At 50.8% G+C, this 69,355-nt stretch overlaps 4 protein-coding genes and 1 long non-coding RNA gene across 5 annotated transcripts in view; 1 reads left to right on the top strand and 4 right to left on the bottom strand.

Annotated features, from left to right (window-relative positions):
- Positions 1-11,180: 11,180 nt before the first annotated feature.
- Positions 11,181-13,977, bottom strand: KRT13 (keratin 13; the record flags this gene model as incomplete). Its single annotated transcript, XM_079132879.1, has 6 exons — positions 13,480-13,977; positions 12,400-12,482; positions 12,057-12,213; positions 11,725-11,886; positions 11,497-11,622; positions 11,181-11,405 (listed from the first exon to the last, which is right to left on the bottom strand). The coding sequence occupies exons 1-6, from the start codon at positions 13,960-13,962 to the stop codon at positions 11,181-11,183; spliced, it is 1,236 nt and encodes a 411-aa protein (XP_078989005.1). The 5' UTR covers positions 13,963-13,977.
- A 7,977-nt stretch (positions 13,978-21,954) lies between these two features.
- On the bottom strand, positions 21,955-26,404 carry KRT15 (keratin 15). Its single transcript, XM_079132821.1, has 8 exons — positions 25,801-26,404; positions 24,802-24,884; positions 24,523-24,679; positions 23,979-24,140; positions 23,755-23,880; positions 23,344-23,564; positions 22,845-22,870; positions 21,955-22,350 (listed from the first exon to the last, which is right to left on the bottom strand). Exons 1-8 carry the CDS (start codon positions 26,302-26,304, stop codon positions 22,241-22,243), a joined length of 1,389 nt encoding a protein of 462 aa, XP_078988947.1. The 5' UTR covers positions 26,305-26,404; the 3' UTR covers positions 21,955-22,240.
- Positions 26,405-30,986: 4,582 nt separating this feature from the next.
- Positions 30,987-34,844, bottom strand: LOC306657121 (keratin, type I cytoskeletal 19). The gene is made up of 6 exons (XM_079132850.1): positions 34,363-34,844; positions 32,562-32,644; positions 32,166-32,322; positions 31,724-31,885; positions 31,475-31,600; positions 30,987-31,362 (listed from the first exon to the last, which is right to left on the bottom strand). Exons 1-6 carry the CDS (start codon positions 34,777-34,779, stop codon positions 31,108-31,110), a joined length of 1,200 nt encoding a protein of 399 aa, XP_078988976.1. The 5' UTR covers positions 34,780-34,844; the 3' UTR covers positions 30,987-31,107.
- A 9,319-nt stretch (positions 34,845-44,163) lies between these two features.
- Positions 44,164-48,631, top strand: LOC306657169. Its single transcript, XR_013762720.1, has 3 exons — positions 44,164-44,260; positions 46,434-46,591; positions 48,249-48,631. It is a non-coding gene; the product is annotated as an uncharacterized lncRNA (long non-coding RNA).
- Positions 48,632-64,009: 15,378 nt separating this feature from the next.
- Positions 64,010-69,355, bottom strand: part of KRT9 (keratin 9) — a gene marked incomplete at both ends in the record, with an annotated part of 6,150 nt that continues 804 nt past the window's right edge. The window contains 7 exons of the mRNA XM_079133395.1: positions 64,010-64,029; positions 65,147-65,742; positions 66,314-66,537; positions 66,665-66,790; positions 67,546-67,707; positions 67,972-68,128; positions 68,249-68,331. Of these exons, the coding sequence (XP_078989521.1) occupies positions 64,010-64,029; positions 65,147-65,742; positions 66,314-66,537; positions 66,665-66,790; positions 67,546-67,707; positions 67,972-68,128; positions 68,249-68,331 (1,368 nt within the window). The remainder of the gene's footprint in view (positions 64,030-65,146; positions 65,743-66,313; positions 66,538-66,664; positions 66,791-67,545; positions 67,708-67,971; positions 68,129-68,248; positions 68,332-69,355) is intronic.

Genomic DNA, 69,355 nt, shown 5'->3' with positions numbered 1-69,355 from the left:
CGTGTGATCTAGCTATGCCATTCCTTGGTATTTATCCTATAGAATTAAAGTCAGCTTCATCTGCATACCCCTGTTTATAATAGCACAATTCACGATAGCTGAATTATTAAACCAGCCTAGGCATCCATTAACATACGAAGGATGAAGAAAATGTGGTGTATTTATACAATGGAGTCTTTTCCCGCCTTAAAGAAGAATGAAATTATGTCATTTGCAGGGACATGAATGGAACTTGAGAGCATTTCGTTAAACAAGGTAAGAACAACTCAGAAAGTCAAGGGTCATATGTTTTCTCTCCTATGTGGAAGCTGGAAAGAAAAACTAGGAAAAGGGGAGGGGAGTTTATGAAAACAGAAGGGGCGCCCGTGGAGCAGAAGAAGGGGACAAGTAGTAGGGAGGGGAGGCGGGGGAAAGGAGGTGCTAGGGAATGAAACAGACCAAATTATATTGTCATATTGTGTGCATATACAAATATGTAACAACAAATCCCAATGAAAAACAATTCACCAATAAAAAACAAGAAATAAAGAAATAGAAGCAAAAGCATTTCAAGAGCCATTGGTACTTCAGAAGTGTTGGTCAGGCTAGGACAGTCTTTGATGACACTTTATGGCAGGTGAGCAAAGAATCCCAGGTGTGAGCACTCTGATGGGGCTGCTAGGGGCTGAGGAGGTCTGCCTGCCTGCCAGGCCACATGGTGGCTGTGGGGGAAGGGTGAACCCCACAACCAAGCCCTCAGACAGTCCCTGAACTCCTCATCATGGAGAGTGTCTACACTGTGGGGTCTACACGTTTGGATTCATGGGTGGGACTTGAACCACCAGATGCCATTTTCCCTGGTGGCCCTCAACTCTCTGAACCCAATCAACTCAGACAACTTCCAGTCTCTGAACAGTTTGTAGAGATGGTCAGGGGCAGGTTCTGTGGACAGAGAAGGAATAAAAAGAATAAAAACCAAATACTGCCCGAGTTCAACATGCCCAAAGGAAAGACTCTGAGAATTAAGGACCAAAGATAAACCCCGTCCTTCCGCCTTGAAAGGTGGACTTTCCCAGGGTTTAGAGAACCTGCTTGTTCTTCACAGACTCCGTTTGCAAGGCTGGCATTTATGGAAGCATTTATGTGCTTCTGAAGTTGTAATTTGCCAACCTCTTAAAGTGCTTTACAAGCTTCTCTCTGAAATTACTCAAGGAGGATTGGCTGTGGCGGACACACCTCACCTGGTGAGATGGACTCTTCCACAAGATGCTCAACAGCATCTTGTGATGGTCTCCCCAGGGACACCTGCAGCTCCTCCTGGGAGTGGGAGCAGAGGCACCAGACCCCAGAGCCCCAGCTGCCTCAGCAATGGCTTCCCCACAGTTGCTGCATCTCCCAGCTCTCCTGGCAGGGCCTAGGCTTGCCCCATCGCACCCTCAACGTTTTCCGCTCTGTGCGCCAGGTGATCCTGTATTGTCTGGGACTGCCCTGAGCGTTGTCAGCTGGAAGGAAGTATTCCTGGCCCCAACCACCCAATACCAGCACCAACTCCTTACCCCAGTTGTGACAACCAAAACTTTTGACAGACATTGCCAATATCCCCTAGGAAGCAGAGGGTGGCAGAATGGACCCCAGTTGAGAACCCCTGGACTCTCAGAACAGAGACTGGGGCTCTGCCCCATACTCCTCTAATCCCCCCCTACCTTGTTTTCTAGAACAACTAGCACAGATTCTGCTGTCCCTGTTGGGCCCACCAGGCTGGTCCTTAATACCCTAGAGCCCCAATTTGTCTCATTTGTGACACAGAGCACTTGTCCTGCAAAATGGACCCTGACTAAGTCCTCACTAAGCCTTTAGCACAGTTCTTCTCATTCTTACCTGTGTGTCAGGAGAGCCACCGGGGGTAAGAGAGATGTCTCCAGGAATGTGAGGACAGCAAGCCACTCTTCCAGAACAGGTAACAAGCAAGTCAAAATAAATTGTCTTTCAACCGCCCTTAATCCCCAGTCTTATCTCTGTGGTAAGCTGCCACCTCATGGAAGGGACTTACAGAAAGAAGTCCTCTGTCCTCTCTCACCCCAGAAATCTGGACCACCTCAGGAGAGAGTGGGGCCCACAGGAACAGTCTATCTGCATCAGAGGAGAGACCCAGACTCACACATCTCCTAGGACAGCTCTAGGGGACCACCTCCTCCCTTGGTAGCCCAGCCTTTAAGAACACCCAGAGTTCAGGGTAGAGTAAACCAGGAGTGCCTATGCATCAGGTGTTACCCAAAAGGGGGATCCTTCTCTGAGACCATTCTTTCTAACATCCATCGAAAATTGCACTGGCCTAAGGCTTAAAAGATCAGGTCTCCAGGCCTAGCTCTGCCCTGGCTCCCAGCATGACCCCTCCACTCTGGGATCAGAGCCCCAGTCTGAATAAGGAAGGGCCTGGGAAATGAGCTGGAGTCCCATCCATCTCAGACATGATAGGATTAAGTGCTCATGGAGTATTTATCACCCCAGCCCGTCCCCAGCCCGTCCCCCCTCTATCACTGATCTACAGGTTAAAGAGACTTTAAGGAGTTTAAAGCACAGGACATAACTGAGTTCGTTTTGTTTTGTTTTGTTTTGTTTTTTTCCCCAAACACTCCTGGACCTCAGGATCTTTCTTTGCCTCCATCATCACATGCCACAGGGACGATGAAGCTCCCTCATGGTCATTCTGGCCATGGGCAGAGGCAGTGTCTGTTTATCTCCCAGGGCTGCTCCTGAGAGGGGCCCCTTCAGAAGTGCAATGTCACTGAACACTGAACAGACACCCCAGCATGTCCAGGAGGTTGAAATGACATGTCTGACCAACTGAACCAGAGACTTCACTATGCAGATGAAGCAACTCAGAGAGCACAGGGCTGGACAGCAAGGGCAAGGGCCCTGGACCTGGAGTCAGCCAGACCTGGGTCCTGTGAGCCAGGCCTCCCAACTGGCAGATGAAGTTCATGCCACAGTCACAGGATTGTGAAAACAAAGTCCAAAAGTTGCTTTAAAAACTGGAAATTATTTCCCAGATTAAAGGGATCCAAACTGCTCTGAGAACCCACATAGACTGAGCCACAGTCAAATGCTATTTCCAAGACACAAAGCACTTGCCCTAGTTTAAAGAGACTGATTTTTACAGCATAATCCAGCTATCCAAGAAAAGACAGCCCCTCAAAAAGGCAGTAACTAGGGCTGTGTCCAGAGGTGCAGCAAATCCCTTGGTCAGTGACCTGGCCTGCGACCCTTCTTCTAGAAACTTCCAAAAGCCCCATTGCTCTCTGTCCACCATGATCCCAGCTTTCCAGGGCAGAGGGAGGAGGGAAATGCTGCTGTAAGAACAGAAAAGACCATGGCTTTTTCCAGGCCCATTTTGAAAGGCCAACAAGTCCAAGATTAACTGCTAAGTCTGTGGCTACTTCTTTGTTGAAAAGGGATTTCCACTCTCAGGTAAGCTTCTTCCTGAAAGCCGAGGTTCAGCATGGATGAAGACCCAGCATATCAAGGCTGAGTCCCCTACTACCCAGCCCTGAGCAGTCCCTTTGATGCAATGTCCTGTATAATCTGTCTAAGGAGGAAATGAGTGCTCTGAGCAAGGTCTTTCTTTCCATTCCTCTCTGGGCTTCGATCAGAATGTGCCAGCCTCCGCTGCCACCACAGAACCCAAAAGGCAGCAGAGGAAGCAGATCAGACAGTAGTCCAAGGGGCAGTCAAGTCACCTACCAGTGGACACCAATGGACACCAGATCATTCCAGAAGGCCAGGATTCATCTTACTGACTTTCTCTTATTCCCTGTTACAACCTTGAGGGCCACACACAGGTTCTAGAAAATTTCCTACCACCTGAGGTACCTAAGAAATACTGATCCCAGGTCCTAATTTCTTTGGAACCCTCCAAACCCACCCAGAACACTGTGGATCCTCCAACTGATCTTAATTTCCCCAAACAACTGCTTCTTCTTTATAACGAAGAATCGGTTCAAGCCATGGAGCACCTGGGCTTCCTGGATCCTCCCCTTAAAAACCTTCTTTTACTATATATTCTGTCAAATAGCCACATCCATAGCCAAACCTGCTGCCAGCTTATGTCAGAGTCTAGTACAGACATGTCCTAACAGGTACACCAAGTTGAAGAAAGCATTATGGGAAGAAAAAAAGGCTTACAATTAAGACATTTCTAACTACCCATTTAAGTTTTCCAAAGAATCCAGGAAAGATCTCACTCAGTTTTGATGGTGAAAGCCTCAGGGTCATTATAGACCTGGTGAGGACAAGGTTGCAAGATTCAGAAAATAAATATATATGCAATATTTGAGGCCCACTTACACTAAGAAGTTATTCATTGTCTCTCTGCAATGCCAGTTTACCTGGGCATCCTATGTCCTGTGTGGCATCCCTGTTTGAGAGCATGGGCCAAGCCAGACGCCACTGCTCCTTCCCCCTCCCCCTTAAGGTCTGTCACCATGACGGGCTGATACTGGGGACAGGTGTATCAGGCTTCCCTTGGGAAATCATGCTTTTGGGTTCCCTAATACCCTGGTCTCAGCTGCCTCTTTTGTCTTTCCAGGCCCAGTGAGCAATGCTTAGAGTTACAGGGGCTAAGTTGTCCTCCCTCTGGACCTGGCCACCTCAGTAACTTTCCATCTTGATCCCAACTACCATCAGCAGGGTGACTCAGGCCTCCCTAGGCAGGATTTCACAAGTCTCTCTTTGCTCCTTTTCCCACTCCCCCAGGTGCCCCAAACCTCCACCCACACCCCACACAATCAACGGGGCCTCGCCAGGCTCACAAAAGTCCAAACACGCACTGAGTGACCAAGGAGGACTACCCCTCACTGCCTAACTGCCCCTCCACAGGGAACTCCAGGAAAACTGATGAAGAACATCCTGGCCCAGAAAAGTGGTTCCTCCCAAAACTCTAACGCTTGAAAAGGCTGGTGGGCATCCAACTCCAGGGCATGCTGCCCTAGTGTGGTCCTGAATCCCCAAAGGGTTGCTCACACTCTGATTAAGCCTTGGAACTCCCACTTCACCAGGGCCCAGAAATTCTCTAGAAATCTCATCTCCCCAAAAATACAAAAATGTAGAGAGTCTTGGCTATTGCTTTGAGATTCTGCTTCAAATGGTTGTTGCCACAATGACGCCCAGAAAGCCACCCTGTCCCAGTGTGAAGCCATACCTCTCCAGTCCTCTTGCAGCCACACTCTGCCTTACATTCCAGGACCCACTGCCCCGTGGGCCAGCTCTTCCTGGACAGCTGCACTGGCTGACTGCTCCCATCTGGAAGAGTCCAGGGCCTCTCACACAGATCCTGAGTCCCTAACTCCCCCCACCCAGCTTTTATGGTCTGGAGAATTCCAGGGCTTCCCTTCTTTCCCTGATGTGCCTAGAGAACCTGTGGTTAGTGAGAGATGTACAGTCAGGCCCACTGGGAACTGGTACCTCAGAGTCCTGCGTCCCCTCGATTCAAGTATCACTTAACTGAACCATAAAGAGAATTCCCCCAACACCCTTTTTGATTGGATTCAGTCGTCTGCTTTTACAGGGCCTGGTGTGCAGTGGATCTAACGCCCTTCCTGCTAACAACAGCGCGTCTGAGGCAGGCTGTGGGCCCCAGGCTGTCATTAACCACACTGTATGCGGTGGGGTTTACTTTCAAGCAACTCTAAAATGCTCGGATGAAAAAAGCCACAGGGTTATTATGGCTGTTCATAAAAATGGACCAGAGAGTGATGTCAAATCCTTGCCAACTCCCCCACATGCCCACCCCCAACAGGTGCCTGGACCAGCCTCAGCAGCATCCCCTGCCCACCCGTCCCCTCCCAAATTTCATGGGAGGTGAGAGTGTGTGCCTAGCTCCCCCGAGACTGTCCCCAGGAGCTGCTCAAAGGGATGCATCCCACATGCCCCACTCCACCCCAGCCACCAAGACTCCCAGGAACACCATCAGAAAGGACACAGGTCCCCAGGCAGCCCCTGAGACACAGGGACCCAGGCAGGGAGGAAGGAAGGGCCTAGCAGTGATGTGGGGTACACTGAAACAGTACCTCCCGCACTCCCGCAACCACAGCCCTGCATGACATCACCTCCTGGTCTTCCCACAGGACTCTCTTGGGTTCAGTGAGAGCCCATCCTCTTACCAGTAGGGCCCAGGCACTCACACGCTGTACTCTGAGTCTTTATAAATCCTCAAAGCTGTCAACCAAAACAGAGGGGCAACAGGCACCAAAGGGTCCCTGGAACCCCTCAGCCACACCCTATTCCCCAAGTGCCTCGCTGCCCCGCCCAACTCTGGGGACAGACAGGGTCCCCTGTTGGGACCATGTCTGGTAAGGACCAGGTCTAGGGGCCCCCAGCAGGCACTGACCAGCTTTCTGGCATGAGTCTGCCCTCTGCAGGGCCAGGGCAGAACAGACAGCCCCATGGGAAGGACAGAAGTGCACTGGCCCATTAAACCAGGGTGGGCGGAGCCTTGCGGACAGGGAGGCACCTTTTGCTCAAGGTGGGGAGGAGCCAGGAGCCCCACAAGCAGTACAGTGTTTCACTACCTTGGTGCAGCATCTGCTGTGTGTCAAGCTCCTCCCTCCTAAACACAACCTAGCACTCAGGTTCTTGGACACCAGGGGAACATCCCCTGGTTGATTCCTTTGTCCCCTGAGCACTGGGGTCCAGGAGAGAGCCTTGTTTCTCCCCCAGATTCTGGGTCAACTAAACACTTGACCCTTGACAATGGACCCAGCCACGGTCTCAGAAAGCATGTTGGAACCTTGGATCAATGAACCAGCCTGGGCCTCAGTCTTTCTGTGTGTGAAATGGACACAATGGTGCCAACTCCTGGGATCGATGTAAAGATGCAGTGACATCAATCCTGAGGAGCTCTGTAGGGCAGACTGTCCAGGGGCACTGCTCTCTCCCCTTTGCTTCGATCCCTTCCATCTCGCATTACCGTGCACTCATCCACGCTGGCTGACACAGGGATGAGTCAGCTGCCGATGGGACAGGGCTGCTTGCTCACAGTTGCAGCACTAGGAAGCAGTGCTGTGAGCCTGGGGTGACCTGGGCACCTAGGACAACCCCTGGGGAGCGGCAGTATCGACCTAGCAGGTGCGATCAATCTGTCCTTCTGCGAATGGCTGCCCCATGTAGATGACTAAGGGATTAGATTGAGTCTTAGACAAAAAGGCAGGGTTCCCGCCTCCTGCCTCTCCTGCCTCCCAGATCAGAGCTGGATTGGCTACTGCCTTCTCTCAGCCCAGGATGGCTCCTGAGTTGACTTTGACCTTTTGACCAAGGCCTGCTCTTGGCCTGCCCCACCCAGCTTCCCCAGGACCCCTGAGGGCCACAAAGTTCCTCAGATGGATCCAACCTCTCAGCATCCTCCCTCAGGTCTGTAAGAAAGGCTCCCAGGCCAGAATCCCCAGCAGACCCAGAATCCAGTTCCTGTCACTTCTCTACATGGACAGCTACCTTTATACCCAGTGTGCTCCCCAATGCCGGCTCAGGAAGGGGGTGGTGCTGCCCCTGAGTAGTGCTGCCACTGATGGCTCAGCTTTGAGAACCCAGACTCCTTTGTCTGGGGCAGGGGCTCCTTCTCTTTGTGCCCTCAGTGAGATGCGCCTGTTCGCCTCTTCCATTTCCCGTAGCCTCTGTTTATTCATCGCCTAGTTCCTCCATACAGTGCATTTATTCAACTCTTAAAACACACTAGGTATGAGGATGCGGATGGCCATGAGACTGTCCCTGCCCTGAAGGAATTCACAGGTAAGAAAGAGAACTGGGAAGGTAATGACCAGAGGAGCTGTTTATAGAGCACTTATTCTGTGCCAGGGAATGCTCTAAGTACTTCCCTTCAATAACCCGGAGGGGAGATAGCACTTAGCAGGAAGATTAGCACTTTGCCCAGGGTTAAAAATGGAGCAAGTAGCAGAGCTGGGATGTACACCAGGTCGTGTGACTGCAAAACTGGAACTCCTCACACCTCTTCCTATCATTGATCTGGTGGCCATTGGCACAGGGGGGGGCTTACTAGGGAAATGGGAAAGACCAAAAAAGACTTTCTACCCTCTAGCCTAAAACTCCAGGAAAAATTCAAATGACACCTGAGAAGTAGTTTCCCAGATTCTTTGTACACCTCTCCCTTTAACAAGCGCTGTCTAAGCCTGTCTGTCTCCAGCAGGCTGCTCGACTCCATGATGAGGGCACAGTTCTGTCACACACTGGGAATGCTGGAGCCATTGGGTATGTGCATGTGAGCACCCAAGTGTGCCCCACAGCAGCTGTGGGGTGGCCATGGAGGGTGCCATGGAGGAGGGGTGTCCATCTCAGTCTGAATCTTAAATAAAAACCTAGTAGTCTCCAATAAAATAAAGATGGGGCATGGAGAGGAAGAGAAGGAGAAAGTTCAGATAAGACCCAGGACACTGAAACAAGGGTCCCCAACGTCCAGCCTGTGGCTGCTTCACCAAGAGCAGTTTGGGGTGGCACAACTTGGGGTGTGCTGGGGAGGTTGGTACAGAAGCCAGGTCTGGAGGGAGGGAGGAAGGGGCCAGGGAAGCAAACCAGGCCTTGCGGGCATCTCTGAGCTGGAAGAAGACTTAGAGTTTCCAACAATCACCCTGACTGAAGTATGGAGCCTGGAGGAAGGGGAAAGTCAAAGTGGAGGCAGAGAGGCCAGGAAGGAGGTTGTGGCAACATGCCTAGTGCCCTTGGAAAAGGAGGGTTGTCATAGCCAAAACATCCACGGGAAGGACTATGGAGGATATGAGGGAGAAAAGAGGCCAGGGTGCCTGCTTGCTTCTGCTGGGGTTCGCAGGTCCTCTGGAGTAGGAACAGACCTGGAACAGACCTGGGAGTTGTCGGGGGCATCTCTGGACATGTGGATTTGGGGAGGCAATGTCCCCCACACAGTTGGGCAGATGAATGTGAGGCTGAGAGGGGCCTTGACTGGAGATGGAGGCTTGGGCGTCATCAGAACCTGTGGGTAATTGGAACCACGGACACATCCAGGATGGCCCAAGGAGTGAGTGAAAAGAGAGAAAACATCTGACAGAATCCAGGGGACAAGTCAACATGCAAGGAGCCAGCGCAGCCGGAGGAGGCTGTGACTCTGAGTCAGACACCCCGAGGGGCAGGAGAGAGCCGAGTGCAGAGGGAGCGGGCAGGGCGAGGTCAGGGCAGACTGAGCCCCTCGGTGAGTCGGTGAGTCGGTGAGTCCTGAGCTGGTTCCCTGAGTGGGTAGGAGTTACAGGACCTTGGGGAAGGCTGGAGAGGACAGCAGGCCTATGTGCCTGCAGCCAAAATAAAACCATTTGCCTGGAAGGAGGCACTCTATGCAGGAAGCGGGGAGTCAGCAGGCTGGGACACTTGTCACGGGCCTCCTTCTCCCCAAACCACCCCTGGACTGGCCCCTTGCAGCATGCCCAGAGCCTTCTCTACCTTGCCCTGTATCCCCCATCCCCCAACTCTACCATAACCCCATTGCTGCCTCCATAGCTGCTATCCACGGGACTGTTGAACAGGCTCTCTGAACTGCTGAACTGCCCACTCTGGTAGGTTCCATTTGTCCACATTGGCTGGGCACCAACCCACTGGAAGCTGCCATGTTGTCCATGTTTGTCAACATTGCACCTGTGTGCTCAGGGGTCCACATGCCTCATGTCCATCTCAGATGGGAAGCTCCTGGCCCTAACAGTGTCCGGGTTAGCTGCTCAGCCCAACCGTACCCACCTCACCTGTGACCCCAAACCAGGGCCTTAGCGGGGATTACCCTCAAAAACCAGACCAGAATCAAAAGTGCATTTGCAAAAGCCAGGAAACTTTATTCGATCATCTCTTCTTTTTAGTTGAGAAGTTGAGAAACCAAAGAACAGGCAGTACAGAGTGGGGGCGGGGAGGAATCCCACCAGGAGAGAAGAGCAGGGAGTGTCCACCCTCAGGGAGGGTCAATGCGGGGGTCCTGGGAGAAGGGACCAGCCTCACATCCTGCAGCCCCCCCGACCCCACTCTCCTGCGGGGATCCATCAGCTTTCTCCTCCTGCGGCTGCTGCAGGCAGAGGGAGGGGGTGCCAGGCAGAGTTAAGACCTACGGGCAGCATTGGTGTCTGAAATTCGGCGGCGACCAGAGGCTGAGGTAGGACTGGTGGCGTTGCCATTTCCTGAGAGATAAAAGAAAGAAGAGAGGCTTAGTACAGAGAAGACCCACAGGCCAGGGTCCCCGGGAGGGTTCACAAGCTCCTAATGAGTCAGGAGGTATTTGATGAGGACTCAATTTTATTGTCCCCAGTGGTGGCTTTCTCCCAGACAGCCCAGTAGCTCTATGAGACCCAGTCGTCTAGTTTGAAAAAAAAATTAGGTGAATAACAGACCACTCCAGCGCCCCGCCTCCCTGCACTTAGGAGCCAGTACCGCCTCCCTTTGGTCCCCAACAATCAGGAACCTTATCCCAGCTCCCCATGATGCTGTCTCCTTACCTCCAGAGGCAGGGGGCCCTGTCATCCTGCAAGGGAGAAGAAAGAGACAGTCATGAACAGAGGGTAACTGAGGACAGGTGTTTGTCTGTCCCTCTGATGGAGTGACTCAGATTATCATTTGGAGCCCTGAGTTCACTTGTATCCTAGCAGTGTCCCCAGCCCAAGAGGCAGCAGGATCAGGTGTCCACTAAGCCTACCTACGTCCCTGCCTCTCTTTAGTGTCCATTTGTCTGCCTGAGAGCTCTTGAAAGGAAATATTATTGTCCCCAAGATTCAGGACATTTTCCAGAAGCCTTGGACTCCCTCTGGTTCACCCAGCACCCCCATCCCCACCTCCACTCATTTCCTGAGCCCACAGGGATGGCTTGGTCTCTGTTGGTGGTCTGATGGCACTTAAACCAACATCTGAATAGCTTTGTTGGTCTGAGCTCATCCAAGCTGATAGTTTTCCAGTATTAGATGTCCCCTTCCTGTCCAATGGAAGGCCTCAATGAGAATGTTCAGAAATACTGACCCTGCAGTCTACGGAGGAAAGGCCCCTCATGTGATTGGAGGGAAGTGGGGAGCTCTGGTCCCCGCTGTTCTTGCAGGATCCTTAAGCTCATACAGGAGCAATCCCCTCCCTGACAAGAGGGAGTTGATCTCTAAAGCCCTGACGGCTCTGACACCCGGGATCCTGCAGCCACCTTCCCGTGAGACCAGGGGCAGAGGGACCTACTTGGAGTCCTGGCCCTCCAGCAGGCTGCGGTAGGTGGCGATCTCCTGCTCCAGCCGCGTCTTGATGTCCAGCAGCATCTTGTACTCCTGGTTCTGGCACTCCATCTCGCTGCGGAGCTCACTCAGCTGGGCCTCGATGCTGCTGATGAGCCCCTGGATCTGCTGCAGCTGCAGGGCGTAGCGGCACTCCGTCTCCGCCAAGGTGCTCTCTAGCCCAGCTTTCTGGTGGAGGGAAAAAAGATGTTATGGCAGAAAAGCCACACAGAAGGGAGAACTGGAGGTGGTGGCTGCTGGGCAGGGGCAGGACGGGTACCATGCTTAGCTGGGACTGCAGCTCGATCTCCAGACCCTGCAGTGTACGCCTGAGCTCCGTGATCTCTGTCTTGCTGGTCTGGATCATGGCGGCATTGGAGGACACCTCCTTGTTCAGCTCTGCACTCTGAAAGTCAAGCAGAAAGGGATGGAGGAGCCCAGCTAGGTGCCAACGGCGCCGTGTCCACCTGTCACTACCTGGTTATGTGGGGGGTAAGAGGGCTAATACCTTGCTCTGGAACCATTCCTCAGCATCCCGACGGTTCTTCTCTGCCATGGCCTCATACTGTTCCCTCATCTCTGCCAGCACACGCGTCAGGTCAATGCCAGGGGTGGCATCCATCTCCACGTTGACCTGGCCCACCACCTGGTTGCTGAACTCCTTCATCTCCTATGGTGAAGGGAAAGGAAGATGTGTGGAACTCCTCCCTTTCCTTGGCTCTGAGAGCTGGTGGAATGTTCTGGAAAGTGCTTCCAGGTCCCCCAGTGGAGGGCTATGTCATTCTGCAGCAGAGGGCTGCCTTTTTCTCACTGGAGTGGAGACTTGTCATCCCCTCTCACCTCCTCATGGTTCTTCTTCATGTAGGCCAGCTCCTCATTCAGGCTCTCGATCTGCATCTCCAGGTCAGTCTTAGACAGGGTCAACTCATCCAGCACCCTGCGCAGGCCGTTGATGTCAGCCTCCACACTCTGGCGCAGAGCCAGCTCATTCTCATACCTGAAATTATTAAAACAATTTTTAAAAAGCAAGACATAAGTGATATTAGACCCACCCCTTCCCTTGGGCCAGACTCTACGCCTCCTCCAAGGCCTTCACTCCTGGATGTTCCAGGGTCCTCAGCCAGCTCAGCATTTGTCTAAAATGAGAGACAGCTGGGAAAGAAAGAGGGGGAAATCAACTCACTTGAGCCTGAAGTCATCGGCAGCCAGCCTGGCATTGTCAATCTCCAGGATGACCCGGTTGTTATCGATGGTGGCTGCCAGGATCTGCAAAATACAGAAGGTCACCTTTGGAGGGTCCACACACTTGGAGAGCAAAACAAGGGCAGGACTCCACCTCTTCAGTGTCCTTAACTGAGACAAGACACTTCTCTCTGGGTCTCAGTTTCTCCTCTGTAAAAGGAGGGGTGGGGCCACCTCCCTTTAGTGCGTTCTATTACATTAGTATTTCCTGTCTGATCATGATGGGGAGATCCAGGATGTGCATTTCAGGAGAACCATACCACTGGGCACATCGTCAGGTAGTCATTCCTGACAGCTTCAGACCTATCACCTCCCTAGGCCATTGTCTTGAGACCCTCCTACTTAAGGTCCAAAGGGATTCAATGTGGCTCCATATATTTCCTAGTAATGTCCCTGAAGCTGGACTCCCCGCTGAGCATAGGGTAAATCCAGCAACTATTCCCATCCCTTTGGAATTTTATGTTCATGCCTTCATATTCCAAAGCACTTACAGCCCACCCCACATAGTTGGGGCTCAGCCCAGGCTGGTGGGTTTCTGTTCCAACAAGCTAGTGTCACAGAGTGATGAACAGGCACTACCTAAGCCTCTGCCTCTTTCCCCACCACTTAGTGGTTGCCAATTGACAATGAAAGTTTAAGTGGGACCACTCCAAAATAAACAATTATTCCCAGAACAACGAATGAACATGTCTCCTTTTCTTTGTTGACTTTAGTCATGCATAGTGGCTTTAAAACTGCCATGTTTCCAAAGAACCCTGTAGGTTAGGATTATAAAGATTCAGTCACTAATACATAGCTGTTTGGGAAGCCGTAAAAAAAGGTTGACATGAGTAATAATGTTAATAAACATGAATAATGGGAGTAATGCACTTAAGAAGTCATGGCATGAGAAAGCCCGTCAGAAGTAGAGACTCTTGATAAATAACTAAATTTTCCTCTGCAAGAAGGGTGTGAATTCCATCCACACCTGGTCTCCCAGGGTCTGCTCTGCACCAGGCAACCTTGGCATCCAAGGCCTCACCTTTTCCCGGAGCTCCTCAATGGTCTTGTAATAGTGGCTGTAGTCACGCTCTGGACTGGTAGGGCTCTGCTTCTGGTGCCAATCTCTGATCTTCACCTCCAGGTCAGCGTTGGCCTCCTCCAGGGCCCGCACCTTGTCCAGGTAGGAGGCCAGGCGGTCGTTGAGGTTCTGCATGGTGATCTTCTCATTGCCAGAGAGGAGGCCACCATCACCACCACCGAAGTCACCAAAGCCACCACCAAAGCCACCACCAAAGCCACCACCAAAGCCACCTCCAAGGCCACCTCCAAAACCACCCCCAAAGCCACTACCAGCCCCACCACCAAAGCCGCAGCTCATGCCGCCCCCATAGCCTCCAGCAGATCCCCCAGAGACAAATCGGCTTGAACAGGTGGAGATATTGCGACCTCCGCCCAGCTGGCAAGAGCCACCTCCGAAACCACCACCATAGCTGGTGGAGGAGCTCTGCAGGCGACAGCTCATGGTGGAAGCAAGATTGAGAGCAGGTGCAGACAGGAGCTTGGCGTGGCCTGAGCCGAGGACGGTGGCTCTTCCCTGGTGCAGATGCCTTTTATGCACCCTCCACGGAGGTGGGTCCTCCTCTCTCCTCCCTTCCCCGCCCTCTAACTTGGTGCCAACCTCTTCGATTCCCACAAGCCCGTTGCCCCTGCTCTCCAGGGTGGGTTGCACATGTTGGGGTGGCTTTTTTTTTTAATCCTTTACACAAAAGGGATGATTCAGAGGGAAGAGTGTTCTGCTTGAGACTACCCCTTGACAACCGAATTCTACTTCACCTCTGCTGCAAGGAGCTCACTCTGCAGGCTGTCAGCCCCGCCCAGTGTTAGAATGGGCCCTGAGTGGCAGTGGTCTGCCAGGAAGCCTCCACGAAGGCAGAGGAGGCTGCAAACGGCCCTGTAAGGTCACCACAGCCCTCAGGCCCCCTTCTTCCTAGCTCTCGAACTTGTGAATGAAATATTCAGAATCCTCCTTAGCACTTGGTCTACACCAGGGCTCCCGATGACTCGGATGTCAAACTTTGTTGGTCTTATAGAATCAACAACCTCAAATGTGTCTAGGCTGAGAAAGACATGGCACTATGACCATCAGAAAGAGTGGCAGTGACAAGGAACCTTTGAGGACCTCGGGATCAAATATAGATGAGGAAGCTGAGGCACAGAAAGAGGAAGTGATCCTGCATATTGTAATAGCTGATATCCTTGGAGCCCTTACCATACATCACACTGAGCTGAGTACTTAATACTCAGTATCTTTTTTGATCTTTGCAGCATGAAGTGGGTCCTATATTATCCCCTTCTCACACAAAAGAAAACCAAGCCTTAAGGGTAGGATCAGAAGTAACCCCAACTCTGGTTCTGCCTGACACTAGGACTCACTTTTAGGTATATTTTTCACACAGTTAAATATATAAATCATTAATGTCTAGCTTGATTCATTTTTGCCTATGCACGCCCTGTATAAGTACAACCCAGAATTTTCTAGCACTTCCTAAATCTCCCTGAACTTTTCCCAGTAGCTACCCATAGCCCACACCCCTAATGTAACCACTCTTTCAACATCTGTCACCAGAGACCAGTTCACAAGTTTTCAGCCAGGGTCTGCTCTGCTCCCCAGGGAACACTGGACAAAGTCCAGGGACACTTTTGTTTGTCACACGAGGGGAATACTACTTGGTATGGAGAGAGAGGGTAGAAGCTGGAGGTGCTACTAATAACCTATGATGCACAAGAAAATCCCCACAGCAAAGAATTATTTGGTCAAAAAGGTCAACAGTACCAGGGGTGGCCAGCCCTGGGTCAGTCTGGAATACCATTATACTAATTGCCTTGGAGGCACAGCCAAATCCGGAAATAAGGTATTGTAGTGCCAGAGCAGGGCCCTCTCACATGACAGCTCTCTTGGTTTGTGTTTGACTAAGAGGCTGTTTAGGAAGATCTGACCCACAGTCTGGGGCCTGGGTCTCTTCTGGGACCCAGGATATGGCTGAGACACTCAGGGACACTTTGTAATACTTCCAGAGGGGTCTCTCCATGCTGGCCAGAAGAACAGGGCTTGTGATGGCTTCTCAGAGTCTAGGAGAGAAGTTTCCAAGCCTGAGAAAAGAGAAGCCTGGGACCAGGGCCTCTCAGGAGCAGCCACAGGGTCTGTTCAGAACCAGGCCAAGGGCTGGGGTGTGGTGGCACAGGCATGAGGTTACCCTGGAGGCCGCTTCTCTGACTCAGACCAGAAAAGAGAGATCTGGTCAGGGCTTTGTAGCCCTTTGTGTTCCAGGGTGTGGGGTGGGCCTGTGTTCACCCAGTGGGCAGCCAGCAGTGCCAGGGAGAGAGCCTGGGTATGCTGTGGCACCATGCTGAGGCAGGATTCGGGCTGACCCCTGACCCTGCCCAGCCCTTCTGCTCTGAGCTGTCGGCTCAGCTCTCTGAGAAGGTGTGATTCAGCCCAGAACGAGAGCTCTGGCTCTCTCAGGAGAGGATCAAAACTGACAAGAAGGAGATTAATGGAACCTGCCAGGTCTGGGGCGACAATGCCCCAACCTCCCAGGGCTGACAAACAGGTTAGGGCCAACGCCTCTCAGGGTAACAATGCCATTGATCCTCCAAAACCCAGCAGAACAAACACCGGTGGTCATGCAAACCTCCACTCCAGGGTCAGGGCACTGCCCCTCCCTCCCAAGCAGGGACTCCCTCTCCCCACCCCACGCCTAATGGAAGCAACGTTAGCAGGTCTCTGCTCTGCCTCTCCCCAGTAACAAATCCAGTCGTCTCCCCAGTAACATTTCAAGGGAAAAGCTACATTCACGTCCATGCTTAACACATTGTCCTTTACTCACAGCAACGGGAGAGGGTTTTATTGGTCCCAAGATTTTAGATGAGACATCTGGGGTTCAGAGATTGCAATGCCCAAGATTGCAATGCAGTCAAAATTCAGATATTTAAATCTGTTCTCTCTCTTCCTCCCTCTCTCTCTCTCTCTCTCTCTCTCTCTCTCTCTCTCTCTCTCTCTCTCTCTCTCTCTCTCTCTCTCTCTTCCTCTCTCTCTCTCTCTCTCTCTCTCTCTCTCTCTCTCTCTCTCTCTCTCCCTCTCCCCCCCCCTCCCTCTCTCTCTCTCTCCCTCTCCCTCCCCCCCCCCCCCACCCTCCTTTTTCTCCCTAATGATGTCTTGGCAGCCTGGCCATGAACTCAGGTTGACCAACCTCTCTGCATATTTCATTCTATGATGTTGTGTTTTATAACAAAAGGGATATATTTGTTGGTCTTCATCCTGGGTTCCTGGCACAGAGCTCCTGAAGCCTTAATCATTCCCTGAGTGAGAGGGGTGCTGGAGGATCATTTGTTTTAATATTTGGTTGTCAGCCCCAGTCTCTGACACAGAGCTCCTAAACTCTTGGAATTTTCTGTTGACAGGAGCCCCCTTGGGTCTAACAAGGTGATACTGGTGGTTTCCTAGAGAGGAACCTGGGCACTGGAATTCTTTTCGGCCCCACCCACCTCCATCATTCAGGAAGGGAGGGGTGCCAGAGATTGAATTAATAATTGATCATGCTTTTATAACGAAATCCCTAAGCTAGGGTTCAGAGAGCTCCCAACTTGATGAACAAGAACCAGGAGGGTGGTGGCATGTCCCAAGTCTATGGGGACAGAAGCTCCTACACTTGAGACCCTTCCCAACCTCCCTATGTATCCTTTCCTCTGGCTTCCTTTAAAATGACCTTTGTAATAAATCAGCAAGAGTGAGTACACCGTTTTCCTTGGCTCTGTGAGCTATTCTGCCAAATAATCAAACCCAAGAAGGAAATCCTGGGAACCTGTGACTTACAGCCCAAATGGATAGAAATTGTGGGCAACCTGGGGACCCACTACTTGCAATTAGCATCTGAAGCAGGGAGCAGATGCTCCCTCCTTGTGGAAGGGAGCCCTTAACCTGTGGGGTTCACACTAACTCTCTATACCGTCAGAATTGAACTGCCTTGTGGGACACCTCATTGTTGTCAGAAAATGGCTTGATGTGGGGACAACCCACACATGGGGTCACAGTAGTATTGTGTTAAGGGAGAAGTAAAAAGAGCACGAAAAGCAGTCTGATTTTGCTACACTCACATCCCATGTATGTTTGAAGATAATAGAACGCGAGCTAACATTCATCGACCACTGTGTTCAACGCTCTGCGTGCACGATCTTATTTCAAAGCAAATCTACGATGTTTACCAGCCCCTTTTTGCAGCTGAGGAAACTGAAGGCCAAAGAGATTAAATACACTGCTCAAACTTGAAAGCTCATTTGGGTCAAAGCAAGATTCGAAACCCCAGGCTCTATGGTCTGCATCTTAACTACTGCCGGTAGACTACACTCAGGTCAGTGTGCGCACTGCCCCCACGCAAGCAAGGGCATCCCCTGCAGCCTTCTCCATTCTCAGGCCTTGCTAGCTCCCCAAACCTGGCCAGTGGGTCATCCTGCTTCCCAAGTGGCTAAACCTACTTGATGGCCTTCGGGGTCAGCCTGTCTGCTCTCTGTCACTAGTCTGAGCTCCAAAATTTAGGGGCTTGTGGGAGTACTCAGTAAAAAACACAAGAGCCAGAATCACCATGGTACTTCCCATCCAACCCCCTCCTTTTACATGTGGGGAGACGGAGGCCCAGGACAGTGGGAAACAAGGAGAAATACATGGATTCTCAACTCTGCCGCCAGCTCATTGTGAGTCTTACACCAAACTGGTGTCTAAGTTTCCTTCAGGACGTTACCTTTCCAAGTCTCTGGTTCTCAAAGATATGCCCATGCATGCCAGATTGTTCTATACCCTGTCCCCAGCTCCTAGGCAGAGGCCCTTGCTTGGGTCAGGCCCTTCCCTCCCTCTCTCTTGGACTCCAAGGGACCTAGAACCCAGGATGGCTGACCCACTTTCCAAATGACCTTGAGGCTCCCCACAGGGGAGTGCCCTCTCCTAAAAGGCAGACCCTCCCCAGACAGGCCTGGTGGGCGGCTCCCTCTCCTCAGAAACACCTGCTTGACACAGTACTACTCAGAAGTCATTTCAGACTAGCCTCAATACCATAAGCCCTTGCCGTTCTACCATACCCAACCCTAAAATCCCTTTTACATCACCTGGGCTTCCCAGAAAGAGCAAGATCAGCAAAGATTGGATAAGGTGAACCTGAGTTTCAATCCTTCATTTGCTACTCATTGGCTGTGTGACCTTGAGAAAGTTACTCAACCTTGCAGGGCTTCCATAGCCACAACTGAAAAATGGGTATTAGGTGAGTTGGTGTTTGAGGCCTCTCAAATACCTGAGATGCAGGAGGTACTGGGCAGGTGAAGGGTTGCTGTCACCTCACCTCCCTGTTACAATGAGGAAACACAAGCTCATTGTTTTTATATGATCAGAGAATCCTCTGAGCCTCCACCCTGACAGATGGCTTTGCATCCGTTCCTCTGTGGTCCCCGCAGCCACCATGGCACCCACAGCCACCAGACAAATGATGGTCAGTGCATTCCTATTTTATTTCTCCCATTCTACCTTGCGTTCCCCAAGGACAAGATCTTTGACAAATCTGTCTCCAAATGCTACTCACGGTACAAGGGAACCCTTGATAAGTGCCTGAGAAGCTGTTTGGGGGACTGTTTGTCTGCTGGGTGTAGATGAGAAGAAAGGGCAAACAGGAGTGGCATCCAATGGGTCACCCCAGCTCCAAATCTCAGGAGATGAGCTGTCTTGCTGCCAGCTGCCCACACAAGCAACTACCAGGTGGGCACATGCCCAAATTACTAGAGAATATCCAGAGCCACAGCTCTGGCAGGAAAATGCAAAGGAGAAGAGAGTTCATGTCTCAAGTCAACAAACACTGATTCAGCCCCCACTCTGAGGATCTGGCAAGAACAGTGCCTTGCAGTCCAGGTTCCTCTCTGAGGTTTCTCCGGCAAGTGGTCTCACAGAGAGCTTAGCAGTCATCTTGTCTGGCCAGACTCCTCAATTTACAGATAAGGAAACTGAGGCCCAAAGAGGGGCAGGGTTCCGCCGAGGTCTTCAGGGACAGTGGCGGGCAAGCCCCATGCCTGTACTGGGAAGCCCAGCCTGAGCGGAGGACACGCCCAAGGCTCTAATCTCTAGTTCCTCTCAGTGGGGAAGGGAGGGGGCATTGTCTGCTGCCTGCTTTCCAGATTGGCTGGAAACCAAGTCTGACCTCAGCCCAGGGCAGGCAGAAGGTGTGCCATGTCCTCTCAGAGACTATTTAAGGTCTCAGCAGGTTGTAGGCTACCCCTGGATACAGGCATTACACTCCATATCAGGCTGGGCACAGGACTCGGCAGATTCCAAGGACTTCTCTGATAGTCCCTCTGGGGGTTCCAGGAGAGCAGAAGTGGGCACTCTGGGAGATGAAAGCAGCTTCCCCTCCAGTCCCTAGTTCAGGGTCTGGTCCTGGGAGAAGGTAGGTTGACATGGCCCCAGCCTCGCTGCATCTTTTGCAGAGGTTGTTATTTTTGCAGACAAAAGGAGGAGAAAATGCTTGCTGGCTGCTCACAGGGCTGAGACCTCCCACAGATGCCAAAGGCCAATGAGGCAGAGCAACAACCAAATCCCCAGCTTCCACCACCTGGGTCCACAGGGGACTTGGGACAGAGCCTGACTGTTCCCCGGACATGAGGGACATTGCCACTGATGTCTGGAAGCTTTGGCATGAGAGGCAAAGGTTAGATGCGAGGACAATGTTTCTGACAGCAGGACTGTATGGCATTTGAACAGGTTGCTTGGGAGGTTAAGAACAGATTACAGGTCAGGCACAATGACACACGCCTGGAATCCCAGCAGCTCTGGAGGCTGAGGCAGGAGGATTGTGAGTTCAAAGCCAACCTCAGCAATTTAGCAAGTCCCTAAGCAACTCAGGGAGACCCTGTCTTTAAATAAAAAATAAAAAGGGCTGAGGATGTGTTAATCACCCCTGTTTTTCAATCCCTGTACCTAAAACAAATAAATAATTAGAAGAATGGGTTTCAGATCAGCGCCCCCTCTGAAGAAAAGGTGTTGTAGATTCTGCCACCTCGTGACGTCAAGGGGAAGGCAAGGTTCTGGTATCAGAGGCATGTCCCAGACCCAGTTTTGCCATTTCTCGTTTGTGACCTCATTCGAGTTACTTAACCTCCCCAAGCCTCAGTTTCCTCTTCTGAAACTGTGCTGAAGTTTGTCCCCCGCCTCCCAGGGTTACTGAAGAACTGATGAGATGCTGCCCTAAAGGACTTGCCCGGGACTGGGCGGATTGTGCCCACTCTTGAATCTCTCCAGCCTCCCCACTCTCAGGAGGCGTATTCTCCATCCAAATGCCCCCGAAAGAGCTGGCACCACTTTGTCTCTCTTCTACCAAGGTTTCTGGGGCAGGGCCTTTGTCCAGATGCATGGTGACCCTCTCTGAGGGTTTGGTTCTTCCCCCAAAAGATCAGATTTTCCAAAGAGGCCCCTCCCACCTGCTCTTTCCACCAGGACTCGGAAACCGGTTCTCCTTTCCCATCCCCAGTCCTCACCCCGGGGCCTGACCCAGCCCAGCTGAGGCACCCAGACCTCTCTGCTTCCTCTCTTCCTGCTCTCTGTTCAGGGGTACGAGTCCTGAACCTCTGAGAGACCAACCCCAGACCAGAAGCAAGAACCAGGCATGGGTGGACACTGCCATTCTATCAGGCCTGGGGCAGAGACTCTGAGGACAGGAGAGGGTGTGGGATTTGATGCTGTTTCAGACTTAAACTTAGGAGAATTGAGAGAACTGGTGTCATCCCCTCTGGGCACTTTAAGTACCTTTTGGGAGAAGGTGTAGGTTTGGGGGGACATAGGGGCCAGCTTGTTAACAGAGTGGCAGACAAACAGAAATAGCCAAACTGAAGGTCAAGTGTGCCTGGCTAGAAAAGTGGGGAGCAGCACATAAGGTGAGGGCAGAAACCAGGAGGAGGTCCTGCAATGGACTGCGAGAGGCCAAGGCCCAGGGACCCAGAGCAAGCACTGGTCCTAGAGTCATACTGATATGAGGTCCAGTCCAGCCCTGCTATTGACTGTCCATCCATGAAGCCACTGGGCAAGTCCTTTGTCTCTCTAAATTCAGTCCTCTTCTCCAGTTGTGAGTACTCCGTGGAACTCATGGGTGAGTGTACCCAGCACAGCCCCAGCCCCAATGCCAAACCAATACACTCAACCCGTCACTTGGCAAGTAATTACTAGATGTGTCAAGTTCTGCACTAGATGCACCAAACTGCTCTGAAGGAACCCCAACACCCACACTTCCCCAGTACCCCATGGAAGAGCAAGTCTCCTGAGCAGCACTGTTGTTCCTGCCCTGGGTTCTTCAAAGAGTGAATTATGTATGACCAGGCAAGGAAGAGGTCAATGGGTTAGAGATATCAGCATTTGGGGACCCTGGCTCTCCCTGGAGGCCAGAGGTCAACCCAGACCCCACCAAGAAAAACTGGACACACTACCAAGAAATACTTGCAAAAGGAAAAGCAGATCTTTATTGCAGGAACAGACATGGTACAATGAGCTCATTACCCAAGACAGTTGTTTCTTGCGCCTCTTGCCAGGAAGGAGGAGCAGAGCACTAGACAGGGGAGAGAACATGCAAAGTCCCAAACTAGGAGAGGGAGGGACCTATGCCAACCAGTCGCTCTCTGAAGGTAGGGACTGGAGTTTGCTTTCCAGCCTTTCTCATTAGTCCCCAACTCAGCCTGGGAAGGGGAGGGGTGGCAAGGAATGTTGCTCTCCTGCTAGGCACTTAGACCTCTCTCTTTCGGGAGGAAACCACCTTTCCATCCACTGACTCCTCTAGACTGATGCGGATATTGCTGCTGCTGCTCCCACTGACACCACCACCTCCCAGGGAGGCTGTAGAAAGAAGGAGCAAGTTTAAGCATGAAGGATCCTGCCCTCTCTCTCCCATGGTGGTCAGGACCCAGGCTAAGCTGTGGGAAAACTGGACAGCACTCCTGCAAATGACCGCTGGCCAATCCTGTCAGAGCTGCCAGGAGGTCTGGCATTGAATTATTCGTCAAAGACACGAGCAGTGGCAATGGCAGATATGCCAGCTGTGAGCAATAATGCAGGTTTTTTAAGCTGCCAGTGAACAGGAGAAACTGTGGGCATCTTGCCATTTATGCTTAAAGGCACGGTCTCGGGGAGAAAGGAGCCCTGGACAAAGCCTGCTCAACCTGGAATGTTCTCAGTAAATTCCCAAACTCCCCCTGCGACCAGTGGAGGTCCCACTGGGAAAGGTGTACGTCCTGGGATGGGAATTCCCTGCCCCACTGGGTGTTTGGTCTCTTTTTCCATCCTCCCCATTCCAAGGGCTTCAATAGCTCCCATTCCCACCCTGCACCTACCTTCCCTGATGCCAACGCCAGCCATCCTGAAGGAGAGGGAAGCAGATGTAAGCAGAGGGTAAAAGTCCTGGTCTCCCTAGGAGAAGCTGCTGGGGATGGCTGAGGGTCCTCTGCGGCCCCCACTGACTTCACTACACCTTTGACTTCTCTAGAGCCTGGGACATCCTTACATCCTACAGGCCTACCACCCCCAAGCTGATAGACTCTGATCTACAATAACAACCCATCTACTCCATACAGAATGGAATGAGCATTAAGCCTTAGAGACTGATAACACCACCTCCATCATTTACAGGAGAAGCACAGGTCTAGAGAGGTAGCATGACCTGCCCAAGGTCGTGGTCAGAGACCAGAGCACAGAGTTCAGACCCTTTCCTCCTGACTCAGTTCTCTTTTCACTGTACTATACAGCTGCTTGGGGACACCCTGTTGTCCCCTTAGGATGACCCTGCATCCCAGCCACAGATAGCCCTCCTCCCTGCCGTGCCCGAGCCCCTACTTAGCATCCTGGCCCTCCAGCAGGCTGCGGTAGGTGGCGATCTCCTGCTCCAGCCGCGTCTTGATGTCCAGCAGCATGTTGTACTCCTGGCTCTGAGCCTCCATCTCGCAGCGGAGCTCACTCAGCTGGGCCTCCAGGCCACTGATGAGCCCCTGGATCTGCTGTAGCTGTGTGGCATAGCGGCACTCGATCTCAGCCAGCGAGTTCTCCAGCCCGGCTTTCTGATGGAGCAACAGATCCACGCACACGTTGGGCTAGGAAGGAACTGGCCAAGGGCGTGGGGGCTGGGGGTATGGAATGGAATGCAGGGAACCACCTCCAAGGGGGTCTGAGAACTCCAAGGCTTCACCAGCCATGGAGGATGGGAGCATCTGTCACTGAGAGGTCAGGGTGAGATGCGGGTGGCCCTACCATGCTGAGCTGGGACTGCAGCTCGATCTCCAGCCCCTGCATGGTACGCCTCAGGTCTGTGATCTCCGTCTTGCTGGTCTGGATCATTTCAGTGTTGGAGGCCACCTCCTTGTTCAGCTCCTCAGTCTGTGGGTCACACACAAGAAATGTAAGCCCCAGAGGCCTCCTCAGAGACCTGGGGAGTGGAAAGCTGGGAAGGGGCCAGGCAAGGAGGCCAGGCCCACCTTGCTGAAGAACCAGGCCTCGGCATCGCGGCGGTTCTTCTCCGCCATGGCCTCGTATTGCTCCCTCATCTCAGACAGCATGCGGGTCAGGTCCACACCGGGTGCTGCGTCCATCTCCACGTTGACCTGCCCAGCCAGCTGACTGCTGAACTCCTTCATCTCCTATGGATGGGGTAAGCCCATTTAGAGACAAAGAGCAGAAGAGAAAATCAAGAGTCTGGGGCCCTGATGGGGCAATTTGGGCTCTGTCCCTAATTCAAGATGTGATCTTGACACGCTACCCCCAACCACTGTTTCCCATTGCACAAAAGGAGGCTTGATCGCTTGGACCCCTCAGATCTGAGGATCTCTCTCCTGCTCTAGGTCCTACCAAGGGAAGACTAGAGAGAGTAGGATCCTTCAAGGTCCTGAAACAAACGGAGATAGGGCTTCATGGCTGGCTGGCCTGGGGTCTGAGGACAGTGCCTTTTCCTGTCCATCAGGACATCTTTGGGGTGCATTTCTGATCCACTGAACCCTCAGTCAACTATGGGGAGGCTCCCACCTCCTCGTGGTTCTTCTTCAGGTAGGCCAGCTCCTCATTCAGGCCTTCAATCTGCATCTCCAGGTCAGTCCTGGCCAGGGTCAGCTCATCCAGCACCTTGCGCAGGCCGTTGATGTCAGCCTCTACGCTCTGGCGCAGGGCCAGCTCATTCTCATACCTGGGAAGAGAAAAGGAGCCCAAAGTCAGAGAATGTGAGGGGCCTGGGCCACTGAGGCGGGGGAAGAGGAAGGCCCAGCCTGGAGGGCAGTGCAGGAGGGGGAGAGGGTGATGGGAACGCACTTGAGTCTGAAGTCGTCCGCAGCCAGTCTGGCATTGTCAATCTCCAGAATGACCCGGGAGTTGTCGATGGTGGCAGCCAGGATCTGCAGGGGGTCAAGTTGTGTCTCAGGGCTGCTGATCTCCCACTCTGAGCCCAAGGTCGGACCCCTCCCCAACACCCTCCCCTCCAACACCACCAGTGGAAACCTGTAGAGCCCAGGAAGCAGACAGAGTCAGGCCTCATCTCCAGGGCCTTTGCCACCCTCCCTGTGACCTCTCCCTGTCCCCAAGGCATAGAAGATCAAGGAGGCAGTATAGCCTGGAATCCCTATGAGAATTGGCTGGCCAGATTCAGGCTGGAGAAGGGTGTGGTCAGCTCTGTCAATAACCCTCTCAAGGACCTGTCACCAGCCTCCTGGTGGATAGCTCATGGTCCCTGCCTCCTGCACACCTTGACAGAGAAGTAGGTCTACAGAGCATTATGACCAGTCTGAACCTGGAGAGTGGCTAAGAAAAGCATTTCAGATGAGGCAACTCGTCCCAGTGAGTGAAAGGGACGGTGGCAGGTGGCAGAGCCCATCATGAGTTCCCCGTTCTCTTGAGTCCTGACGGTGCTTTTGGTACTAAAACTACCCTTCAAAGGTGAGGCTGGAGGTCCTGGTGTTTAGGATCATAAGGTTATACCACAGCACCATTTCTGCAGAGCAGGTAGAGGAACACTTTTCAAGCAGAACCCGACAAGACATCTGGGACAGGGAGGATGAGTTGCTCTGAATAATTGCCCCCACCTGTGCCCCCAATAGCCCTAACATGATTCCCAAGACCCTGCCCTCCCCGCAAGCTGCCAGGTGGAGCGATGTGCACCAGCATCTGCACCTGGAAAGCAGGCGCCTCCCATGTTTGCCAAGGTTACACTCCAGACAGCTGTTGCCTGGGCAGAAGAGGATTTCCCCCACCAGCAGTCACACAGCCGTCAGAGCACCCGCCACCTGCTCCCCTCTTTGACATCCGAAGACTTACTTTGTCCCGGATCTCTTCCATGGTCTTGAAGTAGTGGCTGTAGTCACGCTCTGGACTGGCAGGGCTCTGCTTCTGGTACCAGTCTCGGATCTTCACCTCCAGGTCGGCGTTGGCCTCCTCCAGGGCCCGCACCTTGTCCAGGTAGGAGGCCAGGCGGTCGTTGAGGTTCTGCATAGTGATCTTCTCATTGCCAGAGAGGAGGCCACCATCGCCACCACCGAAGTCACCAAAGCCACCACCAAAACCCCCACCAAAGCCACCACCAAAACCCCCACCAAAACCACTACCAGCCCCTCCACCGAAGCCACAGCTTATGCCACTCCCATAGCCCCCTCCTGACCCTGAGGAGACAAACCTGGCAGAGGAGGCTGAGATACTGCGGCTTCCACCTCCACCATAGAGACTCCCCCCACCAAAGCCCCCTCCCCCAGCCCTGAGGGAGCCCCCTCGGGTAGAGCCACCCCCGAAGGTGGAGGAAGAAGTTTGCAGAAAGGTAGTGGCCATGGTTTGGCAGCAGTGCCGGTGAGTCCTCAGCAGGCAGGTAAGGCGCTGGCAGGAGGCTACGGCTGGGCTGGAACTGGAGCACAGTGCCCGTGGCCCCCAGCCTGGGCTCCTTATATACCCCTCGGAAGGTGTTGTGGGCCTGTCTCCTCCCCCAGAGCAAAGCCAACTCCTCTGCCTTCCTGACAAACACAGCTGCCTGCAAACCTCTGCGGGGCTCATGTACAGTTTCTCTTTTCTTTCTTTTCTTTTTTTTTTCTTTTCTTTTTTTTTTTTTTTATGCAACAAAAGAGATGATTCAGAAGTGATGGTGTTTTGCCCCAGGCCAGGGTTTTAACACTTGGATTACAGGTTCACCTCTCCACCCCAGGAAAGAGAGCAGCAGGAAGCAAACTTTTAGCTCTCAAACTCACAGCTCAGCTCCCAAGGCCTCTGCCTGTCCCGTTAGAGTGGGGAAGCCGCTGTGCCCTCAGCTGGGCTTGGCTGCCCCCAGCTCATGAGCCTCACCCCAAGGTGGACAGCACCCCGCTCCCAATCACCACTCCATGTTCTGTCATTCAATGACTGTGTGCATGAGCACAGAACAGAGAGCCAAGGCATCTAGGGATGGGAACGCAGGACCCAGGGGACAGGCTAAGGACAGGAGAAGGAGACTTGAGTTAAGTTTTGGCTGAGGTGACCAGAGGGGCCAGCATCTGTCCCTTCCCTGGTGCTGCAAATGGACTCTTCCCCCCCGCCACCTCTTCTCCCCTTGATGCCCACTCCTGCTTCTCCAGCACCCCCAACCCCTAGCCCCAAGTCTCTGGCTAGCTCACAAAAGCCCAGCAGGCTCAGGGCTGACAAGGGGCTGATTGATAATCCAGTCACCTGCCAAATGCACATGTCGCTGAACCTTTGCTTGCTCCCGGGACACGTTGGGGCAAACCTCTGCAGATAAGGCTGGGGCAAGTTCCAGAAAGCCCCTGCCTTCTCCAGGGAGAGGCATGTCGCTGCTTAACTGGGCCCGATTAACCCCCATTTATCCTGTCAAGTGCTGCAGGCTCAGGAGAGAGCAAGTCAGAAAACTGCATGCTTAGCATTGTGGAGAAGGAGGAGACAGGGAAGTCTTGCAAGCAGGTGGAAGGCACTAGAGACCTCAAAGGTCAAGGCTTTACTTCACACAGGAAGAGACTGAGCTTGGACAGGTCAGTCAAGCACGCAGGAGGGACCTTTCCTCTGCCCACCAACTCCAGATCCCCACTTTCCAAGGGCACTGGCACCTGTGGGCAGCATCAATTAGATGTATGGCCTGCCCCCTTGACCTGGTTCCAGGGCCTACAGAATGCCCAGCAGTGGAGAGCTGAGCTAAACTTAGCTGGAGAACAGGAAGGAGGGAGGAAGATTTCTGGCCTGGGATAGCAACACCCAAGAGCAGACAAGACTCTTTGGTCCTGAGGCTTGGGTTCAAATCCTGCATCTATCAATGATGCACGTGAAACTTTAGACGTGTTACTTTTAGGGCACTGGCACTTGCAGCTAACACTTCCAGAGAAGCACTAAGACTCAAGAGCCCCTCCTTGCCTCTCCTGGCTCCCGTCATGAGGGGGACAGTGGTGGCTGCATGCCCAGCACCTGGGACTCACACATACCCTTGCCAGGAGGGCCTTTGTCCTTGGGCATCAAGTCATGCCCCGTGAGCCTGTCATGTTCTTAGCTTAGCAGCATCACCCACCTGCAGCCAGCTGAGCAACAAGTGGGTCTTAGTTTTCCTGTAACAACATAATCCACTACTACCAGATACGTCATAATTTAAAAAGTATTCTCACATCCACTGTCCGCTTTAACCCCCCTACACACAGAGGATGACCCCTGCCCAGGTTTGAAAAGGATGGAAATTGGTCCTCCAAGAGGTGAGCCAATTTGTGCAAGATGGCACAGCTAGAAAGGGACTCCACCAGAACTCAGATAGATCCTCAGATCCCTACTCAAGCAGGGGATAGGAAAAGAGTGTCCCTCCCTCCAGATTCCTGCATTGGAGCTGGGTTGAAGGGACAACTGTGGGTCTGGGAGGGTGCGGTGGGCTTCTCCTCACCCAGCTTCACACAGTAAGCCAGGCTGCCAAGTGCTGGCCCAGACAGGGTAGTATTGTCTCATGGGTGGGAGTATATTGTCTTTTCCTCCGAAAGAAAAATAATCAAGCCCAGATCAGCCAGAGCTCATTAAAGCTTCTGCAGACAAGGCGGCCCCTGCAATTAACACAGAACAATTACTCGTCCGTCGCCCCAGGGTGAAGAGTCTGAACCCCAGCCGGCTCCCCTTCTGCACCCCAATTCTTCTCTAACAGCCCCTCAAATGACTCTCCCCTCTCTCTCCTGCCCAGGCCAGGGGAGGCAGCTGGCTCCTTGCTGCCCTGGTTGCAAATCCTTAACTTCAATGCAAACAGTTACTGTGATCAAGGTCTGGGCGGGGGCCCTAGAGCCTCCTCATTAGCACAGGGCAGGATGGCCTTGCCAGGATTGCTCCCTGGCTCCAGCCCAGCCTGCACTGTGCCAGTTTCTGTCCTTTGCCCACTGTAGCCAGACAGGCGTCCTTGAAGCCGGACATTCCTTCCTTGAAATGGGGCCACGAAGCCCGGTGGAAAGAGCCTGGCTAGGTTCCACCTCTGGGTGTGACTCAGCCTCTCTGAGACTGGTTCCTGATTTTAAGTGGAGCTATTAACACTGACCCCAGCCACAGGGCCCTAGTGAACATTTAAGGGCACATAGGAAGGAGATTCCCATAAATGTTAGATCCTACTCACGCAATTCCTGTTCCCAGGGAGCTGCCAGGGATAGAACACACAACTTGGGGCCTAAGACTTACCTTTGAGTTCCTCCTTTCCCACTTACCAGGTGTGTGGTGTTGGATAAGACGCCTCCTTGCACTGAGCCTCAGTCTACCCATCAGGAAAATAGAAATTATTCCAGCACAGCCTGACTCACAGAGATAGAGCAAGATGATTGACAGAAAATGCTTTACCCCCTGGAGCAGCCATGATGAAGAGCAGAGAGGGAAAGACCCCAGCGCCCTCTGCCTCCTATCCCAGGTCTCCTCAGAGGCAGCTCCAGCCTAAGACAGAAGAGTGTTCCTGCCCTGCCCCCCACCCTGTACACACAATGGAAGGCTTCATTCCCCACACCCAGGCCCAAGACCCAGTCACCAGCCAGCCGCACCTGTGTGCGCCCAGACCCAGCCCCAAGCCACATTCCAGGGGCCCCTGAGCAGAGGGAGGGTTTCAGCTGGGACAACAAGGGAGGCTTTCATGGGCAGAGACCAGAATCTCTAGACAGTCCCAGCCTGGGGATGTGGCCAGGCCTCTTCCACCAGCTCAAACCTTCCTGAGAAGTAGAAGGGGCTGGAGGGGGCTGGAGGTCAGAACAGGACAGCACAGAGGGCAGAAGAGGGTCCTCGCCCCAGGCTGCACAGTGTCAAGGAAGAACTGGGCTCTGGGGCACACAAACTAAGGGACCTTTCTGAAATCTGCAGGGAAATGGAGGAGTTGGTGCCTCCTTCAAGATCAGCATGAGGTCTGGCAGTTTTCCCAGATACAGGGCAGCAAGGATAAGATCAGTTTTCCTATAGAGCTAGGATGCTCCTGAGGAGACTAGTGCCTCACTTGCCCCCCTCTCAAGGTCAGCCTTCTGTCATGGAGAGCTCATCCAGAACCCCTCCACCGAGGGGAAGTGAGACTGCTTTATGGGCCTCTGATTGCCTTGAATTGGCCTGTTCTTGACAGCTGAGCTGTAAACCACAGGGGCAGGACCATACCCACCCAAGGGCAGAGTTGTACCAAGAAGCTGGGACTTTGCTCCTTTACCCGTCCCAGGCAGGCCCCAGGCAAACCAGGTTGGGGGTCTACATGGGAGGTCTGGGTCACAGCCAGGTCCCATTCCAGGCTCTGGGCCCAGGCATGAGCTAGTGGGTGTAAGGGGCTTATGCAGGGTTGCCCCAGAAAGGGCGAATGTGTTTGCACAGGCACAAAGACACACAAGGATAAGGACACCCTCTCCAACCAGTGGAATATCTAACCCCAAGGCCCCAGTTTGGTACAGGAATGTGTTAGGAAGAACCACGGCAGGGGATCCTGGTCCCAAGCCTCTGGCACAAATGATGTCAACTTTAGGACACCATTTGGGCAGGGATGACACCACGCACTAAGCATCAGGAAACTTCGATCCTAATTCTGACTCTGTCATATAGTTGTTATGTGACCTTGGACAAGTTACTCAACTATCTGAGCTAGTTTCCTGATACATAAAATGCAGCTCATACTTTTAAGATTGTTTTGATTTAATGGCACATGGTAGATGTTCAATAAATATTCATTTCTTACACACACATTCTCCCTAATCCCCAAGAAAGTACAACGGAAAGAAAACTCAATCTGGACCTCAAATCCCACCTTCGCCATGTATTAGAGCAGTTATCTATGCAACAAACCCTTTCGCCTCTCTAAACCTCTCTAAACGTTTACCTCTCTATGGACTGGAAGCAATGCTTGAAGACATGCAAAGGGAATTACCAGGACAGCAGAAGTACGTGAGTGCCCTCGCTCTCCCTTCCCTTTCCTGGGACAAAGTGGACTTTGTTTCAAATAAACCTAAACAGGGCCAAGGCCTGACCCACCTCCCCAGGGGCTAAAATAACAACCAAACATCCTTCCTTCCTTGGGCCATAAAGTTTTATTGGCACGTCAGGGATAGAGCAGGGTGAGGTCCCTCCCCTCCCCTCCCCTGCCCTGCCCAGGGGACTCCCTCTGCTGGAGGACAAGCCCAGGAGCTTTTGCACTCAGATGTTGAGCTGGTTGGGCAGATTGTTGTAGTGGGCATCCTGGCCCTCCAGCAGGCTGCGGTAGGTGGCGATCTCTTGCTCCAGCCTGGACTTGATGTCCATGAGCTGCTGGTACTCCAGGTTCTGGCGCTCCGTGTCAGCCCTCACATCACCCAGCTGGGCTTCGATGCTGCTGATCACCGCCTGGATCTCCGCCAGCCGGGCTCTGTAGCGGGCCTCGGTCTCTGCCAGGGTGCCTTCCAGGGAGGCTTTCTGAGAGGAGAGGAGAGAGAGGGGACATGTCTCAGCAGCTCCCAGAGAGGGAATGGGCACGGCCACCAGCCAGGCCGCCCAAGGCTGTGTCCTACAGGGCAGGGACACGTACCATGCTGAGCTGCGACTGCAGCTCAATCTCAAGACCCTGGAGGGTACGTCGCAGGTCAGTGACCTCGGTCTTGCTTATCTCAAGCTGCTCCAAGTGGCCAGCATCTTCCCGGGTCAGCTCCTCAGTCTGAAGAGGGAGCGGGAGGGGAGGAATAAGGACTGAAGCAGACCTCTGGGTGGGGGACATCAAGCCCTCTCCCCTTGCCATCCCACCCCTCAAAGGGCATCTGCTCCCCCACTCCCTGCATACCCGACTTGTGAACCAGGCTTCAGCATCTTTCCGGTTCTTCTCAGCCATAACCTCATATTGGCTTCTCATGTCACTGAGGATCTTGGCTAGGTCGATGCCTGGAGCAGAATCCACCTCCACGCTGACCTGTCCACCCACCTGGCCCCTCAGGGCACTGATTTCCTGGAAACATACGGCAGAGGTGGGCATGTCAGGGCTCGGAGCCCACTGGACCTGGGCCAGATCACTTCTTCACCCCCAAAGCAGGTTGGTTTTCAGGTACAATCCTAGAATCCAGCACTGGGGAGGACACTGGGTGGTCACCATCCCCTGCTAGAACCCTGGGAGCCACGATCACCACCCAGGACCATGCTGAGGGTAGCCACAGTCTAAGGATACAGGAGAAATTATTCTCAGCCTTGGGACCTGGAGTGGGATGGACAGTTGGCCCAGTTTGACCCACCTCCTCATGGTTCTTCTTCAGGTAGGCCAGCTCTTCCTTGAGGCTCTCGATCTGCATCTCCAGGTCAGTCCTGGCCAGGGTCAGCTCGTCCAGCACCCTGCGCAGGCCGTTGATGTCAGCCTCCACACTCAGGCGCAGGGCCTGCTCCGTCTCAAACCTTCCAAAGAAAAATAGCAACAGTCAGGACACAGCTGTCTCTGCACCTGGGGGACTTCCTCAGTTCCCCAGGGTTCAGGAGTCTATGGGGGACTTGCTTCAGGCCAGCTGAGGTGGACGAAGGCAGAGTCCAGTTCCCCACTGCACTTAGCCCCATATAGGACTAGGACTGCCCCCCCCCCCCACACACACACACACACTGCAGTCCTGGTTTCTGCTCTCCAGAGAATTAAGACTCACTTGGTTCGGAAGTCATCTGCAGCCAGACGGGCATTGTCAATCTGCAGGACAATCCTGGAGTTCTCAATGGTGGCACCAAGAATCTGGAAGGCAGAAGGCACCATTATGGCATACCAGCCCTGCCCAGAGAAGTGGGGAGAAAATGAGTCTGTCCCCACTCCCTAGGGACCAATACCCAGTCGCCCATCCCTGCTGCCCATCTGCCTGCTCTCTGGGAGGTCTTGGAATCCGTTCATGCCCAGGAGTTGAAGCAGGAGACAAGCTGCTAGGGGGTCGGGCAGGGGGAGGTGGGCATGGAGGCAAACCTGGGGAGGATTATCTCTGAGTCCTGTGTCCAGTGCACTTCTAAATGACCTGAAGGGGGTCTATGAGTCAGATGCAGGGAAGCAAAAGGCATGGAGAAAGGCTTTGTCTGAAACCCACTCAAAGGATAGGGTGGTGCCTTCAGGAAGTAGGATCCCATTTATTGAGCATCTATTATGTGCTAGGAACTTTGTGCCTCACTCTTTATAACCTCTGAACCAGGTCAGTGGGCCACTCCCGCTTTACCAAAGTGGAAATCCTCCAAGTTCACCTCGATCTGAAGTCTCTGTGACCTGAGGGGTATAATCGTATCTTCCCGCACAGTGTCAATTATAGAACTCTGGCTCAGTGTTTTTCAAAGGGTTTTAGCTCAGTAGCCTTTTTTTTTTTTTTTTTTGTGAAACTGAACAAACTATGAGAATCAGAAGGGATCACCCAAAGTAGGGTAAGAACTGGTTCAAGAAGCTTTTGCCTCCTGTGTGGGGGAGGTAAAGGAGAAGGGAGAGAAGAGGTATTGTGTGCATAGTAAAATGTATTTCTCATTGTATGTCAATTTCAAAACTGAACTGCACTAACTGGCTGTGAACACCTCTAGCTCTCCCACACCTGTGGATCCAGGTCCATGCACCCAGCACATGTTAATCTCATGGGAAAAGTTCTAGGAGCTAAACGTTGGGAGACCAAGTGTTGGGGGACTATCAACGTCTTCCCGGTTTCTGACACATTTGTTCAGGACAGAACTTTTCCTTACGGGAAGCCCCACCCTTAGGGTTTCCCACAAGAGTTCGTGGCTCAGACCCACAGGAAGCTGCCCCTGTACCTGGTCTTCCAGGGCAGAGGTTTACTAAAGCAAAACCCAAGGCCTCCTTTCAGGGGCCCAGGGGCCTCAGAGGGCTCTCCTATTCTTCCTAGAGTTCCTTCCTCTTAGGCCTGGGTGGCCCCTGGGCAGAGAAGAGTGGGAGGAGACCAAATCCTAAGCATGACGAAAACCAGACCTGCCGGGTCAGAGGAGAGGAATGCAGGGGGCCCCACACCCCACACAGGGGTCGCCGGGCGGGGCTGGGGGCGGGTGGGAAGGGGCAGGTCTGGCGGGGGGGACCAGGTCCTCCAGAGTCAAACTCATGCAGCTCCCTGCGTGGCTGCAGCCCCTGACCGATCCCTTGGAGAGCCATTTACCAGCTCCCACTCTTTGGATCCCCTTTCCCTGGACTGCGGAAACGCACCCCGCTCTGCTCCCGGAGCCCCAACTGGGTCCCACCCACTTACCTGCCCCCGCCCACTTTGCCTCCCCGCCCCTCCACCCGGCCTCCACTTCCTGCCCCACGGTCCGGCCGCTGGTCCCCTGCCCGCCTTCTCTCTGCCCCACCCCACCGGCCCTCCCGCGTCCTAACGGGCTCGCTCTCGCCCTGCGCTGGGCCTCGCCCAGCCTGCCAGGCAGGGTTTCCACGGCCCGCCCCACCGCGGCAGGTGCACTTCCCGCGCCCGGGCCGCCACCCACCTTGTCCCTCAGGTCCTCGATGGTCTTGAAGTAGTGGCTGTAGTCGCGGGAGGGCCCGGGTCCCTGCTTCTGGTACCATTCGCGGATCTTCACCTCCAGGTCGCCATTGGCCTGCTCCAGGGCGCGCACCTTGTCCAGGTAGGAGGCCAGCCGGTCGTTGAGGTTCTGCATGGTGATTTTCTCGTTGCCCGCCAACAACCCGTCGGACCCGGCCAGGACGCCAGCATAGCCGCCACCATAGCCCCCGGAGGAGGACGAGGACACGAAGCGGGCGGAGGACACGGATATGCCACGGCCACCTGAGCCCCCGTGGATGCTGGGCGCGCGGAAGCCCCCAACCCCAAAACGCACGGAGCCGCCTCCCAGGCCCCCGAAGGACGAGGTGGCTGAGGAATGGCGATAGCTGTAGGAGGTCATGTTGAGGCAGACGAGGCCAGCGACACTGGCCTGAGAAGCTGCGGACCGCAGGGGGAGTGGCAAAGCCCTCACCTGGCGCCTTTTATGCCCAAGGCGGGTGGGGGAGGGGGACGGTGTCGGGGCGGATATCTGAGCCCCGAGGAATTTGCAGGCTCCTGAGTGCAAATATGGGCACTGTCCTCATTGGTCAATTCCTGGCGGCTCAGGGCCCAACTTTCTCCTCCCAGGAACTGAGGCCCCTACACTCCCCAATGCTGCCCCAGCCCAACCCACTCTGCGGCCCTGACCGCCCACGCCCCTGTTCTGGCTCCTCCCTGTACTCATTCGGATCTTTACCTCTATCCTAAACATGCTTTAGCACCGACCCTAGAATTCATGTTATGACCCTCATTCTTTAAGGTCCTCAGAACTTGACACCCCGCCAAGAATTACTCAGAGTATACACCTATAGGTCCCCATCCAGTGATCACTCATTCAGAGAGTCCCTTCTGGAATCATGTTGTAGCCCCTTATAATCATAATCCACGTACCCGCCCCCCAGCAAAGTACTTCCACCAGATTCCTACACCCCCCTGGAAACTACAGCCTCCAGACCCTAAGTGGAGAGTTCACTCCAATCTCGCTTTAGTCCCCTCGGACAAAGGCAGTCTCCAGATGAGGTGCTCTGAGCTGCAGGCTTCCTGGCTGCCTGAGGCAGAGCTGCCCCACCCTGCCGCAGCCATACAAAGCCCAAAGGTGACAATAGGCACCAGAAAAATACAGCTTTAGGGAGCGCTTCTGGCAGCTTCTGGCAGCCCCGACTGGCTCCTTCACAATCGTAAGATCAAAACTGATCCCCACCTGGGTCACACACACACTCTGAGACTCTCAACACCAAACCCACTGGGACAGTCCCCTCCCCTCCAGCCCCCATAGCATGTCTGCATTCAACCAGGCATTTATGAGGCTGTTTACCAATGTTCCTTCTCCATGAGGAATCTGAACCTGGAGGAGGCAGGTAGTCTGCCCATGAGGCATTTAACACTCGCCACCCAAAGACAAAAATAGGATGGGATCTCTGCCCTCCTTGAGCATCTCTGAGGAGGCATTAAAAGATGTGTGCTGAATCCAGGGACCTACAGAGTCCCCCTAGTGCACAGGTGAGTGAAGGAATGAGCTAGGGAAGCAACCCGCAAGCTCCCACCAGTGAGTCGTGGTAATAGAGAAAGGAGCCCTCCTCGACACCACATCCTGCTGTTCATTCCCTTCAACAATCCCACCACCTTTCTTGATCTCAAAGGGCCAGACCCCTTGCCAGATGCTGCAGAGAATTGCAATAGCCTTACCACAATGATTGCCCCCACCACCACCCCCGCCCTCACCTGTCCTCAGAATCATCCCCATCATTCCTTCTCATCTTTCTGTCAGCTGTCTCCCATCTCGGAAAGAAGCCCTGTCCTTATGGGAAGGTGTTATGGAAATGGGTCAGTCCCTGTCCATCTTCAGGCCTCAATTCCCTCCCACCCCCATGAAATGAGGGGTGTTTCATCTCACTGCATATTATCACCTGATCCCCTGTGACTAAACGAAGACTTGTCGCCAGCCTCTGAAACCTAAGTCCCCAGCAAACTGTTTCCTAGTCACCATCTTATCCAGCAACAGGACAGGAAACCGCTCACACATGCACAGCCCTAACCCACCCAGAGCAGCTGTCAGACTCTCAGGAAGACCAGCTTGAGGCTGTCTGTTTCAACTAGTGAATCAGTTGCAGAAGAACCCAAACTGGGTCCAGGGAACCCAGGGCCAGCCTTGAAAGCAGGGTGCATCGTGGCCTCCACAAAGGTGGTAGGCACCAGGGCTGGTCTGCCATGAGTCATTCTCCTTATCTGGCCCTGAGGAGGAGGCCTGCTCCTTGTAGGGGGAAGGGGGTGATTGGTCAGATAGTTGCTATGCACACTAAGCCCCAGCGGCATCTCTTTTTCTGGCTTGGTAGTAGGGTCTGGAAAGGGGCTTTGTATTAGGAAACAAAGAACAGAACCAACAGCTCTGCCCCCAAGATTAAGGTGTTCTGAACTCCAGAGGAACTTAGAGTCCCAGCCCCCTACCCCAGGGCCATACCATAAGGACAGTCAGCTGTAGGGTAGTTTACAAAGCCTTTTCAGACCTCCTTGGATCCTCACAACATCCCAGGGGAAAGGGTACTCTTACCCCACTTTACAGCTGGGGAAAGGGACTGGAGAGGGGCAGTGACTTGCCAGGGGTCCACAGTCAGGACTATCAGATGCTGGCTTCCAGTCCCTTGACCCTCAGCCCCATTACCTGGGATCCTGAGTGTAGCAGAGGTTTTTCCTTCCCTTCCAAGGAATTTTCAGCCCCCAAACAATTCCTTAGGGTCCCTTCCTCCCAAATCTTCTCATGCCAAATCCAAGGGTAGTCAGCCCCTTTCCGGTCTGTAGAGTGGGAGCCAGGGAGAATACACTACTCTCTCCCTCTCTGTGGCCACAAAGAGTGCCTAGCGGTGAGGTATGTGACTCTTGGCACTCCTCTGACATATCAGGAACTTGGAAGAACAAGCTGCCTTCCTACCCCCAAAAGGTGGAACTGAGGGTTCCAGTTGCAGCTCCCATCCAGACAGCTCTTGGCCAAGGCAGTCTACCTCTGGCTTCAGGAGGGAAGAACCTAGTCAAAGGATCTTCCTTCCAAAGCCCTAGACTCTAAGCTGGAGGCTGGAGTGTGCAGAAGAGGCACGATTGGATCAGCATGAAGGAATTCCAGAGAGGATCCAGCCCAGCCTTCCCCACCCAGCACGATGTCACAGAGCTCCAGCATCATGAGATTTGGGGGGCTGGGATCCCTGTTCAGTAAAAATAGAAAATGCTCACTCTGACTTCCCTTTAAAAGTTTCACAGTGCACGGCACCTGATGGTGATGGTTCCTGTTTCACAGGATTGTTTGAAAATAAATGTGAAGGCACTTATAAAGGGTTTAATCACAGTGCCTGGAAAATAATAAGCATTCAAGTAACATCATCATCATTATTATTATGTTATTAGTGTTAAGTAGTATGTGGTTATTATAGTTAGGATTACAAATTTGACTTGCATTTCCCCAGTGTACCGGACGGTAGAATCTTTTGTTTGGTAATACCTATTAATAGCCCACAGGTTGGAGGAAATGCTGACCCAGTCCAAGGTGCTCAAGAGCTCGAACAAGTTGGCTGCAGTCACAAGGCTGACTGAGGCAGAGCTGAGGTTAGTTTCCCAGCACTGATCTGAGGCAGAGGTGCTCTCTGCATCTCTACCTGGACACATGCTAGAAGTTTCTTATACTTCGCCAAGTGTGGAGAGTCCCCAGAGAGTTAAGGGTGGGGGAGTTTTCATTATCCCTCAGGAAATGGGATAGTGGTTGGAAACCAATGGAAAGAATCCGGGGCTGAGAGTCGTGGGCCCTGAGTAGAATGGAATGGTGTGATGGTGACAGTGACTGTGGTAAAGATGACAACGGTGATAATATGACACTGGTTGGGCCTTATCCATCTTCTCTGGTGCAGTGTATATTATCTCACTGATCCTGCAAGTATTATCTTCCCCACTTTACAGTCGAGAAAGCTGAGGCTCAAACGGTTAATAACTTGTCCAAGGCCGCTCCAGCAGGTAGTGGACCTAGGATTCAGACACGCATCTCTAACTCCCTGAAGACCCAGTTCCCACCACTAGTGCTTTTCCTCTTGTCACAGCATGGAGGTCAAAGTACCTTCCTCCACTGACCTGGAAAAGGAGTGATCCCGCTGGGGAAGGTGTCACCTGCCAAGGTCCTAACTTGTCTTTCCTGCTCCAGTACAGTTACTGGGACAGTCAGTGGGCCATTCAAGCACAGTTTCTTCAAGTTCAGCCTAGCAGGAAAGAGAGGAAAGAAAGGTTATGTGTGTGGAAGACTTCCTGACTGTACCTGTCACATAAATTGGTAACCCCTTACCTAGATGCCCTCTGTAAGCACAAAAGGACAGGAAGCAGAACTCCGCAGATTCAGAGAAGCCTTTATTCCTTTGCGGACTCGGATGCCATTGGGACCCATTTTCCAGATGGGAAAATTGGCCCTCAGTTACAGAGGGGATTTTGGTTTTGTAGGGTATGATGACGTAATCACTGGAAGCCCTGTATGTGCAGTTTTGACCTTCAGGGGCTAGATGTATAAGTTAAAACTTTAGGAGGGTGGTTGTAAAAAGGTTGAAACTCATTGTTCTTATTCTGGGATCCATTGTTTTCCCAGAGTTTCAGTCTTTGCTGTGCCTCCATTTAGGGCTAATTTGCAATGGGGGAAGGTCTAAGTTTAGGGCCTATTGTTTTTGGGAAAGGGTGCACTGGGAGAGGCTTAATGTTTGACCAATTTCCCCTCCTCCTCCCGAGCCACACTGTCCCTCCATTTTTCTTGGGGAGCTGTCTTTGAGGAATATTATTTTCCATAACCCTTCACCCTCCCTCTCCCAGCGACCATCAGAGGCCCCGAAGGTACCCCCTCACCTTCTCCATTCAAGCAACGGGTACCAAGCCCCCTCTCCCATGCCAGGCATGCTGCTGGGTGCAGGGAGACAGGAAGGTAGATGCACATTTTCCCTGTACCTCGAAGACTGACAGTCTGTCAGGGGATATAGAGTCACACCAGTTTTGATGAAATAGAGGAGGTTGAATAACCACATTAACTTTCGTTCCTTCCTAAAATCTGCTAAGATGACAGATAGGAATATCTAAAGAAAATAAGAGATGGCAGAAGAAATGTCCACTGAAGTCTTAAAACTCAAAAATGGTAGCAGAGCCAGTGATAGAAGCTGAGGCCTAGAGTCTAGAGGAAGAGGAAAAGGCAGGAAGCCCGTGAGAAACAAGCAGGTACTCTTCTCGACACACATCAAAGAAGCTCAGGAACTGGGGACACCAGGTACCTTGAGAGAAGAGGAAGACTGGACGGTGAACAGGGCTGGCTGAAGTCCCTATAAACAGCGCCAGGCCCTCCCCCAGACCCCAGGCAACCAAGGCAGCCAGGGCACTACCTCTTCCCAGCCCAGGAACAGACAGGAGATTTCCTTCTCCCAAGTACATTGTTAAAATCGCAAATTTGATAATATTGAGTATTGGAGAAGCCACTGGTATCAGCCCCCTCAAATGTGCTGAGTGGAATGAGTCGTAGCAGTCACTTAGCAGATGACCCTAGTGCCTTTCATTTTGAAAAGTTCACACAAGCCGCCAGCTGCACCCTTCCTATTCACCTCAGAGAACCCCTTACTATACATTCAGGAAGACACATAAAAGGATATTCTTTGAAGCACTGTTTGCCATAGTGGGAAGACAGAAAGGATTCCCAGTGGGGGGTGGTTAAGTAAACGCCATAACATCCCCACTGTGGAGGAGGAGAAGGGAAAATCAAACAAAGTGAGTAATGTCCACATAGAGTGACACGGAAAACCCCAAGAACCAGTGGGTTCACTAAAAGCAGTGGAGTGCATCCATATAATATGAGACGTTCACCGTGGCATACGATTAAAAGATGACTTATTTCCACAGGTGCTTCACGAACAGGTATGTAAAATGCATCAAGAAGGAAGGAAATGTGCCGACCACAAGATTTCCTCCGGAGAAAGGGGCCGGGTGGGGTGGCGCACTCCTGTGATACCAACAACTCCAGAGGCTGAGACAAGAGGATCACAAGTTCGAGGCCAGCCTCAGCAACTTAACCAGACCTGGGCTCAGAATTTTTAAAAAAGCAATCAATAAGTAGGGCTGGGGATGCAGTTCAGTGGTAGAGCATCTCTGGGTTCATTGCCCGGTACTCTAAAAAATAAATAATTTCCTTGGGAGAAGTGATTGAAGGGCAGTATAGTCAAGGGGAACCTCAGTTTGAACTATATGGTTTTTATTTTTGCAAGAATGTATTTCTGCATTATTTGTTAATTAAAAGTAAATGAATTCTTAAGAAACTCTACATGATCAGCATTTAGAACTGACTGAATTCAATACAGTATTCTTCTTCTTCCCCTCCCTACATGCACCGGAGAGGAGTAGCTTAAGGAGAAGACAGACCTCCTTCTCAGCCCTGGGTGGTTGGGGTTGGTTTTACCTGGAAAGAAAAAGTGGCAGAACTTTCCAACAGCAATTTTGAAAGTATCCATAAAAAGAGAAGTCTTCAGGCCCAGGTGACTTAGATCTGGGGGAGATCCTCCCACTCTGGCTTCCCAAAGATCAGAAGCTTCTGGAGCATTTGCAGTCAGCCCCCTACCCCAGGTGTTCCCACAATAGGCAATATGGCCCTTCCTGGTGGTGCACTGGGTCCTGTGGGCCAGGTTGGGAGCAAGCAAAGCGAACCTGCAGCCAGGAGCCACCTTGTCAGCACCTGTGAAACGCACCTGTGAGGACTTTCTGAAATAATGGGAGGATCTTTAGGGATCTAATGGAGCAGGTAGCCACTCCATGGGCCATCAACCAAGTAGAACTATTGAACTAGGAGCATTTAGGCCTCAGACCGTTAACATAATCAAAAGTGAGGATGTGAAGAATTATGTTTGCTGATTCCTGACTGGGCATTGGGAGCTGGTCTCAGGGAGGGCTCAACCCTTGAGCAAGAAGCTAAAAGGCAGAGGGGCAAAAAGAACAAGCTTCTGGAGAGCAGGACAACTGTGGGCCCACTTGAGAGAACACAGGTGGACAGTATGGAAGGGAGGCAGGGAGGTCAGTAGGGGCTGTAGGCTCAGCCGAGAGCTGGTCTTGGTCTGGAAGACAATGGAAAATCATTTTAATCAGGGATGTGACATGGTTGGATCCACATTTTGGAAATTACCATGGCTTTCCGGTAGCCAGGGATTTGGCAGCACAAGGGAAACAGGCAGGACCAGGAACAAGGAGACTAGTTTAGGGTTGGTAAAAATAGGCCTTGGTGGAGCCAGGAGGGTCTGAAGGTAGCCACAAAGGCAGGAGTGACAATGCAGAGCCCTGCTCTGTGCCAGAAACACCAGTCCATCCTGGGGTGCCTCACATCAAGCGAGGCCCCTGCACCCTGACACGGGCAGGGACCTATGCTGCCCTGCAGGAGCCCCACTCATTCCCAAATTGAGAAAAACCCAGTTCACTGGGTTGAAGAGACTGGAGGCTGGAGCGGGCAGAGCTGGCCTGGCTGTGAGCGGTTCAAGGCTGAACTCAGGTGTTATGGGGACCCATGGCTGCTGCCAGCAGTGGCTCTTCTCAGTCACTTCCCCTAAGCAGGAACCCTGGAGAGAGGGCAGGGCAGGCAGGCTGAGTCAGGATGGCCCCAGTGTTCCTCTGCACTGTCCTCAGGGGAGGAAAAACCAGCCTGACCAGAATCAGGGCAAACCGTGGGGGAGGGGAGAGTGGCGTGCTGTGGGGAACAGTCCCTCTCAGGCAGGGCTGGCCAGGCGAGGAGCAGGAGCTGAGGCTCCCCCTGGGGTGCCACATTCCACACCTTGGGAAGGCTCCTGACACCTCTCGCCTGCTGGCCTTAGCCTGGGGACCTTCTCTGCCTTTGCCCTGCCGTGCCCCCTCCCCCATGCTACATGGACTGGGACATAGAGTGCCAGACCTAGGACGGAAAGAGGAGTATCCCAGTGGCTGCCCTGATTGCCTGGAGCCCAGGAAAGGTACCTGGGTGGTCCTCTTCTCCCTCCTTGCCATCTCCCTTCCCTCCCACCAGGATCCTGGAGTGGGCGGTCTGTGCTGCCTCCCTGGAGACGAAGACTCTGGGACTCTACCCTCTAGATCTTTGCATGTCAAAGCTTATCTGACTCTATAAATCTGAATTGGTGGTGGCTGGCTTCAGTGTTCTGACTGACCTCACCTGGGAAGGTTCGTCCTGTCCAGGAGATTCTGATCGCCTTCCTCTAAAGCAGGGGTGACCCTGACCACCTGGTACTCCAGCACAATTTTGAAAAACACCTCCTGTGGTTCCGAGGCACAGGAGATGAGGACAAGCAGCATCCCTCATCCTGGGAGGGGACAGGCCCAAAGCACCCTACTCACTACCTGCCCCCTCCCTCACCTGGATGGCAATAGGACCAGTTCCTCTCAATTCTCAGTTCCTTCCAGCTTGGGCAGCACCTTCCCTAACCCCCTTAGGCCAGGACAGTGTACCCTCCTCACCTCCCATGGCCCACTGGACTTGCCCTCCCACCCTGCAGGCGCGTGCGCGCGCGCACACACACATATCACAGCTCTGTCACCCAGATTGTCTCCCCAATTAGGCGCTGAACTTTACTGCTCTATCCAGCCCCAGGCCTGAATTCAGCTCTAGTAAAGGTTCAATGACTATTTTCCTAAACAAAGGAAGGGGAGAAGCCCTTCTTAAAAATTAATTTTAACAAATGATTATTTCTCTGTGCCTGGGACCCTGTAGACCCATTACCATGAAGGAATGAGGGGACTAGGGGTCTGGCAGAGCAGGGAAGCCGGGAAGTGCCCAGTGGGGAGGCCTCTCTGAAGAGTCGACCAGGGACAGGGACCTGAATGAGGTCAGGGGACTTTGGGCCCCTGGGGAGGAGTCTTGCAGACTGAGGGTGCAGCAAAGATGGAATCCCTGAGGAGGAAGGAGCCGAGTGTTCCCGGGATGCAGGGGTGACAGGAAGGGTGCAGAAGGTGGGCCCAGAGAAGGGACACTGGAGCAGGGGCTCTACAGTCTCACTAAGGAGCTGGATTTTATTCTGTGAGTAATGAAGCTTTGAGCAGAGAAGTGTGGGGATCCCCCAGTTGCTCTCTGGGGAATGGATGAGGGTGGATGCTGGAGATGTGCTAAGAGGCCAGAGATGCTGGAGGCTCACTCTGGGGAGCATCAGACCCCGGGATGCAGGGGCTGCTGGGGGGTGACAGGGTGAGGGCAGAGCCACCAGGTCCAACTGCCAGGAAGGGAGATTAATCTCTCTGGCTACTAGTGTGAGGCCTTAGAGTGGCAATCACACTGCTGGTGGGGGACTGGTCTGGGGTCCTGGCTTACCCAATGACCTTCTGGAAGGACAGTGGTCACCCCTGGGGTCCTCCAGGATCTGTTTTGGAAGGACTCTTGGCAAAATCAAGTTCTGCTCTTCAAGTACTGCACCTTCTCTCTCCCAGCACCAGTGCCCACGGAAAAAAAGGAAGGACGGTGACTTTGTTCACCCAGGCCCTAAGGTCATGGAGCCTACACTCAGGGAACACGGAGGTGACTTCTGTCTAGAACTTGCATTTTCCAATTTTTCAACAAAGCAACAATGACTGTGTATCACCTCTGTGATCAGACTGAGGCCGTGAATGTATTTTCAGTTCTGACTCACCCCGGCTCCACCGGCTTCAAGATAACAAGCCAGACCTCATAGCCTGGGGGAGGGGTGGCCGACTTGGCTGCTTTTCTGTAGGGGGTGAGGGCAGGATAGAAGGGACATCACTCAGAGCAACTGGAGGGAACTTCAGAGCTTCTGGAGACAATGCCAAGCCCCAGAACTTTCTGGCTTCTCCTGGCTAAAGCCTGCAGCAAGGTAAACATTCATCAGGTAGGAAAGTGGCCACCAGGAGCTGGGAACATCAGAAATGCCCAGGTTGGGGCTGGGGAGATAGCTCAGTCGGTAGAGTGCTTGCCTTGCAAGCACAAGGCCCTGGGTTCGATCCCCAGCACCCGGAAAAAAAAAAAAGAAAGAAAGAAAAGAAATGCCCAGGTTAGGAGCTGCAGGAGGAGACACTTTTCCCAGACAAAGGGCAGCTGATGCCCAACCCTGTGATAGGGGCCTAGCACCCAGGGGGCACTTCCATTGGTGGGCAGTCATTTGGAAGGAAACACACACGTACACAGACCATTAACAGAGGACAAAGGATGAAACCTCATGGGCTCCCTTGGGCACCCCACTTCCAATTCCACACAGAACCCACCGGATGCCAACCCCAGCCCTCCTCAGGGTGCCCAAAGGTGCCACCAGCACCAGAGAGGGCCAGAAGGTTGGCCAAGGAGTGTGGCTGGAGGCACCTTCTGTCTGCCCCTGCTCAGCCCTACCCAGACCCTGCCCCCTTCTAGTGGGGAGGGGGGCATTTGTTGGGGATTAGGGCTGGCGCCTGGGGGGATGAGAATAGCCACCAAAGATACCGCACAGCCCAGCCCCTGGTGTGCACAAACCAAACACACCTTCCCATGGGGCGATCCACACTGGGGGTTCAAAAGCATGGGTTTGCGCACGGGAAGCGGGTGCTCTAGGAGTCCTGACCCTTCCAGGTCTGCCATGGCCATTCTCCACATCCTTATTTTGGACTTGATGGTTGAGAAATATATTAAAAATCTTTTATAAGCCCAACAAGATGAATTAGACAAGACGCCTACAGTTGTAGGGTGGGAGTGGAGAACTCTCCTTGCCCAGAGATTCCCAAGCCTCACTCACAAAGCCCTAAGCAGAGCAGTGGGCACCAAACACCTACCTCTGCCCTGCTGGGCCACACACACTCACACACACAAATTCACACACAGACACACACATACCCGCACATGCTCACTTTTACACCCTGACACATAGTCCTTATATACTCTCACATGTGTGTACACACATGCTCACACACCTGCTAACACACACCCCCTCTCCCTCACTCCCACATGGATATACACTCCTTCCCTGAAAGCAGCTCTCCCTGGCTTTACCTACTCAGTTCTCTGTAAGGTTTTGCTTCAGCCTAGGGCATTAGCCCCATTCTGTTTATAGGTCAGAAAACCAAGACAGGAGACTCAGTGGGCCTTGGCCTGCAGCTGCTTTCCTACAGAGCCCAGACCAGCAGGCAGGCGCTCTGTCTGGATCCAGTCTCCCTGCCCCCAGGGGATGGTCAGAGATGGGGAAGAGAAAGAGACAAACTCTCCTGGTTCCTGAAAAGAGCAGGTGGCAGGCCAGCGTCAGAGAAGGGGCCTGGACCCAGGGCTGCAGGAGCTTGGAAAGGGGACCACCCCGAGCCCCACCTCCTGGGTGAGCAGTGAGGGAGTGCTGGAGACGGGCTCTGAGCAGTTCTGACACGCTTCAGTAAGTGGTGTACAGAGTGATAACAGGGAGATGACCGGTGGTGGGACATTTCAGGAACAAAGAGGATCTGTAAACACAGGTGAGATGCGCTGCTCCCTCACTAGCCTCCTAACTCTGCTCAAGGGCGTGGCACATGTGAGCTTGTCAAAGCTCCGCCATGCTGTAGAGACAGTCCCCACCCCCATTTCACTGATGAAGAAAGTAAGGGTGACTTGTTTAAGCTAAATTTAGTAAGTAAGGGAGCTGGAAAAGGAACCCAGAACCCAGTAGGTCTGGCCTAGCACAGTGAGGCCTAACCACGGTGCTAAAGGAGAATCGAAGGAGCCAAGGCTGCACAGCTGGTCCGAATCAGAAGGGCCGCGCAGACCAGGACACAGATCTGGATTTTTTTTTTTCCTCGCAGAAGCCAAAGATTTTTTAGCCAGGAGGTGACACATGCAAAGCGTCAGATGAGTCACACAGCCAGGTGCAGGGTGGCCTGAAGCTGGGAACACCAGGGCTGTGGCCCAGCTGGTCGTCCCAGTGCCCCTTCATTTCTTCTCTCTCTGCTCCTGCACGCCTCCCCCTGCCCACCCCACCCCTGTAATCCTAGCCCTATCACTTCAAGAACAAAGGACTGGCCGCTGGGCCTTCAAAGCTGACTTTCAGTGTCTCTCCGCAGCACCAGGCTCAGCAGCATTGTTCCCTGCTCACAGACTCTCGGTGCAGCCTGTTCCCTACAGCAGTGCTCCTGAGACCCCCCCCAAAACAAGGAGGAGAGCTTGTTTTAAACGCTGGTGCCTGGGTTGTACTCCAGAGCTACAGAATCACATTTGTGTAGTGAGCTTATATTTTTTTAAGTATGACTTTCTAATAAACTCCCAGGCAATTCTTGGCTCACTGAAGTTTAAGAACCTCTGGCCTAAAGCACGAGATCCACTGACCCCCTCTGTTCAAACCAGGCAGATGTGAAAAAGACACAAGATAAAACAGCAGAGGAAGGCCCTGTGAGCATGGCCAACACTTGTGGTTGAAGCCAGAGACCCAGTTCCAGACCCGTTTTCATGGCCTTCTATCCAGATGACCCTGGGCTCAATCGAAGCCACGTCATATGGTCAAGAGCTGTAAGGGTCTGAGATTTCACTCTTTCTTGCAAGCTAACAAGTTGTCCTGCACAGGTTTGTTGGTCTGTTTTTGGTGCTAGAGAATGAATCCAGGTTAATGGTGCATACTAGACAAATGCTCTATCACTGAGCCGCATTCCCAGCACCGTGCTACAGTTTCTTGTACAGAAGACACAAGATCCCCGAGTCAGAGACAAAGATCTCTATTACTCACAGCACAGCAGCCTGAGCTTCCTGACTACATTGAATCTTCTTGTCCTTCAAGAACCATGGGTTCAAGACAAAGCTTGACCCTGGTAGAAGCTACCTATGCAATGGGTTTTACATCTCAGCTGAGGATCCCCAAGCTTTGGAAAAACACATCTTTTGTAATGGGCCTTAAACAAACCTTTCTGATCTTTACTCCACAGAGAAATACTGTTTTTATTAGAAAAGATCAGTTAAAGGGAAAAAAACAAAAACAAAAACAAAAACCACCTCTTCTCCAGAAGGAGGTGTTATCTCTATGATCCAGAGCAGTTGGCTATTAAAACATCTTTGAAAAGAGACCAGAACAAAGGCTGTCAGAGTCCCTGGTTGAAATATGTGTGGACACGCAGGAGATCCATGGAGGACTGGCTCCCACACAAACAGGAATGTCAACACTTATCTCGCATGGAGATTGTAAGCTTTAAATCTGAAAATGGGAGCGAAAGTTCCTGGAAATATGAGGGATCATTATGATGGAGATAAGACAAGGAGGCAGATAACTGGAGTCCAAGATGGAAAGTGATAAACGGGGAGTCTCTTACAACACAATGCGCGAGAGCAACAAGAGGAAAATGCAACCCTTAGCTTGCACCAAAGGCTAAGATTAAGACAGGTAAAGAGTTCCCACCGGCAGCCCAGTGTGGTCGTGCACACCTGTAATCCCAGCGACTCAGGAGCAAGTTTAAGGCCAGCCTGGGCAACGTAACGAGATCCCATCTCAAAAGAATAGAAAGGGGCTCAGGAGGCTGAGGCAGGAGAATGGCAAGTTCAAAGCCAGCCTCAGCAATTTAGGGAGGCCCTGAACAACTCAGTGAGAGAATTCAGAGAATACACAAAGGGCTACGGATGTGGTGCGGGGGTTAAGCGCCCCTGGGTTCAATCTCTGGTACCAAAAAAAAAAAAGAAAAGGGAGAGAGAGAGAAAGTGTTGGGGTTCTAGCTTGACGGCAGAATACCTCTGCCTTCAATCCCCAGTACCAAAAAGAGGAAAAAAAAAAGAGCTCCTACAAATAATTAAGAGACCAACAACCCTGGAGGAATAGGGCAAGAAATGTAAGCAAACAGTTCCCAGAAAATGATATACAAATTACATTTAAACATGAAAATGTTCAATTTCACTCACAGGAAAAGAAATGCAAATTTAGATCACCAGGAAACCTCATTTTTCCGCACGCCAGATCGGTAAAGATGAGAAGGACTGGTGAATCGGGATTTGTCGGGAATGAGGGAACAGGACACGCAAGACATTGCCAGTTGTGGTAAAATCAGTATAACTCTGTGAATAGTAATTCCCACTCTGAATCAAATTTTAAATGTATATCTTTGAACTGCCAGTTTCTCTCATAGGTGTTGGTCTTTCAGATATACTTTTGCAGATGTGCAAAATGACATGATGTTACTCGGATGTTCACTGTAGTGCTATTTATAATAGCAAAAGACTGGAAATGTCTAAATACCCACATACGACGGCATCCTATGTGGTCATCAAAAAGAATAAGACAGTTCTAAATGGCACTGATAGGAAAGATGTTCAAAGTGTTTTATTAAATGAAAAAGTGAAATGGCAGAAATATGTATATAGTCTGCTACCATTTGTCTGCATGCTCCAAGGAAGCACATCCATGTCTACAACTGCAAAGGTGTCTTTAGAAGGTGTCACAAGAAGGAATAGCAGAGGATGCTTTGGAAGAGTACAAGGGAACCTGGATTCAAATGTTGTCAAGAGACCCATGTTTTGCTGTGTACTCTTTAGAATTTTAAAATTCTGTTCTTCCTTATGCATGCAGTACCCCTAATACATGTGCGTGTGCTTGCACATGTGTGTAAATGTGTGTGTAACAGATTTTGAATGTTCAGATCTGCCAAGAAGTTTGGGCGGGGCTGGGACCTAAGCCTGGGCTCAGTGCTCACAATCTCAGCCCCTCTGGATCTGGTGACCACAGGTGACTTCCCTGAGCAGTTCCCTGCTGGGCCTAAAGCCATACCAGGAAGCATCACTCATTCCCTCACTCATTCCCATGCCAGACACATGCTCTGAGCCAGGGTGCAGAAAAAGAGAGAAGACTGAGACCCAGGGCCAGCCCTCTGCAAGCTTCCCACAGAGCAGGAGAGATGGAGCAGAGAGAGATCTCACAAAGAACTACAAAACTAAGGCTAAGCAGTTAAGATTAATAAGTGACCATGTGGTGAGGCAGTGACCAGCTTGGCCTTTGAAATGAGCCACACCTGGGTTTGAGAGCCACTCAGCCAGGCCCAATTACTTAACACCTCTGAGCCCTGTTCCCTCCCCTATAACATGCGGGTGATAACCATACCAAGCATAGCATGGGCTCAGAGCATAGACTTTGGAACCAGGGTATTCTGGGTGTGATTCACAGAGGCACCGTTGATTTTTAAAGCCCATGAAAGATTAGGACTTCAACTTTCATAGCCTCAGTTTTCTCATCTCTGAAACAGCACAAAGAACACCAACCTCAGGGAGTTTGTGGAAAATAAATGAAAAATCATGTATAAAACACAGTGCCTTGTCCACAGCAATCTGTCAATAGTTGACAGCTGTTGTTGCCAATTTGAGGAGTAAATAATGTGTGCCCATCATCCCTGCACCAGAGAGCCAGTCAACTGGCAGAGCTCTTTATAAAAGTTCTCACTGCTGCTCCCCATGTGGTGGGGAGGAGGACAGGGGAGGGCATCTTTCCTAAGAGCTGGAAGGGGACTGAGGGAGGGTATCCCTGGCATAAGAAAAACTACCAGAAATGGCCTAGCATCCAGAAAGAATATGGGGCCGGGCACAGTAGGACATGCCTATAATGCCAGTGGCTTGGGAGGCTGGGGCAGGAGGATCGTGAGTTTAAGGCCAGCCTCAGCAATTTAGTGAGGCCCTAAGCAACTTGATGAGACCCTGTCTCAAAATAAAATATTCTAAAAATGGACTGGGGTGTAGCTCAGTGTTTAAGTACCCCTGGGTTCGACCCTGAGTATCCCTCATCCCACCCCACCCCACCCCCCAAAAAAAAACAAAGAAAAAAGAAGAACACAGGGAGTTTAGGAGCAGCTCAGGTGTCTGGGACATAAAACTGGGGTGAGTCAGAGGCCTTGAGACTGGGGAAGGCCTGGGAAAACCAAGGAGGAAGTGCTGCTGACCCTGAGCCCATCAGGGCCCTAGGGAAGGGGGACACATCAACTGGAGGACACATCCTGAGGGGACCTGGCTAGTACCTGGAGAAGGAGGGATGGATGTGAGAGGAAGGGACTCAGCAGTGACACTGAGCAGCCAGCAGACCAGCCCCAACCCCACCACCCTCAGGACCAACATGGGCTGGCCAACCTGGATACCAGTTGTCCTAGAAATGGAGTAACATCCCGGCCATGTTGGGGTGGGCTTTCCAGCCCTGTTCCCCAAGTCCACACCCTCCTGCAAGCACACTCAGGACCTGCCATGTAATTGTGCCCCTTCCTCTACTTGGGCTGTCCCCACCCCTTGCAATGCCACAAACCTGCCTCCTCTCCAATACCACCTACACAATAAAGATAAACATGTCCCACTCCCTGGGACCTGTGAATATGACAAAAAGGGACTTTGAAGATGTGATTAAATTAAAGATCCCGAGACAGCAGGTAGATTATCCTAGATCTTCCAGTTGCATCCAACGTAATCACAGAGTCCTCATAAGAGGGAGGCAAGACCATCAAGGTCAGAGAGAAGAGATGTGGCCATGGAAACAGAGGTTGAGGCAACGCACTTTGAAGGAGAAAGGGGGTCAAGGAACGCAGGCAATCCTAGAAGGTGGAAAAGGCAGGAGGTGGATTCTCCCCTCCGAGTCTCCAGAAGGAGCATACTTCGGTGGACCTTTTGAGTTTAACCATGAGACCCATTTTGGACTGGTGGCCTCCTGAATTGTGTGGCAGTAAATGAGTGCTTTTTTAGGCCACTGGCTTTGTGGTGCCTTGTTACAACAGCAACAGGAAACTAATACACACCTCTTCCTTAAGGTCTCTTGCCCCCTCCCCACTCAACACCCTGCCTCCTCTGAGCCCCTCTGGGGCTTTATCTGAACCATTCCTCCCTCAGTGCCTACCCTGTCCACACTTCCAGAAATAGTGCCTCTTCCACAGCCCAGATACCCCTGCATGCCCTGATGGGCAATGTGCCTTGTGCACAGGTGAACGGACACTGCCTAGCCTGACTGTGTTAGGAGGTGACCCCACAGGGTTGCCTGGGAGCATTCTCCTCCAATCCCAACAGGCAGAAAGAAAGAAAGGGATTGGCACTGGGGTGGGGAGGAACAGGAGAGGAGAGCAGCCAGACCTCGCCAGCTCCCCACGGGGTCTCCACTGCCCATGTTAAGAGTCCCAGGCACATTTGTTCTCTGCCCACCCCACAACTCCTGGGTTGCACAGGGCAGGGCCTAGCAGGTGGGTGGGGCTGCCAGGGTGCCACACCCTTTCACAACTGCCTCCCTGCCTGGTATGTAAGCCTGTGCCTGGTGCCGCCAGGCCAGCCGGCCTCCACACTCCCTCCCCATCCCGCCAGTGTGAGCTGGTGAGTGAGTGAGTCATCCCACATCCCTCCTACCCTGCTCCGTCCCTGACACAACCAGACTCTGGCCCTTCTCAACTCCATCTCTGCACAGCACTGACTCCCTGTAGCCTGAGTAACGCCTGCCCCCATGCTCTGCATTCCAGACTCTGATGTCCCAGCCACCATCTCCGGGAGCAGCTGTAGAGAGCACACATTTACAACATGGGGACCCCAGAAAAATTAAGTGACATGCCTAAGACCACATGGGCAAGTAAGTAATGGAGCTGACGCCAAAGCCTCCTGCAGCACACTTCCACATCTTCCCTGAGCCAAACTCAGGGAAGCACAAGCAATGCAGGGGAAAGATCCGGATTAAAAGTCCAGGCTCTGGGCTGGGGTTGTGGCTCAGTGGTACAGCCCTTGCCTAGCATGTGTGAGGCACTGGGTTTGATCCTCAGTGCCACATAAAAATAAATAAAATAAAATAAACGTATTGTATCCATCTATAACTAAAAATTTTTTTAAAAAAAATTTTTTTTTTTCCAGGCTCCATCATTTATCAGCTGGCTGACCTTGGGCAAGCCTCTCAGCCTCTCTGAAACGGAAAGGTCAGAGGCCCAGCATCTGAGCCTGGGAGAGAGGCAGTGCTGTCCACTTTGGAGCTAGCCTCGGCTCAGAGGCAGGCTGCTGGCCGCAAGCGGGATCTTTGGAAGCGCCCCAGGCCACCGCCCTACCCAACCTGCAAGCCCTGGCACCAAAAGTCTCTGAAAGTTGGGTGAGGCGGGCAGGGCAGGATCATTGTCCCTGATGCGGACTGAGAAACAGCTGCAGAGAGGTTGTGAGACTTGCTCAAGACCAGCCCGCTGATAAAAGACCGGACCTTTGTCCTCAGCCTTGGCGCCCTCCCTCAGCCTGTGCAAGGCGAGACCGACCCAAACGACTCGGCGACACAGCGCCCCCTGGAGGCCACGTGACGACTCGCCACCCTGCCGCCTGGCGGACTCTCCTCCTACCGGGTTCCCTTTCTACACCCCCGCCTAACCCAGTGCTGAATGGAGAGGAACTATCTGAGCGAGTCTGTCCTGGCACAAAGCAGACCCTACACTCCAGACTGATCTCTGGCCACCCTATAGTGGAATAGGGGCGTTGAGCTAAGGGTGGTACAAGAGGAAGAGCCCCAGGAAGGCTAGTTGTCATAAGACCTGAATTCTCCATGTGTAACCCTGAGCACGCGTCTCCCCCTTTCTGATCCACAAAGCCATGAACGAGGTGATCTCTAAGAGAAGAGAGCTCCCCTCCCAGCTGTCAAATTGTTTATCTGACACTCAATTTCCTGTTGTGTAAAATGGCCACAAGGGGTCGCTGCAGCCACAGCTGTGCAGGAACCAGAGAGGACGGTCTACACTGAACCGTCTGGTCAGCCAGCCTCCTGCTTATGGGTGACAGACCTGCTAGAATTACAAATGTTTAAAAAATTTCCCAGAATATACCTGTCCCATCACCTCACAGTCCTACTGGGGGTGGAATTTGATAGGACCGTTGAGAGACAGCTGTGGACACCCAGGCAAAATAGGAGCATATATCCAGTAAGACCTGGAAGCATCCTTAAGTCCCCCACATGAGCTAGAATGAGGTGTCTGGAGGAAATCCCACCAGCCTACAACTCCCACGCATGGGGCTCAACTCCAGACTCTATCCATCCTCCAACTATCTATTCGCCCTTAGGTCACCAAAACTCTGAACCTGTTTTTTCCAGGATCAATTAACGGGAGGAGGCATTCTGGAGTAGTGGTCAGCTCTGGTCTGGGGGACCTCTACCACACCCGCCCCTCTACCAACAACACATAAGAAATGGCTGTGTGGGCAGGAGGACCACAGCACCTCTGAGCAACCTCCAAGATGGTTCCAGAAGTCTGACAACAGAGTTTCACAGCCTGAACCCAGGAACCCTGGTGGATCCCACCTCCACCACATGGCCTTTAAGAGCTCTCCACCCTCTTACCCCAGGTCCTTGCATATGTATCCCCAACACCCCTCCCCCTCCACCAGCACCTTCACTTTTTTCCCACCCCTCTGCTTCTCTCTAAGCCTTTCTCTTCTTGGCTTTCCCACAGATCCTGACTGGTGCCCCTGCTAGAGATCCCTAGCCTGTGGGAGCCCTCAGCTCACTGGAAGTGGTTTCTTTCACCTGTGTGTCCCCAGGTAGGTGATGCAGCCCAAGGGGACAGGCATCATGGGATCAGTATTTGTCAACTGCATAAGGGACTTGGGAATTGGGTAAGGGCTTAGTGTGGGTTACACTGCGGGTCACAGTGTGGGTTCCAGCGTGGGTCAATGTGGGTTACCAGTGAGAGTGGCTTTGAAGACAGCCCCTCTCCTCTTCCTTCTCCCTTAGCCCCATAAGACTGACTCCATCTCACGCCCTTTTATAGCTCTAAATGCTCCCTGTTTATTTCCCTAAACCCTTCCCAGGATTGCCAAATTTTTCTTCTGGAAATTCCCAAGTATCTTAAGTGCAAACCAAGAATATAAAGGAAGAGAAGACGATTTGGAAGACTGGGGTAGGAGGATCTCAAGTTCAAAGCCAGCCTCAGCAACAGTGAGGTGCTAAGCAACTCAGTGAGACCCTGTCTCTAAATAAAATACGAAATAGGGCTGGGGATGTGACTTAGTGGTCGAGTGCCCCTGAGTTCAATCCCTGGTACCTCCCCGTCCGCTGAAAAAAAATAGAAAAGAAAAGAAAAGAAAAGGAAGGAAGAGAACCACAGGAAGGGCAAAGAGGACTTTGTTTTGTTTGCATGTGAACCTAAGAGAAAACCAGAGCAGCTCTCCTCTGTGTCTCAAGGGAGCCATGACATCAGAGAGAGATTTGAACGACCCCTGGGGAGGAGAAAACTTGGGAAATGCAGTTTTGATGTTGTTATTTAAGATTGTTAAGTTTCAGAAAATAGGAGGGACACAGGGTCCTCAGCCTGTCCCTGTTCCTTTATCAGTCCCACTTGCACACGGGCATTCGACAGGCACTGACCTCAGCCTCTCCACAGAGAAGTGACTCATTTAGAAGTTCTTGAAGCTAGCTCCTGCTACCCACACCACTGTCACCTGACAACAGAGGTTAGGGTCCGGTCTCCTCAGTTAAACTCAGAGGTACCTAGCCTGGTCAAGTGTTGCAAAGAGCACCCACTTTGAAGCTAAATCAGCTTCATTCTCTAATCCAGGTTCCATCACTTATAAACTGTGTGACCTCGGACAAGTTGTTGAATCGAAGACTCAGGGTTGTGAGATGGTAAGCTCCTCCTCCAATTGTGATTGTAAGAATTAATGAGTTGCTTATTCAGTGTGCCTGGGACCTAGCAGAAGCTCAACCAATAGGAGTCATTGACTTCTGCATCTTTATTATTTGCAATATGGTCCTTGTCGCACACATTGGAAAGACGAATACACCCAGCTCAGAAGCACAATGTGCATGATTGTAAGAACATCAGAGAAAATGGTGTGATGAACTGACACGGGCATCTGTTGGGACGGTGACAGGGCTCTGGCCTAATCAGTTGCTGGGGGTAGGATGGAGAGATGGTGGGATCTGGGAAGTCAGGATAGAGAGCGGAGCTATCCCCACCATTCCCAAGCTCAGCTTCTGCAGTCACAACTAGGAACACAACTGTGCCCCCTTGTCCTATTCTGCCTTGGGGATGGAATGTCTCAGGGACTCTAAGAAGACATGTGCCCATCTTCAGTGGGAACCCACACTATCCTAGAAGTTCCCCACCCAGCTGGGGAAGGGAAGGTGGGTCAGGGGAGGGACAACCTGGCCACCCCGGCAGCATCTGTCAGAGATCACCACATTTCCCACCATGGATTCCACAGCACATCTCATGTTCAAATCAGTCTGGGAATTTCTGGGTACCACCAACTCTTCTTGGAAACTTATAAAACCCTTTAAGAAAACAAAGACTTTTAAAAGTTCTGTAAATTAAGCAGTTTGGCTTGTTTACTCTTATGGTTCTCACTGAATTTGATGTCAAGAGTTTCGTTTGTTTTGGGTTGTTTTATATTTATTAACACACCGGAAAACATGCACTGGAAAATCCAGAGGCCCCCAAAATTCTGGAAGGGGCTTCAGGTAAGACTCTTATGGAGGGGGAAATTTGAGCTAACCTCTCTCCCACCTACTCTTTGCAACTTGAACTTAAAGATTTTGAATTTTCTTTGTTTTCTTTGTATTTACCCAAGGCTTCCATTAGGAGTGACAAAAATCCCTTTGGAAAATCCCTGCGTGCCCTCGTCATGCTGAGGGGAATGGAGGGAAGGAACTTGATTTTATTCATGTTTGGGCCTGAGAGAAGGGAGGCTGAGTGCTGGAAAGAGCAGAGATGGAGGAGACCCCAGGAACAGAAAATTCTGAGAGACTGTGCATCATGGATTTTCCAGGACTCAGAGTCAGTGGAGACCACCCACCCAGTTGCCCTCATTCCTTCATTATCCCGCCATTTTGTTCCACACACGCTGAGGACCTCCAGTGAGGAGACTGAGGCCCAGAGACAAGAAATAACTGTGACAAGGACTCTGGGCTCCTGTGTGGCCACTTGTTTCCCAAAAAGAGAATTTCCAGAACTTTCCTGCTCATGGGAGGTGTTCATCTCTGCACTCAGTGGGTGCCCTGTGAATCTTAAGACAGCGTGCAATGGTGAGGGTGAGAGTGGAGACCCCATCTGTTGGTTCCACGGCTCTATTCCCAACCCCCAAAAGAGAAGAGGACCCCAAAAGTGTTCGTTGAATGAATGAATCAACGAAAGAAGGCTCTGAGTAAGGAAGTAAAGTAGATGAGACTCCAATCTGAGATCTTCATAAAGAGGCAGATTTGAGGACCAGTGTCTTTCCTCACTGTTTTTTAACTTCACTCTGTCTGGTTTCTCCTGGGTTTTCTCTCTTCTTGTTATTGGTTCATTTCCTCGAATTCACCTTTGAGTTTCACACAAATTCCCCCAGATGTTTCCAGTGGTTCCCCGTCTAGTAGGAGGAATGGAGAAGGGAATTGATTTTTATGCTCCTGTTTGGACCTGAGATGGGGAGAGAGCACCAGAGCTCGAGGGCAAGAGAGCCCCAGCCTGGACAAGCAGGAGACTCCAAAGGGAGGAGACTCAGGAGATCAAAGCTCTCGAGATTTACGAGTGTCAGAGTAATAAGATGTTGGAGCCAAGAGGATTTTCAGGGACCATCCAGCCGTCACTCTGGTTCCTCCGCTATTTGCCCATTCACCCATTCTTCCCTTTGGCAGATGCAGACCTAGGGTCTTCTGGGGGCAGGGTGAACAGAAGTCTCAGGAATTAATCTATCTGTGCAAGGTCACTAGTCTTATTCTCAGGTCTTTGTACAGTCACTGCTTCCCACATAAGGTAATTTTGGCAAAGCTTCTATTTATCGGAGCTGCTTGCTTCTATGTTCATTAGAAACTCAATAGTCGTTTGGGACCATGAAGGGCAGGAAAAAGAGCATCAGCTTTGGAAATAGGCCAAATGCAACCTCAGAATGGGCTTGATCACTTACAAGCTATGTGACCTTGGACAAGCTCCTTAACCTCTCAGAGCTACAGCTTCCTCATCTGTAAAATGAGCATAATAATCCCAGCTTTAGTGCTTCAGACTTCCTAGATTCAAACCCTGCCGCCAGCCCGCTGCTGAGGAGCTGTGTGATCTTTTTGGCAAGTCATTTCACCCCTCTGAACAGGTTTCCTCATGTACACAATGAAAATATGAACAGCATCCTGAGGTTACTGTAAAGATTAAATAAGGGATTATCTGTAATTAGCACAGCACCCGGCACATAGTAAGAGTTCAATAAATGTTAAGGTTTGTTCATCCTTGCCCCTTTTTCTTGTAGACTGTTGTTCCTATTCTTAGTCACTCAGCTTCTTTGAAAAAGAATCTCCATCTGGTATCTGAGCCTTCCCCGTAAAGAAACCATTAATGAACCTTCTGGAAGGAGCACAGGTACATGACTAGACCCCCTCCCCACAACCGCCAAGCCAAAATGCATCACATAAGCCTGCAAGTTGGGAGCTAACATTCTGAAGAAGTAGGTGCCCAGTGCAAATCCTTCCAGCAGGAATGACCACAGACAGAGACATCCAGCTTCTAGAGGCAGCAATGCTGGAAGTTAAGTGATAGCATCAAAGTGGGACATGTTACCAAATCTGTACCTGCAGAGGGCACCAAGGGTGGACATCCTTCCATGCTGTGCACTGTCAAGGCTTGTTCTCTGGGAGAGCTTCCCGAAGAGTCTATGACTTTCCTAACATCTCTTAGCAAACTGGCTTCAGAGCCTGGATTCTGATCTTTCCTTGCAAGTAAAACTCCTGATGGTTTAAGGATGTAGCAACAGGAGTGATTGCCAATGAGACCTGTAAGGCATCTCTACTTGGGAGTCTAACAGATGTAAATTCATCACATCCAAAACCAATAAATTTGCATCTATTAGACATCTCCCACTCCAACCACTCCCATTCCCAGTCTCCCAAAGTCAGTGATGACAACGCCTCTCCTCCAGTTGCTCAGACAAGACTCGGAGACTTCCTTGACGCCTCTCTGTCTTCTATTATGTGCAGTCCTCCAAGAAGTCCTAATGACTGCCTTCAGATTATGTCCAGAATCCACCCACTCTCCACTCTGAATGCCATGGTCTCACTCAGGACTTCCTCCCTCTGATTTCAATCTGGGCTTCTAGATGTAGCCCTTTGGCCTCTTCTCAAACAGAATGTCACTCCTCTGCTCAAAGCCCCATTTGCTGGTCACGATCATCAATGCCAGCTGCTGTAACAACCTCAAAATCTCACTGGCTTCACATGACAAACATGTGTGCCTTGATCACACGTGTTAAAGACTGACATAGTTGTTCCTGGCTGGGCAACTCTCCCAAAAGTCCTCTTCTAAGCAGTGAGCTCAGGCATCCAGGTTCCTTGTATCTTTAGGCATCTGCCATCTTGGAACTATCTGCCTTCTGCTGTGCTTCTGTGGCTCCCTAAGTGTAAAGCCAAGTTCCTAGGAGTGCCCTGTGTAATCTAGCCCACCCCTTTCCTCCATGACTCCATCTTCCACTACTTAGTTTTTCCTCACTCTGCTCTGGCTACGTTGGCCTCACTCCTTACTCTTCTTAGAATATGCCAAATGGTTCTCAACTTACACATCAGAGTCCTAGGTCTGGAATGATCTCCAACCACATTCTTAATGGCCTCCCTCACTTTGCCAAGTCAATGCTTGTGTGTCTTAGTGATCCTGACCTTGGCCAACACATGGAGCCCTGGGTCACACCCATCCCACCATAGCACCTCAGTCCCCTGACTACTCCCAACTTCTTTTTGCACTTATCACCTTCAAATATATTATTTATTTATTTATTTATTTATTTACTACATGTATGGTTTTTCCCCTCCTCTTACCTATAATGTAAGTTCTATACAGGCAGAATCTTCTCTTCTGTTCATTGATGTCTCCCAAACACCTAGAATAGTATCTGCCATTGAAGAAATTTAATACATATTTCTCCCATAAAGGTTGTTGAATGACTGACATGAGAATCAGATTGGTTATCTGGCCTAATGGAAGGCAAAATATAGGACTTTTGGGGCTTTCTAGAAGAAGAAGCAGGCCCAACTCTTCACCATGTTGGCACTTAGGAACCAAATTCCTCAATAAGACTCCTAAAGCACAAGAAGTAAAATTGAGAAGCAATAAATGGGATGGTATCAAACTAAAAAGCTTCTTCACAAGAAAGGAAACAATCAAGAAAGTGAAGAGAGAGCCTACAGAATGGGACAAAATCTTTGCCACCTGCACCTCAGATAGAGCATTAATCTCCAGGATTATAAAGAACTCTAAAAACATAACACCAAAAAACACATAACCCAATCAATAAATGGACAAAGGAACTGAACAGACGCTTCACAGAAGAAATAGTATGATCAGTCAACAAATATGTGAAAAAATGTTCAACATCTCCAGCAATTAGAGAAATGCAAATTAAAACTACACTGAGATTTTATCTCACTCCGGTCAGAATGGCAATTATCAAGAATACAAGTAACAATAAATGTTGGCAAGGATGTGGGGGGAAAAACTACACTCATACATTGCTGATGGGACTACAAATTGGTGCAACCACTCTGGAAAGCAATATGGAGATTCCTAGGAAAATTTAGAATGGAACTACAATTGGCATGTAACCAAGACTTAAAATCAGTGTACTATAATGATGAGTCCACATCAATGTTTATAGCAGATCAATGAACAATGGCTAAGCTATGGAACCAAACTAGGTGCCCTTCAACAGATGAATGTATTAAGAAAATTTATATGTACACAATAGAATATTACTCAGAATAAAGAAGAATGAAATGATGGCATTTGCAGGTAAATGGATGGAACTAGAGACTATCATGCTAAGTAAAATAAGCCAATCCCCCAAAACCAAAAGTCAAAAGTTTTCTTTAATATATGGATGCTAAACACAATAAGGTGGTGGGGGAGAATAGAGGTTTGTTTGATTAGACAAAGGGGGATGAAGGGAAGGGAGAAGGATGGGAATAAGAAAGAAAGTAGAATGAATTGGACATAACTTTCCTATGTTCATATATGAATATACACCCAGTTTCACCCCACATCTTATACAACCATAAGAATGGGAAGTTATACTCCATGTATGTATAATATGTCAAAATACATTCTACTGTCATGTATAACTAACAAGAACAAATAAAATCTCCTTTTTTAAAATACGGAACTTTTCTTTTGCAGTACTAGGGATTGAACCCAGAATCTCACACATGGCAGGCAAGCACTCTACTACTGATCCACATGCCCAGAGTCTTGCTAAATTATTCAGATGCTCAGACTGACCTTGAACTTGCAACACTTCTCCCTCAGCCTCCCAAGTAGCTAGGATTACAAATGTGTGCTACCACCAGCCCTGGATTCAATGCCCACTATCACAAGAAAAATATATATAAATATATATATATATATATACTCATATATTTATAGGACTCTAGAAACTGATGGTGTGCTAACAAAATAGAAGTTGACTAGTTTCTTCTAACTACTGGAGGCCTTAGAGAAAGAGTAGTCTGCTTTAAGATCTAATTTTTGACTCTGTGGGCAGTCAGAGGATCACAGACTTTCCATAATTGTGCCAAAAAGAACTATTTCTTGTAGTTGTGAAGCTGAAGCAGCTTATAAACTCAAAATTCAATTCTCCAAGTCACAACATCAATTGAAATCCCAACCTTGCCACGTCTCTTATATAAAATTTAGGCCATTGATCAGGAAAGAGGGGCACCCACAGAACTGGAACAAGAATATATTAGAGAGTTTAATTCATAGTACACCCTGGTCCAAATTATCTCCTTGCATTTCTTTAACTCCATTTATTGCCTCCAAAATGATAAATAAGTTAGATCCCATATACCTGGAAAGAGGTCAATTACAAAGTTAAAACTTGGAAAAGAAAAGTTTCCACATCAGTGAAATTTTAAGATGTTACTAATCTATATCAGTAAAAATGTGAAGCCTGGGTTTGGGAATTAATTCTAATTTTTTACCCAGCTAAATTAACCATAATTAATTTATTTATTTTTTTTTTTTTTAGTTCTTTTATTACTATCCCACACATCAGCAGGTGGGACTGAGTTCTTTATGAGGCCTTCAGCAAAGACTGGAAATTCAACTGCTTGCTTGATATCTAGGAGTAGATCTAAATGTTGACTCCGTTGAGTAACAGAAACTGAACTCAGTGGTGCGTTATTCAAAATAAAACTGTTTCCAGAAAATTCTTGTTGTAATAAAGAGGAAGGAACCTGACCACTTAGGAGGACCAGCATATTGGGGTGGAATTGTCACATGGAATCCATTCTCTCATTCCTTAACTGTGAGAGTGCAGAGGACACTGTCTAGATTCTGGCTATTACATAAACAAGGGGAAACGGAGCATCTTCAAAAAGCTGAGGTGGAGTGCTGAAGAAAGGATCACAAACTCACTGCTGGCGCATCTTGCTAGAGCCACCTTAGACCCAAAGACACCATTCTTCTCCCACTTCCATAAACCTCAGGATCTCACATCTTCTGGGCTTCTGGGCCATCAGTGCTTTCAGTGTCCCCTCCCACAACCCACCCCCAAAGATCTGAGCCCAGATCTGAGCCAGCCTGTGGCAGATTGTGTTTTTCAAAGATGACCACATCAACCTATTCCATGGCACATGCCGTGCTTCCATGTCATATTGACATGCCTTCATCTGTATATGTCTACATACGTTTTCTCTGCAAGATAGTGTCTGTATTCAAGAGAAATGGGCGTCTGTACAGGTTTTCTATTTTTTCCTAACAAATTACTGTGAACTTGGTAACTTAAAACAGTTATTTTATTACTATCCCACACATCAGCAGGTGGGACTGAGTTCTTTATGCAGAGTACCAAAAAGCTGAAATCGAGGTAAGTTCTCATCTGGAGACTCTAAAGGAAAATTTGCTTCCAAATTCTTGTTCTTGGAAAACTTCCGTTCCTTATAGCCGTTAGAACTGTGCTTCCCTTTTTTGTTGCTGACTCTAGGCAAGAGACCATCCCCATTCCTTGCCACATGGCCCCCGCATCTTCAACCAGCATTGAAATTTCATGCTTCAAAACTCTGACTTCTTCTATGATCATCCTGAGAAAATTCCCTGCTGTTAAAGGGCCCACATGTCAAATCAGGCCCACTGATCATTTCTTTCTTAAGGTCAACACATCTGAGACCTTAATTACTTAAACACATTTGAGATCTTAGTTACCAAAATACCTTCACAGTAGCAAATAGGTTAGTGTTTAATAACAGGGAGGCAGTGTGTATATACCAGTGCCAGGCATGCTGGGGGATCATCTGAGAATTCCATCTACTGTAAGGTCTGTGTTTCCGGGCCTTGAATCTAGGCTGGCCCGTGACTACACTAAAAGTAACATGTGTGGCTTCCAAGTGCAGGTGACAAAGAAGAACAGTTTCTTCTTGGCTCTCTCTCCTCTAGGGCATAAGTCTTGGGATCGCAGATCCTTCATGTAAGGAGTTCAGTTACTCTGAAGCTGCACTGCTGGAGGAATCACTTTGAGCGTCCCTGCAGAGATGGAGAGCGAGGCCTGAGAGGCACCACTAGGGACCTGAGAATAAGAAGCCCACTGACTCTGCTCTGACTGTGGTCCCAGACTGTGAGCCACAGTGACACGAGGGGAGCAGATGCCAGCTGTCCCTGCCAAGCCTTGTCAAGATTGTAGATACTTATGTGAAATTTTGTTGTCTTCAAGCTCTAAGTTTTTCAGATACAGTCACAGTGTCTGGAGCATAACTATCCCTGTCTATGAAAAGGATTTTGACTATCAGGCCCAATCAAAATCCTTGAACAATCTTATGGAATGTTCTTTAACTTGGAGTACTTTATTTATGCCTATATTTTTCACCATCTGTGATATCTTCCAAAGCAAAAACCAAAATTGTTTTTGTCTTGTTTCCCTCCACAACTAACACATGACTATGAAAGATTGTTTGCCAAAAATGACCTTACTTATTGCCCTCCCTACATCCATGCCCTTTGCCCTGTAACCTTGCAGCGCCTCACCTCAAGAGAAGTCTAATTGCCCCTGCTCTTCTTGAATCTGGGTTAGGTTATAGCTTCCTTTGGTCAATACCATGCAACAAAAGTGACTGTTACACCCTCAGCCTCAAGAGGTCTTGCATGCTTCTACTCATTGTCTAGGAACTCTGGCACAATCTACCTGGCTGGAGGGTGACTGTCATACGGCTCATTCATCCCCATTGCCCCTATCACCTTCCAGTCAACCCCAGAGGCAGAGCCTCTTAGGACCTGACCGTTGATCACAGATGCATAAAGGAAAGTGGGACAGCCCAGTCTAAATTGCCAGGTGCAAAATCATGAGCTAAATAAATGGGTATTTTAAGCCATTAGAATGCAGGTTGCTTTGTTACAAAAAAGAAAAAAAGTTAACTGATAGCAAACCTAACCAACACTTTTTGGGTTGAAAGCACCTCCATTCCTACTTAATCCCAATGGACAAACAAGTCAAAGTCCAAGTTTGATTTGCAAAAGGAAAGCTTTATTAGGAAGTCAGGATCAGGAAGAGGGGGGTCACCCCCAGGCTACCACAGATCATCGAAGCCCAGCAGGGGAGGGAGACAATGGATAGCCAGAGGCACAATGGACTGTCCCAGATGGACATCGGGGCTCGTTGCCAACTAGTCCTGATGTCCAGATGCAGTGAGCAGGCTTCTTCCAGGGTCTGCCCCACTGAAGGATGGTCAGCCGTGGTTGGGCAGAGAAGGTTGATTGGGGCTCTAGTATCGCATCTGGTGCTCTGTGTAGAGATGGAGAGGAGATGAGAGTAAGAAGAGAAGGCTTCAAGCAGGGACTTGGAGGAAGTTGAGGGAACTGTGAGCAAGGAGCCTGGAGCTCAAAAAGCTAGAGAACCCTGAGATAGAAGGACCATGGGGTCACCCGATCTGTGGTCCCGACTAATTCTGAACCTCTTCTGCAGCAACCCTGGCAGATGCTCTCCATCTCTGAGGCTGGAGAACTCATGGGACAGCACACTTCACCATCCCACAGCCCTGTTAGCAAACTCCGAATATTGAAGCAAAAATTATCCTGGCCTCACTCCTAGATATACACTGATGGCTCTGCAGTGCCACCGGGCATTTAAAAAAAAAAAAAAAAAAAAACACCAGACACGCTATAGAAGACAGTTCCCAGGTGCCACAAGGCTTCTCTGACCTAAATATTCCGAGTCATGTTAGCCAACCTTTTACCACAATTTCATATTAAATCTTTACTCTAAAATTTTCAGTGTGTACGTAAGGAAATTTTCCCTTACTTAGACACCACCTCACCTGCATGACTTTCTTAAATTTAGACTATCACATTCATGAATGCTCCTTGTAGTAGTTGCATTGTATAATGTTTGTATGAGGTGACAACTGACTTAAACTCCTGACTCTCATTTCCACTTGAATCGTTGCCGATCTGGGTCTCCCATCCTCACTGTGGTGAAAGTCCTGACTGTAGTTCTCCACAGAACTGAGTCACTCACTTACAAATTGTGTGATGTTAAATAAATTACTCGCTCTCTCTAAACCTCATTTTCTTTACAATAAGGATAATAATAGGGAATAGTGGGAAATATATATGATAATGCACAATTTTCAACCCATCTCCCATATTATTGAGACTCAGGGTGTGAGTAGATTTGATCCTAACCTAATTCAATGATCAATTCAGAACCAAGGATAGGTCCATGGCACCTCAGTAAAGACCCTGCCTAAAATCTAGTTCTGTTCAGAACATGTACTCCTGAGAGAAGTTCAAAGACACACAAAAGGAGTGGTTGCCCAGCATGCACAAGGCCCTGAGTTCAATCCCCAGCACTGCAAAAAAGGAGAGCTTCCCCTAACCCACAACCAAGAATTATCCCTTACCTTGTGCATCATCACATTCACCAGATTTGGAGGAGGAGGACTGGGACTGAGATGATCTTCCACTTCCTCCCCTGGATCCACTTCCTCCTCCAGAACTACTTCCTCCACCATAGCTACCTCCACTTCCTCCCCTGGACCCGCTTCCTCCACCATAGCCACCTCCACTTCCTCCTCCAGAACTACTTCCTCCTCCGTAACTACCCCCACTTTCTCCCTTGGACCCACTTCCTCCACCATAGCCACCTCCACTTCCTCCTCCAGAACTACTTCCTCCACCATAGCTGCCTCCACTTCCTCCTCCAGAACTACTCCCTCCACCATGGCTGCCTCCACTTCCTCCTCCATAGCTGCCTCCACTTCCTCCTCCAGAACTACTGCCTCCACCATGGCTGCCTCCACTTCCTCCTCCATAGCTGCCTCCACTTCCTCCTCCATAGCTGCCTCCACTTCCTCCTCCATAGCTGCCTCCACTTCCTCCTCCATAGCTGCCTCCACTTCCTCCTCCATAGCTGCTTCCACTTCCTCCTCTGGATCCACTTCCTCTATGTCTTCCTCTACCACCTCCAAAGCCAATTCGTCCAGCTCCAGAAGAGTCACTGAGAAAGAAAAAAAAGATAAAATGAGTGGCCCCACATACATAAATATAGACCTGACCAGCAACTCAAGAGACTGAGGCAGGAGAATTGCAATTTTAAAGCCATCCTCAGCAACTTAACAAGCCCTAAGCAACTTAGTGAGACCCTGTCTCAAAATTAAAAAAAAAAAAAAATTAAAAGGACAGGATTTTTCTCAGTGGTTAAGTGTCCCTGGGTCCACTAGTACAAAAAAAAAAAAAAAAAAAAGATAGACCTGGACAGTCCCAAATGTGAATCTTAATAAGTTTTCCTTTCTGGGAGACAGAAGCTGGGCTGGCACAACAGCTGAGAAGGAAGAGCCTCCAGACAAGATACTGGTACCTTCCCTCCCCAGAGCAGAAGGCAGCCCCTTCTCTCATTGTCACCACCCTTGTTTCCCAAAGCCCAAATATCCTGAGGTCCCCCTAGAGGATGAAGAAACCATCAGATCTTTGCATTCAAGAACTTCCCTAGCTGCCCCTATCCTGTGGAATGGAAGTATTATCAGAGGCCCAGGTATTCCTGGGGATTCCAGAGAACCCCAGGGACCTACAAGTCTTCCTGGCCGCCTTCAAGGAGACTGCGGTAGGTTGAAATTTCCTGCTCCAGCCTCATCTTGATGCTGAGCAGTTGGCTGTATTCCTGATTCTGACACTCAATCTCTGCCCGGATCTCAGCAAGCTGGTTCTCCAGGTTACTGATTTGCTCCTGGATCTGCTGCAGCTGGCCACAGTAGCGGTTCTTAGTGTCTTCCAAGGACTTCTCCAGGGCAGATTTCTAGGAAGCAAGAGGAAGCTTGAGGAGAGAGTCTACACATCATATCTCCTCTCCATCCCACTCCTGAGGATCATGCAAAAGTTTCTCGTGCACCACTCTGGCAGAGAGTCTACAGTAGGATACCAACCGTGCTGAGCTGAGCCTGCAGCTCGATCTCCAACTCCTGGACACTGTGTCGCAGCTGGTTCACCTCCTTCGTGTTGGTCTCCATCTCTTGACTACTATTTGTCACCTCCTGCTCAAGGTGGCTCATCTGCAAACCCAAAGGCTCAATTAGGACCAGACAGGGCCAAGAACTTCAGTAGTCAATATTCTGCCTCACCTAGCAGGATTTTCACACCCAAGATCAAGGCTGAACCAAAAGGAAGGACAGGTTGTTCTGAGTTATGGATCCCTCCAATCAGGCAGAGTTGTCCAATTCTCCCAAAATGATATTCCTTCTCATCAAAGTTTCAAAGTCCTTCACACTATGTCCCCAAGTCACCTTTCTAATCTTATTTCCTTCTCCCTTTTCAGACTTCCAAACACACACACACACACACACACACACACACACACACACACCCCAGACCATGGCTCTATGCTAAGCTTTGGAGACCTAGGGAGGAAGGGAGCAATCAGAGAACTCAGTGCCATACGAGAGACATGCTGTATCCCTCTAATAGAGTCTTGTGTCACACGGCAATATAGTCCATTGTCTATGCTCTGATTTCATTCACATGCAGTAATAAACTCTCAGTTTCTCAGAAACAACTTATTTGGTTCATCTCTGAGACATCAGCATTTCAGATAAAACCTGGCACCGAGAAGCTACTCTGCAATTGGGGTCTGTGTGCAGTGAATGAAGATGGATGAATGACATCTACTGGAAGATGGTTGGATGACAGCTACACCAAGAGATAGAAAGATAGGAGGATGAGGGGATGGGAGACAGAAGCAATGCGTGAAGGAGTGGAGGGACACATGGATGGTGGGATAAAGTTTGAAGAGGCAACCCGCTCTGCTCACCTGGGTCTCGTATTGTTGCTCGACTTCCTTACGGTTCTTAGAAATGAGTTGCTCGTATTCCTGGCGCATGTCATTGAGGGTTTGGGTGAGATCAATGCCAGGAGCAACATTTATTTCCACATGGACATCCCCGTCATTCTGCCCAGTCAGCTGGGACATCTCCTGCCAGGGAAGAAGGAGATAGGAAGTCGATAGGTGGGATTCCTTCCACCACTTTTCAGCTCTCTCCTGATGGTCTCCTCAGGGTACCAAAAAAGGGACATTGTTGTGAAGTCACAGCCTAACCACTACCACAGGTAGTGCTAGGAGGATTTCGGAGTGTCTTCATCAAGAGTGGGGGAAACAGTGTCTCAAGGCAATCCTCCAAAGCTCCTCCTGTTGTCTCAGCCCATCTGTCCCAAATAAGCCATAGAAGCAGGAACCTACATCCTGATGATTCTTCTTGAGGGCCGTCAGCTCCTCCTGCAGAGTGTCGTACTGTATCTCCAAGTCAGATTTCTCCATGTTCAGACCATCCAGCACCTTCTGCAGGCCATTGATGTCAGCATCCACCCCTTGCCGCACAGTCTGCTCCATCTCAAGCCTGCAGACCAGACAGGAGTATGGAATGATCAAGAGGATGCCAGGCCCTACAGGGACCTCCAGAGTAATGGAGATGGAGAATGAATTGATGACAGGAGAGGGAGAAGAGGACAGGACTCACTTCATCCTGTAGTCATCCAGCGTCATGCGAGTGTTGTCAATGTCCAGGAGACTTTTGTTGTTGCCCACTGTCAGGCGCACAATCTGAAAAAGAGAAGATGACATGAAACCTTGCTTCCTCACTAGAAGAGAAAGAGGCCAGACAAAGCCACAGGAGGAAAGAATCCCATCCTAGAAGGGAGGCAAGAGGCAAAGGAGTCTCCAACAGCTGGCACATTGCACAGACCCCACACAACCTTCAGCAAACACGTTCAGCATGGCCTTCACTCATTCATTCACTCAGCCAACATTTAAAGATCTACTGCACAGGTTGCAAGTCAGGTTTAGAGATCAATGACTCTCCCTAAGGAACCCACCACCAACTACAAAGTTCAAAGTATCCTAAAAGAGTTCAAGGAGAGGAAGCATGCCTATGGGAAACCAAGGAAGACCTTAGAAAGGAGATGGCAACTGAATAGATCCTGAAGAATGGGTAAGATGAATACATAGATGGAAGAGATTTGGGATAGAAAAAAATAGCACATCCAGAGCATGGAAGGTATAAAAGTAAGAGGAATGGGTGAGAACAGTGAAGAACCAGACGGTGATCTCCTTGGGGGCAGAGGCTAAGTCTGGTACATTACTATATCTGCCCATAGCAATACTTAGAGTAGTCACTCACTGAATTGAGAGGATGAATAAATGGACAAGTAGTATATGAACATGTGGATGGATGGATGGATGGATGGATGGATGGATCAATGAATGGATGAATAGATGGATGGATGGGCAGATAAATAGATGGGTGCCATCCCCAGCATTCAAGACCCTCTCCATCACTTGAATAACTAGCATGTGTATCTGGGTCCACAGAACCTGAAAAGATCAAGACAGGCTTCTCTGGGAGCCCAAGAGAAGTAGGAATGGAGAGATAGGATTTACTCAAGACTAGGCCAGAAGACTTCACATCCAGTCTCAGCCTTGTCTGTTAATCCAGGCCTCCCTCCTGCTCTGCCCAGACTCTGAAAGTTGAGGAAATGAGAACAAAAATCCAGAGCACAGGCCAAAGTCCCAGCCCTAGGGCCTTCAGGAACCAAACACAAATGTGTTTCTGATATAAGTTTAAAGT

The sequence above is a fragment of the Sciurus vulgaris genome, assembly GCF_902686455.1.
Source record: "Sciurus vulgaris genome assembly, chromosome: 3".
Classification (NCBI taxonomy): domain Eukaryota; kingdom Metazoa; phylum Chordata; class Mammalia; order Rodentia; family Sciuridae; genus Sciurus; species Sciurus vulgaris.
This window is presented reverse-complemented; position numbering and strand designations above follow the sequence as displayed.

Coding starts and splice junctions, on each gene's coding strand:
- KRT15 (XM_079132821.1), bottom strand. CDS start 26,304: ATGGCCACTACCTTTCTGCAAACTTCTTCCTCCACCTTCGGGGGTGGC. Junction 24,680..24,801: donor GCGGACGACTTCAGACTCAA/GTGCGTTCCCAT, acceptor TTCTCTTCCCAG/GTATGAGAATGAGCTGGCCC. Junction 22,871..23,343: donor CTGGAGGGCCAGGATGCTAA/GTAGGGGCTCGG, acceptor CCTCTCCTTCAG/GATGGCTGGCGTTGGCATCA.
- LOC306657121 (XM_079132850.1), bottom strand. CDS start 34,779: ATGACCTCCTACAGCTATCGCCATTCCTCAGCCACCTCGTCCTTCGGG. Junction 32,645..34,362: donor TCGAGGACCTGAGGGACAAG/GTGGGTGGCGGC, acceptor TCTGCCTTCCAG/ATTCTTGGTGCCACCATTGA. Junction 31,886..32,165: donor TGAAGAAGAACCATGAGGAG/GTGGGTCAAACT, acceptor GTATGTTTCCAG/GAAATCAGTGCCCTGAGGGG.